Here is a 72,089-nt window from a genome sequence, read left to right on the forward strand (position 1 = left end):
CCTTTCACATGAATCATAAACTTGGATAGGGGCCGTCCATAAATGACGTCACGCACCTAGGGGGGGGGGGTCAGACATTTGTGACGATGTGTGACGAGGGGGGGGGGGGGTGAGAAATATGACGTCACATCAAAATGCGCAACTTTAAATAAATATAGACAACACGTTTTACTTAATTAAATAGACTTTTTAATTAATGTTTTCTCCTACAACATCAGAGTGCAGCGCCATATTAAATACGCACTACAATAACAATAGTTTAAACCGATTTGAAGCATGTTTTTTTTGGGGGGAGGGGCAGAGCTTTGTGACGTCATATTTGAGCGGGGAGGGTCTGACTTTTTGTGACGCCGTGTGACGAGGGGGGGGGGGTCAAAAATCGTCCAAAATCGCGTGACGTCATTTATGGACGGTCCCATACTGCGAAATGAAATGAATAAATATGATGAAAAGTGTGCAAAGAAGCATGGATAGCTGTGCGCTTGGCATTGCACGAACTGATCCATTTTTTATTCCAATGAGGTCCCTGGCATATTGTCAAAGCTCATTTCCTGTGGTGATCTGGCTTTTGCCAGTACAGCTCACACAGACTATGGAACGCTTTGCCTTTGCTAATGAGACAGAGTCGATAGTTATATTTAAGTCTGTCTTGAAATATTACCTCTTTAAATTCGCATTTACCCCCTCGTTCTCGGTCGTTTACCCTGATTGTATTTACTTCCTGCTTTCCATACACGCCGCATTGTGGATCTACGGATGAAATGCACCTTACCAATGTGATTTATTATTAATACACCGACTGAAAGGGGCGCGTGGCTTACGGCGCATGTGTAAGTTCCAGGCATAATTTTTAATGTTAAGAAGAGGGGACTTGGCCATTACACGTCGCTAGAAGGCCCAGTGGGTGGATATGATAGAATCAGAATGTTTCTTTATACTGGGGGAATCCAATGAGCTTATGAAACTCTTTTTCACAGAGGGGCAAGAGGCAACTGGGTGGTAGCCAAAGGAGGGAACGCGTGTGCAGGAGATATATTATTTTCTTAGGTTTTTTCTGTAAAGTCACGTAGAAAGTAAAATAAAATAAAAACAAAAATCACGACGTTTCGGAGGCAACACAAGTCTCCGTCATCAGGTGGGAGACTTGTGTTGCCTCCGAAACGTCGTTATTTTTGTTTTTATTTTATTTTACTTTCTACGTGACTTTACCGAAAAAACCTAAGAAGATGATTCCTTGCAGTCACGAAAGCTTCAAATCTAGAATTAGATATATTATTGCTCCATCGCCATAGCATGACGGATGGTGCGTGTGGAAGGTCCTCATCTACAACAGTGGACTGATCATGGCTGTCGATGATTATAGTACAGCATTTACAGATGTTACTATTCGATTAATGGAGGCTCACTTCACATACATCAAGCGGGACATTGTTGATTTGTGTTTGGAATTGCACTACAGTAATACTGTAATTATGCTATCATGTCCAGTGACAAGCCTTCAAAATCTGTGCCAAGAGCAGCTTGTCTTAATACGATGTCTGCATTAGTGTTCTTTGCCTGCTAGAGGGCGCTACTCTCCGTTATATTAAATGGCTAACAACACAAGGAAGCAATGTCATCGAAACTTGCAGCTAGCCGCGTGTTGACGTATTGCTGCTGATATTCGTCACTGCAAGTGTCTGCCCTGTTATTATGAGTAGTTAAAAATATATTTTGTTTCCACTAAGAGCAAACCAATTAAAAAAGGGTGTAGCAGTTAGTCCTTGCAATGCAACATATTTCTGCAATTCAAAGTTATCATTTGATTCAAGAATAAAACCTTGTGGTAAGTGTAATGGCTTTTAGTGGTTTGTGGCAGAGGTGGGACAAAGTCATTGTTATGCAAGTCCAAGTCGAGTCGCAAGTCATCAAATTCATGACTCGAGTCTGACTCGAGTCCAAGTCACATGACTCGAGTCCACATCTCATAGGTGGGACAAAGTCATTGTTATGCAAGTCCAAGTCGAGTCGCAAGTCATCAAATTCATGACTCGAGTCTGACTCGAGTCCAAGTCACATGACTCGAGTCCACACCTCTGGTTTGTGGCGTCATGTGAACCCTTTACACAGCAAATTCAAGAGTTGGGAAACGTTTTACACTCGATTCGATGCATGTATCATTAACTTAATAATGGATACACGCTTATTTATACCCCAATCTTTAATATTAGCAGTCAAGGCGACTGCTGCAAGATCTTGCATATCCAGTACAACACAGTGATATATTCGCTATTGGTATTGTTGGATGTACATTGTTGGAAATGAAACGTAAATATGGAATCCTGATGGTGGTTGAAGCAGTACTTTCAAAATAACTCATCTCGTTCGTCAAGGCCCTTGCAGAGAGACGAAAATTAATGTTGAAGAGGAATGCTGTGCACGTGGACTATTTGCCTTCAGGACGTACCCCTCTTAGCAATGCTCAGTTTTTCTAAGATACCGTCTGGTATGTCGATGTCACGGGGATCAACGTATTGTAGATGAATACTCTTCATGGAAGCCAGACAATATCAGACATTGTCTTGGTTCTTTCGGTAAAGTCACGTGACTTTACCGAAAGAACCAAGAAGATGAATCCCTGCAGTCACGAAAGCTTTAAATCGAAAAATATCAGACATTATGATGGATGTTAAATTGTGTTTCTTTGGAAATGAAGGTGGGGAGGCATTTTGTGACCATTATTCGACGTTCAAATGTCCAACATTTCACCAACTACAGGAAATGGTGAAAACGTCACTGCAAAATATATACATGATCAAGTTTGAGAAATTTAACGTAGTGTGACTGTAATTCATACTCAATGTGTCAGTTATTTGAAATGAGTATACCATTGTATTTAAAACAGTGCACATTATGTAATTGTTTGATTTGCATAGGAAGTGATTTAATTTATGCTGCAATAGTCGTATTTAATTGAATGTGCATTGTGGAATACAATATACTGTAATGTAAATGTGCATTCTCAAGAGGGTAGGCAGTGAACTCTATTGTACTGTTCTATGCTCCAACGGCTATGCTTGTCCTACTTAATCGACTCGCACTAACCAGCGTGGTGAAGTATGGTCAAAATAGCCCTCGCGACCCGCACGACGTGAGGATACCTTAATCCAGCTTTGAATTGACAAAAGGGGCTTTACTGTACACGTATAAAGGCGGATCCCGGCACAGAGCATTGGCATTTAGTCCACAGGACAATGCCGTGGTTCGTGTTCCTTTGTGCCATGTCGCCCATTCGCCTCTACTGCTGCCTTAGTCTGGAGCTCTCTTGCCCCCCACCACCCGTCTAATGTAACACATTGTCCTGCGGAGGGAGCTGGTAGGAACGTTGGGTTGCTCGGTCAATGGCCAGGGTCAACGGCGGCGTGGTGTATTCCGCAAATATGCCTGACTGTGAGGGCAGGCACAAGCCGGCGTGAGTAGGTTAAACGTTGAGTTTTATAAGGGCACCACGGGGTGACCAGCCCCTCCCCACCCAGCAACACCACTCGCACCCCCCACCCTCCCCACCATCCCCTCCCCACCCTCCCTTCCCCACCCAGCCCCTCCCCACCCTCCCCACCCAGCCCCTCCCCACCCAGCCCCTCCCTCCCCACCCAGCCCCTCCCTGCACAACGGACGGACACAATAATCCCCTGTGGACTGGTGGAACCAGTGGGTTCCTACCAGTATAACTATTCCTGACACCAGGCACATGTTCAGAGGTGCGTCTAACTTTCCGGAGCGTCTTTTGCACTCGGGAGAACACGATGCTGTAATTAGTGTCCGGATCAAGTGCAACTTCATTGAAACCCAATGATGTGGGGGACGTGCGTTGCGCCCCCTTCAGGTGCGCTTCTGCGGCCCGTCTGGAACGCTCTTCCTTCCCACATTAGGAAGCCACTGGAATTTTGCACTTTTAAATCATCATGTTTGAAAACTAATTTATTTAGAGCTGCTTTTTGTGTTCAGTTTGTTGTCCTTCCCCCGCAACCTCCGATTAGCGCGGGGTGGCTACGTACGGCGCGAAAGAAATCCAACATACACACGTGCTCATCGTCCCCACTTGCGTGACCCGAGCACACACGTCCTGGGACAAGCAATTGCAATTGTGCACGGCTCCGATACCCGTGCTATTGTATCTGCGTAGCACTGGGTTCATTGTGATTTCAGTGCAATTATTCGTTTAGCCCCTGCTGAACCATGCGTGTGGTGTGAGCAGCGGTAGTGTAGCGGAAAGCGCACTGCGCTACGAACTCGGCGACCGAGTTCGATTCCCAATTATCGTGACCCGGTCATGGGTCTCCCCTAGGTCCACTCGGCCTCAAATGAGTTACCCGGCGCGGTGTGTAGTAAACATCGCCACTGGGGAAACAAAGGCGTCCGGGCGTGGTTGCTGGCCACCCAACCCCCTCGTGTACCGTGCCGGCCTTCAAAGGTGCTCGCTAACAGCACTTGCCGCAGCACCTGTCAAGGCTATACCGGGGATCTTTGTCTTGTTGTTATTGTATTGATTAGCGCACTGCGCTACGAACCCGTGGCCGATGCCCGCTCATAGCTAAACACCAAAGGCAGCGAATATCTGAACCGGTGCTGGACCTCCCCTAGATCGACTCGGCCTTTAACGAGTACCTGGTGCTGAAGTGTAAATTCTACGGCAGTGAGCGAATACTGCGCGACGCGTTACAATTTGGAATTGTTATTGTGAAAGCGACGACTCAATATTTTACAAAGATGAGAGGCGTTTTCAGATTGGTGTGTGGCATGTAGAGGCTTTGAATTTAAATGTTTTCTCCGTATTTGTTCCCTTGATATTTTAGTGGGGTATCTATAACTCGATAATGTAATGCAGTTCATACTCCAATAGCGATTTATTCCAATACGGTTGAGGGATCACGTTACCTCTGTAATAGGTTCAAACACTTTTAAATAAGGTTCACTTTCACGACCACGGTTAGTGTAAATATATCGTCGTAAATGTCAACTCATGAGCTGCGTAATTACAAGTACTGCCCTCATCAATTTCACGTTGGGTGAGAGAGCAAAGACGTCCGTCTTAAAAATTCAGAGGAAGAATAACTTATTATTGTTGCATTTCATGAATTTCGTTCACACTATTATTGTTGCACGTTATTTGAAAGGCAGTTCAGATCTTCAGCCTATGACCAAATCACCCAGAATGCCCCCAATGTTGTCAGGACCTCATAAGCTAAAGAAGGTTATGCATTGACAGTGCTTGGATGGGTGACCACCATGCAAGGCAGGTTGTTATCGGTACCTGCTGGGACGATGTGGTCATCAGCAATGAGCAGAGGTGTGGACTCGAGTCATGTGACTTGGACTCGAGTCAGACTCGAGTCATGAATTTGATGACTTGCGACTCGACTTGGACTTGCATAACAATGACTTTGTCCCACCTATGAGATGTGGACTCGAGTCATGTGACTTGGACTCGAGTCAGACTCGAGTCATGAATTTGATGACTTGGGACTCGACTTGGACTTGCATAACAATGACTTTGTCCCACCTCTGGAAATGAGTGCAGCAAAATCCATAGTTGTCCTGTAATTCTATGTTCCTTCCTGCCTTCGCCAACTTATACTGAGAGGCGTGAAGTATGGTCAAATATCCCCCTTACACGATCTGCACGGTGAGAGGCCTTCATCATCCAGCAGTGCTTTGACAAGAGGGATGTTCAGTACATGTACTTTAAACACTGCGATATCGTGATGAACTGGACATGTTTGTGTTTAGTGTGCTGTCATCCGATAGTGTAGCGGTTAGCGCGCTGCGCTTTGAACCCGGCGACATGGGTTCGATTCTCGCTCACTGCAAACATCAGTGACAATTATCTGAACCGGTCCCGGGCATCCCTTAGGTCGACTCAGCCTCAAATGAGTATCTGGTGCGGTGTGTAAACATTGCCACTAGGGAGACAAAGGCGGTCGGGCGTGGTGCTGGCCCACCCACCCCCTCGTGTACCGTTCCGGCCTTCATAGGTGCTCGCTAACAGCACTTTCCCCTACAGTCTGTTAAGGCTATATAGGGGATCTTTGTCTTTGTCTTGTCATCCCCCCCACACCTCCAATTAGCACGGTTGCCCACGTACGTTGCGAAATGAGTTCGACATACACACATCATGGAGCAATCGGCACACACTTTTGGGAAGATCGTTTTATTACAGCAGTGTTTTACGTACAGTAAATGGTTTATAATGTGTTGAGCCAGGGGGTTTGTTCCGTCACTCATTACATTCGGCAACTACGGCATATCAACGCGACGTCCCTCTGAAACGACGGCCTCGTTTAGGGTGAGCTATGTGGATGTAGACGCAGACAGAGGAGCCATAACGACTGGCTGCCGTGAAAAGTATTTTACAACAGAGATTCTTTAACACGACACATCCTGCAGGTCGACATCACGTGCAGCTGCTTTGCAGCTTGGACAGCACTTGCCGAGTGAAAACCACTGCACCGTTAGTGACACTTTTGCTTTAAGCTAGACAAGACAGCGGTGGCGTTACGTGTTGTTGGCAACGGCCCAGGAGCAGAGGTCGCAAACGGGTTTTGATTCCTTACCCGTACCCGGCCGCACCAGGGTCGCAAACGGGTACCCGTACCCGGCCGTACCCGTACCCTACCCGGCCGGGTACGGGTAGGGTATGGGTATCGGGTACCTGATTGACCTCTGGGATGAAGCCATGTTGCAGGCGCGGGTGGGTTGATTCTAGGAACTTGAATTGTGAGAAGAGACAAGACGTTGGGAAATGAGTGACAAACGGTGACTCACCAGTGACTCACGGCCTACCCGTACCCGGCCGCACCAGGGACGCAAACGGCTACCCGTACCCGGCCAGGTACGGGTAGCCGGGTATCGGGTAGGGTACGGGTATCGGGTACCCGGTTGCGACCTCTGCTCTGGAGTTATTAAATAGGGGGCCTCATGTCAAATTCCTCTCCCTCTTCGAAACCCAGTGCCTGGGCCACCCTCCTGCCCTTGTGCAGCTTTAACTGCCCGCACTCCACCTCGTAGCTCCTCCACTGCGAGGCAGGTAGTTGCTTGTCGGTCACGTTTCCACTCGACAGCGCACAATACGCTGATGTGACTGTGATTAACAAAAAAACATTTAAATTGGTAATTTCAAAAGGTACGCGAGGTGACCTACTGCTGTACTGCACACGTTTCTCTTGAGGTGTACGTAGTTTTATTGAAGCCTAGTCGGTTGATATGAATGGGTTCTAGCAGGACCCAGATGCAAACACGGACACAAAGTGAAAATTGCGACGACACTAGGTGAAATGCAGTCAATCTCAGCCAAGACTTTTTCTCTGTTTGCACGTTAAATCCAAAACGTCCACGGCTGCAAGGTGTGAACTGTGGTTCAAGCCTCAGTGGAACACGTTATTAGATGTGTAAAACAGTGTATCTCACGGTGGGGGGGGGGGAGATGCCCAGAAAATGAACGCTATATTTTCCAGTTGGGCTATTGCACTGGGATTTCGCACTAGAATACTGTATACGCTACGGGTACAATCGATGTTTTAATTTGAATTTCAATTGTCTTCACCGTTCCCCGGGAATGGGTGTCTAGAAGCCACAGCTGTGGAATGTTTTTTCAACACAGCACTGTAATGTATTTGGATTAAAAACTGTTTTGCCATTGAAGAATGCGTGGATTGTAAGGATGGACAGAGATGCAATACTTTCTGCACGTTTGTCGATAGGCATGTAACAACGCATCAATTCATCGGTTAAAATTGAGTCTTAACATTTACAATTACCGTATTTATGATGTGTGCAACTTAAATCATAATGGGGCAGTTCGGCTCATGGAGTGCACATCATTAAAGTACATAGACAGGAAAAAATGGTGAAACCATACAAATGAGGCAGTAAAAGCAAGACAAATACTATTCAGTTATTCTTGTGACAAGTCACGGAATTAAGGTGGGGCTGGACAGGGAGCAAATCATTACATGCCTATGTGCAGTCATGCACATCTCCATTGATGGTTTGAGCCAGTGGTGGAAGTTCCACATTTCTATGCCACTGCACAGTCCATTCAATGACAAATGTATACTCAGACCAAATTCGTATACATCACAGTATTGTGTACATATGCATACACATGACTGTGCATGACGGTAATTTTAATATCCCTTTGGAAATATAAATGATGATACTGTGTTTTGGTGATATGCTAATTCTTATGTCCTCATGCAGTTTAGCTGTCTTCTGATGCTACCTTTAAGTACAATTCTCACGAAATTGTACAGCACTGGTCCATGTGGCAAGCCATTGACAACGGCGGTGATTGGATTCTTTCCCTATGGAGCGATGAAGGGGCGTATATACAAACAATATTTTTTTGAAGCAGTTCAGATTTCAGCATATTTAGCTGAACGTTGCATGTGACGCTGGAAGTGGCAAACCTAACGTGAATTTCGGCCCAAGGTTCAGAGGTCGCTGTAACATGGATTTGGATGACGAGTTCGAGAGCCATAGACCACACACCATAGCAGTACCAGACACACGGCGACACCAGAGTACAGTACTTACACAGAAGGAAACACATTGTCAATGGATGATGACCCACATTTGGCAATGCGTAGCGAATTTCATATCTATCACTTCTAACATACTGCTTTAAAAAAAGACACAATAAACCATCATTGCAAACTGATTGTCCTAATGCTAATTTCATACAGTACAAAACCCAAGTCTAACTGGGGACATGTCAGGCAGTTTATGCATTTTACATAATGCAAACGGATCATCTTGTGCTGTAACAATACATTAATTAATTTTACCATTAACGTGTCATTTATGAATGGCGCGGCCAAATTTAGCATTGGGTGCATGTTCTGGTGTATAATTTCAGAACCAAACATGATCTCTTCATACGTGTCCACTTATAAAACAATGCAGTCCGTTTTAAAATAAACAAAACCCGATAATTTTGACGCAATTCCTATACTTGCACGTTGGCTACGAATACTGTGGAGCCTTTAGGTGGAAACTTGTCCACATTGTAAGTTCCAGGTTAAGGCGAGTGTGTTCACAATACAGCCTTCTTGCGCTTTGCCTTCTAGACGGTGATAGTTAACAACGATGAATCACAACACCACCTTCAAAAATTTGGAGCCTTGCTAACTGTGCTTTTATAAACAATTGGCACTTTAAATATATTGTTCGGAATTATTTTTGACGAAGTACATTTCACATATACCATTGCGTCAGTGTTAGCCGTTGTGTTGTGTGGCTCTCCGATGTGTTGTCGGGTTGTAACGTGTGCGAGTTCGGCATGATGTCCGACGTTTCGCACCACGTCCTGGAAACTTAATCAATTCAGTTCATGAAGAACTCTCAGCACTTGGAGGAAAACGTCGGACAGGCGGTAAGACCCAAACACAGAGAGCAGATTTCACACACGTTACCAATGGTGTGTGTGTATATTAGGCCTCACCATTTCAACAAGACGTTCCAACTTGAAAAGGTATCTACTGCAAATTAATTAAAATTTCTGTCTCCTGACCTCGCATAAGTGACATTTACAAGTCTGGTGGGAGTTTAAAACGTTAAATTCTGGTTGGATGATTCTTCAGTATAAAACAACTGACTCGACCGGCATGTGGTGCGGTTCATGTTTATTAACCCACCGCAAAGTGAGACAAATACAAATTATAACACAAAACTAATCAACAGTGGAGCAGCGAAGTTCGCAGCACCGTTCATATAAAGTCACAGATTTTAAAAAAACACACACAACTTAGAACTTGGGCTTCGCTCCTTCACATTGCTTTAGGTGCTCGTCTAATCAAAGAACCCTCATTACGAGGTTTGATGATAACCCCTATGCAAAGCAGGACACTCAATAGCCATCGCCGCACACCCGCAAAGATACGTATGGCTGGTGCAGAAGCACAGACGTGTGATATTAACTTTGGAGTGTTCAATTTTATTCAGGATAGGTGAGGACACTCACATGTCCCTTCTCCCGTCCTTTTCCCACCTCCCAGCACCACTCTCACCCCCCCCCTCCCCACCCAATACCAACCCGCAGGCCCCTTCATTCACCCACCATGGTAGGGCCAAGCCAGAGAAGAGGGAAGTTGAACACTGAGGAATGGCCTGAAGGTCGGACGTGTCACAGGTCAGGGTCGGTCAGGTCAACGCTCTCTCCAAACAAGGCCACCAGCTGCCCCTTGTAGTGCTCAATGTTCCGTTTCATGATGTCCATGCAGGGGCCCAACAGACGCTCAAAGGCCTGCACGTCCATCACTGCGCAAGAGAAGAGAAGGCACACACCCCGTCTCTGTCAAAGCGAACCTATATATGGTGCTCATGCGAATCTCCAGGCCACGTCGGAGGAGGAGGTGGTGGGGGGGAATGTTTACGGTTGTCGGCATCAACGTCATCGTTGTCGTAATTATCATTAATTCTCTATCTGCTGCCAGATGAAAGACTCCTGTTTAGGTGCCATTGCCTCTGATCTAATGCAGCTGCGGCGTGCCTCTCACTTACGGGTACGCTGATATATTCTGATTCGCAATCAGCTTGAGATTTGAAAAGATTAAACAAACTGCCTGGGCACGTAAATGAAAAGAACAAACTAAAATGATGTAAACAGCGGCTACGTCACCTGTACAAGTAGAGGTGCATGTTTTGGCATGTTTTTCAAATCGAGGCTTTTTGGCCATTTAACGATGAAGTGGAACATATCCAGGCTCTTCAGTGGACGCTCTAAAGAGCCCCTTGCCAAAACTATACTATGAACATTTTTTTATTTTACCAGGTAAGGCCCACTGAGCTATATCGCTCTTGTTCAGAAGCGACCTGGCCACAATTGATAACGCAACAAAGTGGCTTATCACGTGGAAATTCATAGCCACCAAATAGTCTGAACGCGTATTTCTAAATGTGGAGGGGAAAAACTGGAGAACCCGGAGAAAAATCGCGACCACGGCGAGAGAGAGACATGCAAACTCCAAATATACAGGCGTCATGGTCGGGATCGAACCCAAGACCTCCTGTATACCCAGCAACATAGTTGGAAGACAACACGATACAGTACAATTTAGATGTATATACTGCAGTGTCTAAATGAGACTGCATTGCAAGAATAAAAGATGCCTTTACCCTTTCTGGCATAAATACAGGGTGTTCAGATGTTCAAACACCAAATAGTCACCTACTACAAGGAATCACGTCTGAGTTAACCAAACAAACTTGTGGTAAAAAAAATGCGAACAAGATATGCTTTGATAATTAGACATGCACTGTCCTTGAAACTGATTTGTCTGCACGAAAGACAGCCTCTTCGATGGCTTTGCCTCACCAGTGGGAGACCAAAGGCTGCCAAAAGGCAAACAGTACGAGGGCAATGCAAACACCAAAGTATGAATAGCTTGGGTGAAGCATTTATCACTATTATTATGGAACGGTCAAACACACTGATATCATCTTGGCTAGTTTTCTCCCTCCTTTGTTTGGAACTAAAATGTAGTAGGTGACTATATGATTTGAATGAGAATATTTGTTAAATGTTTAAATTCAAACATGTGCCATGTGACTCCGATATACATTATAGATCAGAATTTTGGGAAATTGTAGTTCATACAATCGTCTAAATATGCCTGTGACCACCGCATCCTGGAATACACTGATCTTCTCAGATATTGGAGGCTAGGCAGGACTGAGTCCCTTACTCTTTGGTTCTTTCGGTAAAGTCACGTATAAAGATAAAATAATAAATTAAATAATAGCATACAACGTTTCGATTGCAACACAAGTAATCATCATCAGGTATAAATGAAATAGCAACAAAAAATCTAACCAGAAAACTATAGACAGACATATAAGCAGACAGATATCACCAAGATACATAGAGAGAGAGTAACACAGGCACAGAGAGGGAGATCGTCTCTGTGGCGTGGCCTTAAATAGACAGAGGGGGGGGGGGGGGCGGAGAGAGGGAGGGGTTAGAGAAAAAATTAACATGTCAATGAGTGCGGCGACGCGTGGTCAATTACGCAAGCTTGAACATTATCTTTATACGTGACTTTACCGAAAGAATCAAAGAGTAATTCCTGCAGTCACGAAAGCTTCAAATTTAAGATAGGACTGAGCCCACCAAGGCTTTGCCAGGTGCTGGAGGTGTGTGGCTGCGAGATGGTGGTGCTGAGTGTTGTCCCCTGATGCGTGGTGGGTTTTTTTTTCTTGCCAGGTCCTCTGGTTTTCCTCCAAACATGCCAAATTGGTCGCTAATGACATTGGCAAGGACCATCCTAATAAAATAATCTTTAGATTCAACGTGCTTCCTGCGATACATAATTCGCATCACTATTATTGTTTATGTTAGTGTCCGAACATTAAAAATAATCGGCATTAAGGTAAATAACCCTTTCTGACAAAGCCTATTCTTTGTTTTCATAATTTTGATACTGGCAAAAAAGGTCCGATAGGTACATATTATTATAATAACGAGCTTGTGTGCTCGTCCAAGGACGGATGTATATTGCAGTAAATCTGAAATATTCAACAGAAAATTGTTCAGCTCATGATTATTAATGAGGGGGGGGGGGGGGGGGTTGCCCCATGTGGAGTGACGTCACCTGCTAACGGTTATTGGGGAGGGGTGCGGCATGTGGAGTGACGTCACCCGCTCGTGATTACTAATGAGGGGGAGGGGTGCGGCATGTGGAGTGCGCGACCTTCTTGTGCGTTCGTGTAAATTTCCACGCGGTCATGAATATTAATGAAGGGGGGGGGGGGGCTCTTTTGCAGTGACGTCACGCACGTTACTTTCTGTAAATAAACGTCATATTTGAAGCGACTTTGCGTAATACATTATTTAATTTAGCTCGACCTTCCTCTGCGTTAGTGTAAAATTCCACCCACTCATGAATATTAATGAGGGGGGTGGGCCTCATGTGGACTGACGTCACGCGCGGGACAGACAGACATTTCTGGGTGATTATAGTAGGTAATTACATACCATTATGGATTACATACCATGTTCATATTTCAAGAGTCACCTCTTTGGATTGTATGCAACAATTTGTGCAAACATTGTAATGCAAACAGATGAGGCTTTGGAAGAATACGGTGACGCACATCTGGGTTATATATAGACTGTGAAGAATATTGCGGAGCACCTCTGTGGGGAATAACTATGAGGCCCACTGTATTGTACATTACTTATATATTTCTCGGAAGAATTTGGGAAGGTTTCGCAGTGTGTCCGGCTGAATATGTAATTTTCACAAAATAGGTCGTCACGTCAATTTGCACGGTGTACAGATGTGATTATCCGGTGTTTTTTGTAGTGGTTAGGAAAGCCATTGTATTTATAGAATCATAATGGCAGGGGTTCAAGTCCTTGTGTCATGTGGTGTAATGGCACGATATTTGAAAGTGCAAGTTGATACTGTATATCTAAACATCTTAAGTGGTCAAATGTGGTTATGATTAAAAACCTCCAGGTTACAATATTCATGTAAGCCCTATTTGCAATTTCATTTGCACAAATGTGAACAAATTAGCTTAAATTCTTGCCCCAAAAAGCTGTACCTTTCCAGATCACAGATGGTAGTAAATCCCATGGCATAATTGTCAGGTCTGTCACTGTGCACTCTCTGTCAATGCCAAATTTTCACAACACATACCCAGCATTTTTTCAAATGCATCTATTCATTATTAATGTGCTATAAACACTGTGGTGGAGTAGTGGTCCAGCGGTTAGGACACTGCCACAGATAATTTATCAGGATCGAGCGATATCTTAACCAGTCCTGGGCATTTCTCTCACAAAACAACATTGACTAGAATGGTGAAATATTTCAAAATAACCCTCCCCTCATGGCCCTTCCGGATGTGCGGAGGCCTTCATCCAGCAGTGGATCGATAGAGGTCTGTAAACTATAATGTTTACAGAACTCTATAATAATGTTTTAATGATTTTTAAAAATATATATATAAATACTCTTCCTTTAACCTTGAACAAAAAAGCAACGAATGCGTAAACTTGCCTATTTCTAAACGAAAACACACGCACATAAATCATGTTTTTTTTTTGTGTGTGTTTAGTTTGTTGGCCTTCGCCCGCATCTCCGATGAGAGCACGGTTGGCTATGTATGGTGCGAAAGAAGTTCAACATACATACACGTTATGATAATCAACAGCAGAAACGGCACAACATAAATCCCAATTCTTGCCCATAGTGTGGTCGATGCTTCCGCTCAAAGGCTGGGCTTCTCATCCCACCGGAGCGCAATGAAATGATGCTGATAGCTGTTCTCCGCAGTCATCATCGTTCGCGATGGACAGTCGGAGAAGAAGAATAATGGATATTAGAAAACTAAAGTAAAACTATTTTTTTTTCAACCAGGTAAGGCCGACTGAGCTATATTGCTCTTTTTCAGAAGTCACCTGGCCACAAATGATAGCTCAACAATGTGACCTATCACGTAGAAATTTATAGCAGCAGCCAAATACTTTAAACACATGATGTCGATTCTAAATGTGGAGGGAAAAACCGGAGGACCCGGAGAAAAATCCACACGACCATGGGGATAAAGCTTTCGTGACTGCAGGGATTCAAATTATTGGTTTTTTCGGTAAAGGCACGTAGAAGGGAAACAATAAAATAATACAAATATAAAACAATAAAATTCTCACGAAGTTTCGACTGCAACACACCTGATGACGATTGCGTGTGTTGCAGTCGAAACGTCGTGAGACTTTTATGGTTTTATATTTTTACTATTTTATTGTTTCCCTTCTACGTGACTTTACCGAAAGAACCAAGAATACGACGAGGTAGTTAATGTCTCGCCCACCGCGCGGCGCCCTCAACAGCCAGCGACTGGACTCACCGGCGCACTTGACTTCCCCGACGGCGTAAGCCGATGCGGCGCGCGGCTTGTTGGTGACGAGCGCCAGCTCGCCGAAGTAGTGTCCGCGCGTGCACCGCGTGATCTCCACCTCCCGCGGGTCCATCTCCGCCACCGACTGCCGCGGGCGTTTCAGACGGAGGCACGCGGAGCAAATTGAAATCACGCATTCTTGTCATTATAACGCACGGCCTGGAGTTAAGTCGGCGATGTTTCTACTTTGATGCCGAGGTTGGCGAGTGAGCCAGTGGATGAGCGCAGGAGTGGCCTCGTGTTGAATGTCTGAATTGAAGCCGGTGAACGATCGAAGGGGGTATTGGCATCACTATATGCGGTCAGCGGTTTGAGATATCGTCTCACGTGGAGATTTATAGACTTACAAAGAGATCTATAGACTTACGCGAAGGCCGTTGACTTCTCAGGTGCTTCTTTTGTATGGCAGAGAGTTGATTAAGGATTATTTATGTTATTGTCAAGGTTGGCGAGTGAGCCAGTGGACGGCTTGTGGTGAATGATTGAAGCCGGCAGTAGCTTTACTCTTGTGGTCCATGATTTTAAATTGGAGACCACAGTCACCAATCCATTGGTGAAGGAATCATCTGCATTTGCTGTGAAATGTTCTGATGTGCAAAATTCGTTTTTACGCAATATTGTGTCTTGCAGTGACAGGCTTCTATTGTTTAGAAAGGCCTTTTCCAATAACATCAGGTAAACCAGCAGTATTTGTTTAATACGCTCTGCTCATGGGTTTCCAAGAAAATCGAACTTGTGCTAAAACAAATTCTGCTGATTAACATAGGGCTAGAAGGACAAGAGGCTGGTATAATGAAAACATTTCATAATTAGAGATATGGAAATGAAGCCAATATTTTATAAGTTAACATATTAAACGTTCCTTCAATGCCTACAGGAGAGTAATTGGCAACGAGTTTTTGACAATCAATGAGGAAATACACATTCACCCAGGCAGGCGAGTGGATGCCAGAAACCAGATGCGACTTTTGTCTAAAAGCAGAGGAATGCTACACAGATTGAGATTCCCCAGTGAATGTGTCGTGCTACCCGGCCAAAACAAACATCAGCTGTGCTCAACATGTTTTGCATTATAATGACAATATTAGTAATTATTGTACTCTATAATTAAAGTATCGGTGTGAGAATGAGTTTAAAAAAAACTGTCCCGTCTGGAACTGCAAACATACATAAAAAAAATCACGTCATATTCAGGAACAACTTTATAAGAGACACCACAGAGCTACTCTTCGTGCTGCGAGGCATAGGTTTGTGGTTAGGTCCATGCCAAATTGATGATCTCAGACACAAGCTGTCCTCCTGTGCCCATCAACATATCCTAAATATGACCATATTGAAGTAGAATACAAGTCCAGTGAATTGTATTTCCGTCACATCCTAGCGGTGTGCTGCAACGTGCTAAATCAGGCACGCGTTTGACGCGCGAGTGTTGTTCTTACCTTCCTCCGCATCGCAATTCTCACTTCCCCGGACTCAACGAGGTAAAAACAGTCAGCTTTTTCTCCCTGGCGGCAAAGATGAAAGCTAAAATTGGTTTTGCGAAACAATTAAAAAGAAGTACAGAAACCTAACACTTTGGCAGCGGGGTTAAAAGGTTAAAGGAACGGACATGCAAAGCAACCGATAAATAAAGGTCATAAAAGTTCAGTGTTTTGCCAGCTCGTGGAAATGTTTACAGGACAATTTAAAAGTGCGGCGGCTCCTTTTTTAGTCGTGAATTGCGCGCAAGCCGACATTTTCAATGCGGCCTGCATATATTTTTTCACGAAATACGGTTTCACGAGATTTCTGCGACGGGTCACCTGAGCAATGATCCGCTCGGAATCTTGAAAGCTTTTCGACGCGATCACGTCGACGACCTTTAACCTCTCAGAAAACTGTTGGCGAGAAAGACGCAACGAGGTGTTGTTGTGTGTGCGTCTTGGCTCGTATTGTATAGTTGTTACTTTGCTAATGTATGTACGTGTGTATTGAATGTGCAGTCGTAAAAGGTGAGTGCTGGTGATTTCATTTTACTAATGTACTCACATCAAGAGACTTTAGTAGAGGTACTGTTTCAATGAAGCATTCGTACATTTTTCGTTTCTTTGCTGCATTTTTTACGATGATCCGTCTGAAGGTAAGGCGATCCTGGCCACAGAACGAACAGCAAATAATACAGACGTTACTTTAACTTGAATTTGTTTTTATAATTATTTGTAAATTTCCACAATTGTTTATCCGATTGTTCCATTTGGTTCTTTCACAGAGCAGTGCAACCCTCAGTGTGAGAGAACGGCACACGGAATTGGATGTCAGAGAACTACTTTTGAGATGCCTTCTAGTGACCTCTTCTCCACACTTGGAGGAACTGCACCTGTCTGTCCACCCTGCTACAGATTAATGTTCGTCTCAAATCAAAATAAACATGAGTAATTCTAAGACTTGAGATTTAGCCAAATTAAGTGGAAAAAAAACGAAGCTTAATATGATGGGGCTCTTTCTGCGCAGTCAGTTAGTGACCAGGCTAAGACCCCTGAACTCACTAAACTTCTGGCTGTCGCCTGATGAGGCTGGTTGTAATTACCGGTTAAACGTCATTCGAATTGTAACTGTTGTGGGTTTACTCTCAAACACACCGGTGTGCTGGACTAGTAACTAATTGGCATGTTTTGTTAACGTGACACATGTTACTAATTTGCTGTGTCTGGCGGTGGTGGTGTTTAACGACACATTTATATTTACGCGATCTAATAAAAAAAACACTCTTCTGGATAAACTTGAAGACCGTGATTAATCAAAGGCAGCTGTGTGGCTTTGAACCCAGGGGTCTCAGTGGTGCCAGCTCAGCCCTTCGACCTCTGAGCCACCCAGCCACCTCTGGATTTATTAACTTTCAATGACCTTGTTTAGGCATGATTTTCTTCTCTCCTGAATTCTGTCATTAAAACACCCACAACGTGGCTGGGCGAACTGACACAGTGTGCGCAGTTGCATTGTTATGAAGTCATAAAGCTTACGTTAACATTTCTTGTTTACAATTAACCTAACAAATCGTTCCACTCGTTATGGAAAATAATCAAACCTTTCAGTAAAAACAACAAGTCAATATTTGTTTAGTTTACTTTGCATGGTGATTTGGACCTAGGTACTAATTTGTGTGCATTTCAGAACCTTTTTGTCAATGCTGTTTACCGTTTACAATGTTTAATTCTCAATGTTATATCGAAGCACACAAAACCCTCTTTTATGATGTTTGCTGTTCACATGGTTAGCTATGCATGTGTAACTGTCGCACGAGAGCCGCTTCGCCATTAAAATATATTCGTTGTTTACCCAGGCAGGCATTGGCATTTTTTTTTTACTTTTTCTTTCAATAGGGTTCTTACCAAATAAAAAAAATATCATATTGGTGACCGAGCTAAGACCAGCAACTCGATGCAGAAGAGAACCTGGTTTAATCACAGGTGGCTGACCTAATCTCAGAGTGAGTGACTCTGACATGGGCAATTGCCCTCTACCCCCTCCTCCCAAATAAATGATCCAGCCACCTCATCTATTATGCACGTCTCTATATAATTAATTTACAGCGCTAACCGCCGCACCACCACTCCACCCCCACCGCACGCCTCGTGTATATCTTTAATTATTTATCGTCTTGCTCAAACCTATCAATAATAAAGAGGCCCGCCGTCCGTGGCCTGCGTGCCCCCTCCCCCGACGGTCCGTTTTTTTTTAACATACACACCAGTCCCCAGAGGGCCCCCTCGGACGTGGCAATGATGGTGGCGGCTCTGGACGTGTTGTACATGAGGGCGAGCTCGCCGAAGCTCCCCCGGTTGTTGTAGGCGCCCACGCAGCGCGAGACGTCGTTCATCGTCACGTAGATGTCGTACATCCCCCTGCCGAACGGAAGGAAAATCACGCTTCGGGGGGGAGAGTGGGGAGTCGTGTCGTGCGTGCACGGTGTTGGGGGGGGGGTGAAGGTTCGGCGTTGACGGATCCTAAGATCCACGGTTTGCATAAACGACTCCAGTCATGCCTCGCGGACACTCGCAAATGGACGCAGACGGCAGGATACATTTTAGATTTGAAGCTTTCGTGACTGCAAGGATTCATATTCTTAGGTTTTTTCGGTAAAGTCACGTAGGTAAAAATTTTAAATTAATAAAAGTAAAATAAAAATAAAATAAAAATTACGACGTTTCGGAGGCAACACAAGCTTCCGTCTTCAGGTGGAACCGTCACAGCACGATCGCCGTATCAAGTGAGAGAAATTCTAAGAAAACAGTATTTGTATATATACTGGTTGAGGGTGGGAGGAGCCAAGGTAGGCCCTGAATATTATTTTTGTGAGGTTTGGTGTGGCTGAAGCACGCTGTTAGGAATGAGCCTGAATCGGATACATTTTGCCGCTGCTTTCAAGTGACTCCTCTTGTATGTAGGTATGTATGTTGAACTTCTTTCGCACCGTACGTAGCCAACCGCGCGAATCGGAGGTACATGGCTGAAGGACAACAAAATAACTAAAAGAGCAGTTTTAAGGAAATTAGTTTTCAATCTAGAGTTGAAAGTGTTTCCTAATATCGGCAGAGGATTGAATACAGCAATAGGAAGGATTTGCTGCGATGTCTGTGTCACTCTACTCTTACGTTCGCAAAGGCTCGGATAATGTAGAGGTGAAACAACTATTTCAAGTTCTTGGTTCTTTCGGTAAAGTCACGTAGAATGGAAATAATAAAATAATAATAATAAAACATAAAATAATTCTCACGACGTTTCGGCCACAGCGCAACCAGCCGTCCTCAGGTGAAGAACAGGTCTGTCGAGAAGACAGCGTCTTCTTCTTTATTTTTATTATTTTCTTATTTCCATTCTACGTGACTTTACCAAAAGAACCAAGAAGATGAATCCCTGCAGTCACGGAAGCTTTAAATCGAAACTATTTAAAGTATTGGTTAATATTGATTCCTACGCTCAAGACACATGCATTCAATTGCATGTGTTAGAATCACTGTTTTTTCTATTTATATATGTTGTATGTCACAGGTTCATGTGGCCTCTGCAGCCAGTTGTGGCTACTATAATCTCTACACTTAAAAAATTAAAACAAATTTCGTGATTCTGAATTGTGACAGTTCATCAAATTGCAGGGCAGTTGACTCAAAATAGAAATATATTTTTGCAAATAAAGGAAGGTCCTTATGCAAGATGGCAACATTTGTTTAAATTTTCTTAACAGTGCGGTTACATTCTGCTTTTTGCAAGTTTTGGACAGCTCTTTCATCAATTTGTCCAGTTATTCACTTGCAGGGCAAGTCTCTTGTAGCAACACACATTTATTGGACTCTCTCTTTGTATGTATGTTGAACTTTTGCGGCAGCTATTGCGACCCCCCCCGCCCCCCCCCCCCCCCGTTCACGCACAGACACAGCTAATGTATCAACTCTTTCAACCTCAGTTGGAAAGTGCTCAAATGTTCATCGCTACCATCCTGCTGCACCTCTCAATGACGTAGAAGTTGTCTCCATCAGCTCCCTGGTCAATGACGTGCTCCCCAGTCTCCACCGTCTTTTCAAACATCGCGTCCAGAACCTGTGACATCTGCTCCTGAAGTAGATGGGGGGGGGGGGAGGGACATATTAGTATTTTTGGCGCTACGGTGGGGAGATGTTAACTCCCTCGACAGGTATGCAGGAGTTCGTGGGTTTGATCCTGACGCCTGGATATTTGAAGTGTGCATGTTCTCCCTGTGGTCGCGTGGATTTTTCTCCAGGTCCTCCGGTTTTTCCCTCCACGTTAGAAACATGCGTTTAGAGTGTTTGGCTGCGATACATTTCCACGTGATAAGCCACTTCGTTGAGCTATCATTTGTGGCCAGGTCGCTTCTGAAAAAGAAATATATATCTCAGTGGGCCTTACCTGGTAAAACAAAGTTTCGTTAATTTTTTTTTTATCTCGGCCCGTAGCACTTAAAACGCCGTTTCAGATTTGTGGGAGATACGGTTTAAAATGAATGCGCTCCCTGTTCGTAGACATTACCACTTGTGTTGACAGTGTTTTGACACAGTTTCCGTAAACAACTCGGCACTATGTGATGAACCTCGCCCGTGTTCTCTCTCTCTCCTTTTGTAAATTAAACACAACGTGCACCGACGCAGCTGCTAGCCACCGGTCAACATCTTAACGACATGTGCATTTTTTTGTACGTGTTTGCACTTGCACACGTAACGGTCCTTTGTCATTCCACTACTGGATGATGGCCGCCCCGCTCCGTGGAGATCGTTTGGTGGAGGGGGGGGAGAGGTTATTTGAACTCCACGACGCTGGTCAGTGCGGGTTGTCGAAGAGCACAACAGAAGTACAGTACAACAATGCATTTCTCTGCACTACCCCACGATGTAGCGCTGCTGCAGCCTGTAACATCTGTTACATTAGGTGGCTGGCCATCCAAAAACTGTCCAGGCTCATATCTGCTTCACCTCCGAGATATGACGAGATCGAACGCATTCTGGGCGATTTGGCCACAAGCCACACATGTTTATTTCTACGTAAATATAAACGTGTACGGTAATTGTGATGATGTTTTACAGTAATCGGTGCGGGGTTATCAGATTGTTTGTTGACGTAATTGTTGACATCGGTGCTGTGTGCAGTTATGCAATGTCTTACCTGGTCGAGGTTTTTAAAGATTAGGATGTGCTTGCAGGCCTCCTGCAGCCTGTTGCGCTGCTCGTCTGTCTTGGGATGAATGACCTGCAGAGATAAACATTCTCCTTATCTCCAGTCAACACACGCTGCAGTACACACTGCTCATGAAGCTGCAAACTTACACACTGAGAACTATCTGCGATGCATTAAGCCATAAAAGTGGCTGTTTCATTCATTCGGTCACATGTGTGAGCACGATTGCACGAGTAGTCACAAGTCAGGTTTGAAGTTTAAAGAAATGTTTCCTCTTTTGAGCATTGTGGTGAATGGTAACTCCTCAAGTGGCTGCAGAAGAGGCGTGGGGCGGGGGATGTGAATCCGCTACATGCAACATATAGTCATAATAATCACCATCATCACCATTCATGAATGATCAACCACTGCTGTATGAAGACCCTGCCCCCAAAGCTGGCAACAACCTCTCATAGTGCCGCGATGTGACAATCCATCTCGCTCAGGGGTAGCCAAGCAAAAGATCAAGAAGAGCTATTCTATTTGAATTCGGTAAAAAAAAAAAAACCTAAATCTTTCGAGAGCCACAATTCACGCGGTGAATAAGAGACGCTGGTCCTCAATGAATAAGAGTCACGAAGCGGTCCTTAAAGAGCCACGTGCATCCCCGGAGCGGCAGGTTGTCGACCCCTGATCCAGCTCCCGCACAGGCGCTGATTTCATCGCTCCATCTTCTCTGTGAGCAAGAGCAAGACTGGAGTGATAAAAATGTTTTTCAACTGAATGAAAGGCATATTGTGTACACTGTATTGTTGTTGAACATGGTATTTGGTCTACAAGCACTTGTTAAGCAATTATATATCGAACAACATCTTCTTGGTTCTTTCGGTAAAGTCACGTAGAATGGAAATAATAAAATAATACAAATGAAACATATTCCATTCTACGTGACTTTACCGAAAGAACCAAGAAGATGAATCCCTGCAGTCACGAAAGCTTTAAATCGAAATATCGAACAACACTTTTTGCTCTGGCACCTTGCATGTTTGTACGTTGAAGGTCTTTCGTAGCTAACCATGCTAATCGGAGGTGCGGGGGGAAGGACAACAAACTAAACCCACAACGTTTCTATGCAACATCTCAGTCCCTGAGATGTGCTGCATGGGAGGTAAAAATATGAAATGAGCACCCAACCAGCGTTCGGTTTGTTAGCAGCGGTTGAACACGTGGTAGGCTTTCGCAACCAATATCATCCATAATAGAGGTTTTTTGGGTTAGATCGCGTAAATATATAACAACATTTACAAACTGAGTACGACGTTTCGCCAGTAATTACAACGAGCTTCATAAATGTTGTGGCTTGGCTCACCAACACACCCGTGTGCTGTACTAGTATACTACACTATACCATACACTACTACACTACACTATACACTGCACTATACACTACACTATACACTAGTGCTGTACTAGTATACTACACTATACACTACACTACTACACTACACTATACACTAGTGCTGTACTAGTATACTACACTATACACTACACTATACACTACACTATACACTACACTATACACTAGTGCTGTACTAGTATACTACACTATACACTACACTACAACACTACACTATACACTGCACTATACACTACACTATACACTAGTGCTGTACTAGTATACTACACTATACACTACACTACTACACTACACTATACACTAGTGCTGTACTAGTATACTACACTATACACTACACTATACACTACACTATACACTACACTATACACTAGTGCTGTACTAGTATACTACACTATACACTACACTACTACACTACACTATACACTAGTGCTGTACTAGTATACTACACTATACACTACACTATACACTACACTATACACTACACTATACACTAGTGCTGTACTAGTATACTACAGAGGTGGGACAAAGTCATTGTTATGCAAGTCCAAGTCGAGTCGCAAGTCATCAAATTCATGACTCGAGTCTGACTCGAGTCCAAGTCACATGACTCGAGTCCACATCTCATAGGTGGGACAAAGTCATTGTTATGCAAGTCCAAGTCGAGTCGCAAGTCATCAAATTCATGACTCGAGTCTGACTCGAGTCCAAGTCACATGACTCGAGTCCACATCTCATAGGTGGGACAAAGTCATTGTTATGCAAGTCCAAGTCGAGTCGCAAGTCATCAAATTCATGACTCGAGTCTGACTCGAGTCCAAGTCACATGACTCGAGTCCACATCTCATAGGTGGGACAAAGTCATTGTTATGCAAGTCCAAGTCGAGTCGCAAGTCATCAAATTCATGACTCGAGTCTGACTCGAGTCCAAGTCACATGACTCGAGTCCACACCTCTGGTATACTACACTATACCATACACTACTACACTACACTATACACTGCACTATACACTACACTATACACTAGTGCTGTACTAGTGACGAATTGGCCACGTTCTGTTTACGTGACAAACCTTACTAGTTGGCTGTGTCGGGTGGTGGCGGGTTTTAACGACACATTTATATATTTACACGATCTAACCCAAAAACCTCTATTGTTAGCAGCAGTTTGGCATATGCCCATATAGCATGAATCTTCCCATATGCTTGTCCTTTTATACATGTGGCACTTTGTCATTCTTCATTGCGGTATTGTCATCATTGCCCTGAGAATGACTGTGTCAGGGCTCTTTATATATTTGAATAATTATAAATTGTCAAATAGAAAATACCCCAACAAAAATGATACCGATTGAAGAACTCTTAAGTGTATATACAACATACGAATTGAAAATCCACAATTACTATGCACGCACGTTGATGCGTGTATCATCATCATTCGCATCTGCTGTGACCAATCCACTGCCGTCTCCCGTGGGGTCTGCGATGTGACGCGATGCCTCTGGTCATGAGATGGCAATCGATGGCCTCCATGCGTCACCGTTTCACACGCGGCATCGACACATTTGCATGGACGTCACGCGATTGTGGTTGGTGTGAACACGGGGGTTGTCCACGTGCGTTTCAATTTGACCGATATGTACAACCATCCGTGTGCGGGTATAGTGCATTCATCATCGCTGCAGTTAGTGGTTTTTAAAACAGTGATGAATTGAAGTCAATTTTTGTCGGGGTCATTTTTATTTATTTTATATAAGAGCACGGAGGAAGGCGGATAATGGGGTGTTTAAGGCTTTGACAAAAGAACAACTAAGCGACCGAGGCTTCTGAAATAAAAGCTGTTAATAGTGAAGGCCGGCAGTGTAATGTTGATTTGAAGCGGTGTAATGATTTGGTAATATTCTTACACTGTCGCGTGAATGCACCATGCCTGCAACAATCGGTAGGTGATGGTCGGTGCAAAAGGCTCATGTGTCATACAGCAAACAGTTCCATGTCGCACACTGCCGCATATCCGCCCTGACCACATAACTGCCCCACACCCCCCAGTGCACTGCTGTTGCACGAGTGTCAGTTTCCACAGATGTTCACAAATATGACCTCTTCACATAGGTCATATTTTCATGCTTATTCTCACGTGCATTTGCTTGCTCCTAAAGCAGAGTAAAGCATTTTCCCCATGCTTAAAGAAAATATTGTGCCATAGTTGGTATCCGGGAGCCTATTTTGTGCGTGGCGCAACTGTCATTTGATAATGACGCTCACATATCCGACCGTACCTCTCAGTTCCCAGTGCGTCGGAAATGCGACGTTGTGAACGCAAACCACATCATGGAAAGCACTGTGTAAATATACAGCTATTACTACACTGTATTCGGAATCAGAAATGTAGTGAGGAAAGTCTACATGGATCTTTCGGTAAAGTCACGTAGAAGGGAATTAATAAAATAATAAAAATAAAACATAAAAAAAATTCTCACGACGTATCGTTCTTAATGGTAGTGAGGAAAGTCTACAATCTACATTAAATTGGTATTCATCACATACCTGTCCTACCTTATTACAGACAAATTCAGACCGTATTGGTCATCCCGTGCCCTTATAAATCTCAACAACGTTCATCCTACAAAGTCCCATCACAAGGAAGAAACATAAACAAATAGACAAAACAAATAATGTTTTTTTTTGCCCGTATTGAAAACGGGTAAACCATATGGGTTGACGGTTATGTTCTTAGCCAAATGTGGGATCTTTGTAGGAGATCCAAATTCATGTTTTTCGTTTGTTATCACCGTTATTATTCGAGTGAGCCGTTGTGACTGGTTACTCACTCTGGCTTCTGTGTCTTCCTCCTCTTCGTCGGGATTGTAGGCCTCCGCACACACTGAGGGGAGGAGAGACGCCGTGATGAGGAGGAGGAGGGCCAGGTACATCCCACGGGCTCGATCCACCCTCACAACACGCCGTGTACGGTACTGTGTATGCAAGCACACGTCTTCGGCAGCGACGCATAATAGCAAGCAACGCCTTCTTGGTTCTTTTGGTAAAGTCACGTAGAAGGGAAGTAATATTATATGATTTTATTATGTTTTATTTGTATTATTTTATTACTGCCCTTCTACGTGACTTTACCGAAAGAACCAAGAGGATGAATCCCTGCAGTCACGAAAGCTTTAAATCGAAATTTAGCAAGCAACGCTTCGCTTGTCAGGGCGACGTCACTCGAGTCCAGGAGTTGATTACCTGACGAAGCTCGAAACAGTTTGTGCGAAACGTCGTCGTGGGTCAATGTTGAATTTCGTGAAAAGTGTAACGCCACGGGTGAGGGAGAGTTTTTTTTTAATATATTGGTCAAAATTGTGATCAGTAGAGGGCGCTTCAAAAAAATGTTAACACTTATATGGGACTATCGTTTTTAATGGAAAAAGAACGAATAATAATACACTGTCACGTGATAACAAATGTATGTTAATAGCTGCAAAGAGTCAAAGAGTCTCCACGTGTTCGCCATCATTCTCAACACGTGCCTGGATTCTTCTCCAGGTGGTCTCCAGAGCCCGGAGGCACATTTATTGCGGTGCTGTTGCAAATTCTCCGAAGTGTTCACATTTTTTTGAAGCACCCTGTACATTGGCACGTACGGATAGTAACTTTTCTAGACGCGACAATCTTATCGGGTGGCGGAGGGTTATTGACGATGTTGGCATAAAACCACCGCGTGGCCTCACACGAATTACAACCTCGGGTCTTTGTTTTGGCTAGCAGAATCTAGGTTTTAAACTTGAGATGACATCATCGCCGTTCTTGCACACATCCTGCGACACACGGCCTTGTGTTATCTTTGTGTGTGTTTTGGCAGCAGAAAAGTAAGCCAAGGCAGCTGCTGCACTGGTTTCATCCTCGTTGAGACTCGTCAGGGTAGGTCTTCTGTATGGTATTTCATCTTGTACACTATAACTGCCATTGATGGAAGATGCAACAATTTAGATTGGGAGTTGTAAGAACCCTATACTTACAATGTGTGTGCGTGCATTGGTCATAAATACTGTAGTTACTTTCACATTAACGGTAATGATGGCTTCTTAAAATCAATTCATGCGTCCAAATGTTATATAAAATGTAACAATATATTTTATTGTAAAAAATAAATTGCATTGTATTTACTTACTTGCTGCTGGCCTTTGACCAATGTGCCCGATCTCACCAGATCTTAGCAGCTAGGCAAATCGCGAGCCTGGACACTGCTTTAGATGGGTGACCATCATGCACAGCAGGCTGTAGAGCCACGAGCAAGAGGACCCATTGTTGTGCTGTGCTCTCTATGTTCCCGTGTCTGTGCTCCACGCATTCCCCAAATCCACACTGACCGGTACGGTGGCCAGCCCTCAACGTGTGGTGGTGGCGGGGGGGGAGGCCCTCATTCAGCAGTGGATGGACAAACACCGGATGTACATGAACTAGAACCTCCTTCTAAAAAAGCCGTGAATATGCGTGCTCAGAAGATAAAAAAAAGCTCAGGTTTATATTTGCCTATAATTATCGTGAACGAGGCAGGAAATAAAAAAAAAGTTTGTAAATGCTAAATGCCAGTGGGGGCAATAGCACAGCTTAATTAGCGAGGGATTAGCACTCAAGTAGAAACACCTTCACAGCAGCAGGTGGACGAACATCCTCTCTCCATCCGTTCTGACTCAGTCTACCCCACGGCCCCCTTCTTCACTGCATCCGCACTCCCCCACCTACCCCCTCTACCCAGCCCAGCCCCATCTCGCGCCCCCCCCCCCCACTTTCTTCTTGTCAACATTCCATTAGCGTGCTGTGCACAACATTGTGCAACACCTAGCAACGAAGGCGTCACAGCCCTGGGGTTTGCGGGGAGGGGCGCGGGGGGGCTTTGGTGAATCCTGCAGGATCGCTGGTTGTCCAGAGAGAGAGAGGGTGAGTGAGCCAGAGAGAGAGGGGCGAGTGAGCCAGAGAGAGAGGGTGAGTGAGCCAGAGAGAGCGAGAGAGAGAGTGGATGAGTGAGCCAGAGAGAGAGAGCGTGGGATCGTGAGCCAGAGAAAGCGGACGAGTGAGCCAGAGAGAGAGGGGCGAGTGAGCCAGAGAGGGCGAGTGAGCCAAAGTGATAAAGAGAGCAGGTATGTGAGTGAGCCAGAGAGAGAGAGAGGGCGAGTGAGCCAGAGTGAGAAAGAGAGCAGGCGGGTGAGTGAGCCAGAGAGAGAGGGCGAGTGAGCCAGAGTGAGAAAGAGAGCAGGCGGGTGAGTGAGCCAGAGAGAGAGAGAGGGGGCGAGTGAGCCAGATCGAGAGGGCGAGTGAGAAAGAGAGCAGGCGGGTGAGTGAGCCAGATAGAGAGAGGGGGCGAGTGAGCCAGAGAGAGAGAGAGGGCGAGTGAGCCAGAGTGAGAAAGAGAGCAGGCGGGTGAGTGAGCCAGAGAGAGAGAGAGGGGGCGAGTGAGCCAGATCGAGAGGGCGAGTGAGAAAGAGAGCAGGTGGGTGAGTGAGCCAGAGAGAGAGAGAGGGGGCGAGTGAGCCAGATCGAGAGGGCGAGTGAGAAAGAGAGCAGGCGGGTGAGTGAGCCAGAGAGAGAAAGGGGGCGAGTGAGCCAGAGAGAGCGAGCCACTGCCGTATTTTGGCACCAAAGTTGTTGAACAGCTTACACAGAAAATATAATTATCAGTGCACCGGATAATTAATAATCTTGGGAATAAATTAAAGACATTCTTTTCAGATAGCTGATTAATAACTCAAATGACGTGGGGAAATGTTTGCTTTAAATTCTCTTCTGTCTGTAGTGTATATAAAATGCCAATACCGTATTGTTGTTGAACATTGCATTTGGTCTGCAATCACGTCCTTGCTCAGTATTTATATCGAACACCGATTTGCTCTGGCGCCTATCAATATGAAATTATGATTGATTTGAACGAAGCAAGCACTGCCCATGCACACCTTTCTGAGCACCCAACCAGCTGTCGGTTGGTAACAGCAGCAGCGTGACGTGTGCCCAATGATTACGAAATCTCCCGATTTGAAGCTTTCGTGACTGCAAGGATTCATACTCTTAGTTCTTTTGGTAAAGTCACGTAGGTAAAAAATGAAATTAAAATGAATAAAAAATAAAATAAAAAGCTCCCCCCCCTCTCCTCCCCCTTAACTTGTATTTAAGAGCTTGCATCTTGAATCCCTGCCTCACTTTATGCAGCAAATCTGGCTGTGACGGTCCCACCTGATGACGGAGACTTGTGTTGCCTCCGAAACGTCGTGATTTTTATTTTTTATTATTTTTTTTTCATTTTTTACCTACGTGACTTTACCGAAAGAACTAAGAGTACGAAATCTCCCGTACGTTTTTTTTCGTTTATCCATTTGTTACTTTGTCATTCTTCATTTGATTATTGTCATCAGTGTCAAACGGGTTTGAGTGGTATTATATAATGGGGGAGGGGGGGCACACACAATTGTAATGCCATTCCTGGCTCCAAATAAAATATTCCCAACGTATTTGTCTTGGTGTGGCTGATGTGTTCAATGCCATGCCACTGCGTGCCGAATATTACCCTCAAGTGTTGAATTACCAGCTCATTGTACATGCACCGTAATTATAATTCACGTTCACCCGTTTTCATCGAAAGATGATAACAATGGCAACGTCGCGGGAATGATTACAGTCAGGTAATTAAATTATTCGTTTAATTACGCGTTAATGGTTTTGCATGACGAAACTGCATGCTGCAAGGGAACGATCACAAAGTGACTTGGTCATGTTGGCATCGCCATTATCAGAGATAAGCGATTGCGAAAAACCCGCAATCGTTGCACACCATCGCTCTTGTCCAAAGGCTGTAATTTGGGCAACAATAGTTGTCTAGACCAATTGAGGATAGACTCCTCATCCCTTTCTTGTTGCAGCTTGAGAAATACACCCCCACCCACCCACCCCCAACAACTGGAATAGCACACACTGAAATAACGCGTGCACGCTATTCCACTGCAAATGCGACTTTCTGCAGAATATTCATGCCACCGTGAAACAATGAGGGCTAAAGAATGCAACTGGGATTGTAATCTGTGATCACCACAGAATAAATGAGCAGAGAATGTCTGCTCGCATATCCGTCTCCACGTAAAAAATAATATTTCTCACGTAACCCGTCAGCCGCACCTTGTTTCAAGACAAGTAAACAACTCTGGAACGATAATTGGTTCTTTACCCTTCTATCTGGCAACAAAACTGACACCTTTTTTACAAGGAGTCATGTTTGCATAGACCACAATACCTGCAGCCATAATGCAAAAAAAAACCTAACTCTGATAATATATGCACTGTCCTTGAAGTTGATTGGTCCACATCCGAGACAGCTTTCCTTAGAGCCTAGTCTCACATGGTGTTGGACCAGATGACGCCAAAAGGCGCACAACTCAAAGACAATGCACCATCAGAGTATGAGAGCTCGGGGTAAGCATTTACACCATTGGAACCTCAACTCTGGAACGGTTTCGACACGCAACGTCTCATCAGCAGAGGCAGGCTTGCTTTGAATCAATGCTGGTGAATTGCCGATCTCTTTACGCGATAGCGTTACGGGTTATCTCCATTGCTCGTTAAAGTGTACCCTCCTGTTCTGGAAGATCGCATTTGCTGCTGTTGTCAAAATCTTTTCTCTCTTTTCGGACAGTGCCCCCCCCACCCCTCCCATCTTAAACAAATTACCGCTGTGTTTCTTTGTACTGATTTTCTAATAAAGCCTTCATCAGACGTAGCCTCAATTATCTTACGTGCACGAGTGTCACGTGCGCATTTGAAATGGGATTTATTTATTTATTAAGATCGACTCATATTCATCGTCAAACTACGTGACGCAGTGCCCCTATTTGGATATACGTGCCATCTCTGTTTTACCTGCCTCACAATTATCCATTTTAGGCAAAGAGCAAGGCAGTGGGGATTCCGTGCAGCATTGTCACTCGCGGAGAACGCTGGCAATGGTCGCCTGAATACTGTACGGAAAACGATTGATTTGAGGGCCTGCACAGTGGTCGTTTTGGAATCCTTGGAGAGAAAAAAAAATGAAATGTGCACCGTATAGCCTTGATGATGAATAGCAATATCCCAATGCGTCTGAAGGGAAAAAATATTGTAAAAGGTGTACGGTATATTACTTCTTCTTCTTGGTTCTTTCGGTAAAGTCACGTAGAAGGGAAGTAATAAAATAATAAAAAATAAAACATAATATTACTTGCTATAACGTGGCCCAGGAACATGAATATTGACAAAGGACATGGAACAAACGCTGAAAAGTGTAGCGCAGAGATATGGAGAGATGCATTCTGGGAATTAGACTGAGAGGCAGATTGAGGAACACGTGGATAAGAGCAACAACCGCAAATCGTTGTGGATTGTTCAAGAACGTTAGTGGGCCTGGTCAGAACATATCTCTCGACTGAATGATGGCCAATGGATGAGACTGGTGACAGAATGGCAGTCGTATCAGGGAACACACCAAAGAGGACAAGCAGCAGGGAGAAGAGGAGATAAGTGGATGTGCAGGAGCAAGATGGATTGTGGTATCATGGGACCGTGTGAGATGGCAAAGGCATCCAGCAGTGTGTGTAGAGCATGTCTGATGATTATGATAGTCTTTAAAACAGTTCCTGCAGATTAACATCCACACGAGGGGAGGAGGAGGAGGGGAGATTGGGGGCATATGTAGCCAATAAGATTACATTTTTATTAAGGCAAAATAAATATGGTGATTTATTTACAAAAGAAATAAAACGTCACACAGTGATGCTGAGAGGATATATCTGCAATGTTAGAATTCTCGTCGGATAGGCTGGAATGACAGGCGGAAGGATGGTTCATTTATGTACTCTGTCACGCATTCCCTCTTCATGAAGAGTTTCTGTCATGTGCTTTCAAAGAGTGTTTTACCATTGAATCAAAACTGGTCTTGCCAGGTTGTGAGATCTGCCCGATAAATAGAGTATGCAGTGCAATGTGCACGTGGAGTTTGTACGTCAAATATAACTTTAGGATTTCGGGTGCCCTGGATAAATCAGAATGTGGTCGCTCAAAAAACATTTATCACATTTATTGACGTAAGCACGCCACAAAATATCATAATCCGTGAACTTTGCATGCTTAATCCCTCTGAAGCCTTCACCCGCGGAGTCTAATTAGTAGGTTATGATAAGGAAGCTTTATCGTCTTGCCATCTGTGGAAATGTTTTTGTATTGATCCGCTGAAATGCCACTGCTCCACACGACGGCTCATTAGCCTACTGCTTCCTCCCAGGATGAATTATTTATCTGCGTCAGTCCTGGCAGAGCCTTAATGCACAGGGGGGGGGGGGGGGCTCCCCATGAGAGCCCCACCACCGCTGTGCAGGGAGCAGCCACGCCAAAGTCAGATCAACGGTGGCTGGCGTGGGACGCACTCCGTTTCAATCGTGTTTGTTGTTGTGACTTTCTCTGACCCCCGTCCACAACTTGACATGTGTGCAAAAGAGCTTCGTAACTCATCGGATTTGTTCAGGGTAAATACAGATTCTGACTTTGATCCTCTCTTGACTCTATTTTTATTTTTTTGAAAGGGAACAAACCGGGTCACATTTTCTGGCCCTGTTTGCTTTTCTCATCGGGGATTGTAAATTGCCAGTTCATCGTCGAGTCTTGGGGACATTAGAGGTGAATGTATAAATGACCTCTCGCAAGAGTAGCTAAAAAAATATCCTCCATATAGAGGGGCTCTCTAGATCTGCCTCGAGTGGGGGGTGGGGGGGGGGCTCCGCCAGCTGTGGTAGTGAGCAAGACATTGCAGGGTCCGTAAATTTTATATAAACAAAAATACTGAAATAGCATTTCATATGGATGCTAGCCATATGCATGCGGTGTTAATAACCGGTGCAGCAGGGTCCTGCCTGTGTAAGTGGCAGGAAAGCCATGGGCCCAGCTGGGTGGGCGTTATCGGCCTCCCAAAGCTGTCATCGCAAGCAGGAAATGGCGAGCGGTCAATACCAATATATGCCGGCATAATTCTCGTCGTGCCTCTGCGCGGGAACACCCGCGCGCGGTTCGTGTTCTCTCTCCCAGCTGCGTGTTGGTGTTGGTGGTGGTGGGAATAGAAATGGGCTCTTACCGGATGCTCTCCTTGTGAATCTGCTGATCACCGGAGCTGAAAAGGGAAACGATTTGAAACATCGTTAATCGCGATAAGGCGCTGACAAATGGAAAATATTCATATATCCGCACGCCACGTGCAGCCTTGGGATATTCATTGGAATTCATTATGAAAACAAATGTGAATTCTAAATCCCCGTTAAATTATGCCCGCTTCCATTCGGATCGCCTTCCGCGGCTTTATCCGCGTAACCGCTCGCAGAAAGGGAAGTCGTTGCGTTAAATACGCGGCCCCGACGCGCCGTGACACCTTTTACACACATTAAATCTTCCCCCCCGCGTAACCGGCGGTGGAATGCGCGCATTCTTATTTTTTTTTTCCGCGAGCTCTCCCCAAGGCGGACGAACGTGCAGGGTTATCGCGAGTTCACACGGGCCGTGCGGTGGCATGAGCTTGCACGGGAGTGATGGTTTTGAAGAGAGAGTGGGTGGGGAGGCGCCCCCCCCTACTCCCAACGCACGCACCAGCAGGCAGAGATAAGGACCCCAATCAGCGCAGAAAAGGGCTCAGCTGTCACATCGCAGTTGTGTGGCGCATCTGGTTTTGCCTCTGCAAAGGGCCGATGTGGCACTCTGCGTTGAGCAGAGGGCGGCAGCGCTGGTCGCTAACCGCTGTGCGTTGAGGTCAGAGGTCGCAACCGGGTACCCGATACCCGTACCCTACCCGATACCCGGCTACCCGTACCCGGCCAGGTACGGGTACGGGTACCCGTTTGCGACTCTGGCGCGGCCGGGTACGGGTACGGGTAGGCCGTGAGTCACTGGTGAGTAACCGTTTGTCACTCATTTTGGGTAGGGTACGGGTACGGGTAGGGAATCAAAACCCGTTTGCGACCTCTGGTTGAGGTGCCGCTGTTGCGCGCAGCGTGTGAGGAGGCGTCATTGCTCGGGCTCTGTGAGTCGTTCCAGCTTGTACGCTGCCGTGAAGGGGGGGGGGTTACGGGCAACAGTGCGAAGGAGGCTCCGTGTTCTTGGCTGTGTTTACCCTTCAGGTGCCACGCCCCTCCCCAAATTTAAACGGGGAACTTACAGCATTGCAGCTTTGTGATGTGACGCTCTGCTGGCACGACTGCATTGTGTGTTGCCATTGTTTTCATATTTTTCAGACCGACTCTATCCTGAATAGGCTATCGGTGTGACGTCATGAGACGGATAATCCGGTTGGATCGCTCGTAGAGCAATGCAATAATTTGTGTTAGAGGAGCGGTGCACAGAATAGGATGTCACAGAGCTACCTCTGAGAACCATTCACGTGACCTCTGCTCCACACAGTAGGGAGCGGTACATTCCCATTCGCTCTGCCACAGGGAGTAGCATTCGTCACGTGACAGTCGAACCGATATTTTTTTTATTGTGGGAGCTGAAATTTAACCACATTAATCTGTGAACCAAGTTTAATATGACCGTTTTCAATGTGGTTTCGTCGGTGACAGACCATCAACCCCCAAATGTGTTGAAAATGTTTGATATGCAGTAACAGTACATCACAGAGAGCGCGATGCATGGAAGGGTTAAAAGCTGATTTGTATTCCCGTTGCTGAGTGGTGGATGTGTAGGCGAGGCTCAGGTCAGGTTTGTCTGGAATATGACACTTACTTGTAGTCAGCGATGCTGCAATGTACATCAACCATTTGAACTTGGGTCAAGGTGTCAGATTTGTCATTGCAGCACATTTGTGCTTTTAACAGTTCTTCACTATATTATCCACAACAGTGCGTCGTTGCGTCCCGAGCAATGGCGTAACAATTACACAACATAATTCACTGCTGGATGAACGTCTCCCGACACTGTGTCGATCATGGGGATTGTGTAACCAAACTTCACCATTCTGGTCAGTACAGGTTTGTGAAGGGAGTAGGCCAGGACTCGTTCAGCTATCACTCGCCACTGATGTTGCCCGTCTGGGAGTGGAACTTGGATCATCAGCTTCAAAGCACAGTGCGTGGACATTCGCAACACTGCTCCAACCCGCGTTTCAATGTATCATCGATAAATATCGCACCTCCGATTAGCACGGTTCACTGCGTAAGGTGTGAAAGAAGTTCACGATACAGTACATACATTGTAAATGGAACTGCTAAACTGGCTGGTGATTTCATTTTGTAATGGGACTTTGACTTCAAATAAAAGGAGTGATGAAGTTACGTGTCATTTACAAACAAACTGGGAGCATCATTGTCCATCTCCCTTCCCTCCCCCATCCTATGACCACTGAAACATGAATAAAAATGTGTAACATATCAAGGCCACTCGGACCCATCTACGCAGTGCCCCGTTTTGTCTGCAAGTTTCTAGTTCCTCACAGAGTCACATTCAACGTGGCTATGAATATTAAGCACTTTTTTTTTTATAACTGGTTAGTTTCAATTTTCACGAATGCCCAATATATCTTATGTAAGCAGTAAACGATATACACGTCGCTCAGTGTGCAGCACGTTTAAGTCAAGAGCTCAACAGTGGGAATCTTTATTCGGAGGGAAGGGGGAAAACATTTACAGTGTGAACATATTTATTTACAAGCTAACCACTGACGAACATGAAGCAATCGTCAATGGCACTGCTTTTTCTTTTTTTGGGTTAAACGAAAACCTTGTTGCGAACGCACGATTTATTCAACACCAAGTCACAAACAAATTGAAAACAGAGGCGTGCTGTAATCAGCGCCGTAAAGAGCGGCCCCGTTACTCAACTTAAACTTTGGCAGATCTGTCCACGCGACAATTTTTGCCGATTTGTAATATTCGCGTAAACGCTTGCGTGTTTTAAAAATATATATATAGTTGTTCCAATGCTACACGTTCTACCGTAAGCGGTTTTTTAAAACGATACGCATTTTCTGCAGTGACTCAATTGAAATACCGCGTCGCACGTCTATCATACTAATATAACAATGATGTTTAGGTTTTTTTTTTATTCACAGTGTCGTTCGCTCAAGGAAATGTCATCTCACAATCGTTGACGAGCCACAAAGCTGCAATGCAGCAGCCAGGCTGTAAGCCGGCACCAACATTTTCCTAACCTCTGCAGTCCTTCATATATAAAGATGTTGTCAGCAAAAAAAAATGTGTGTGTTTATACAAGACGGCGGGGGTAATAGGAGCACCTCGAGAAAACCCATAGCTGCGAGCGGGCAACACTGTATCCCATACAGACGTGCACAGATCATAGTGCGCACTTTTGCTGTTCGGCCTTCTGGCAAACCAGGGCATGGCGGATCGACACCCCACAGGAAGGGAGTTTCGCAACATTTTGCGTGACCAACCAACCAACCAACCCTCGCCTCCACATTGCTGGGTTACACGCCATGTGCGTAGCCACGCAGGTCGGCCGGCTCCGGTGCTGTTTAATGCACAGGACTTCGTTGCTAAGGAACAGAAACACTATGAATCATTTCCCCCTTCAGATTTGTTTTTTTTTATTATTATCGGTTTATACTTTGTGTGCGTGGAAATAAAGGTCATCCCCACTGGATTTCTGAGTGGGCGAGATTTACTGATTATAATCTTGCAGGACAGGTACAAATGACAACAATATTAAAAAAAAGCATTTAATTCACATCGTGGATTGTTAAAACGTACGTACATTGTCGATGATTGAACAGTAACAATGTGCACAGCTCTTTGATGATCTACTGCTGAATGTAGGCCTTCCCGACGGCTTTTGGACATTGAGGTTATTTAATTATAATTCTAGATTTGAAGTTTTCGTGACTGCAAGGGTCCATACTCTTTGGTTTTTTCGGTAAAGTCACGTAGGTAAAAAAAGAAAATTAATTAAACCACGACGTTTCGGAGGCAACACAAGCCTCCGTCTTCAGGTGGAACCGTCACAGCAAAATTGAAGACGGAAGCTTGTGTTGCCTCCGAAACGTCGTGATTTAATTTATTTTCTCTTTTTTACCTACGCGACTTTACCGAAAAAAACTAAGAATATTATTTAACTATACTTCACCGTGCTGGTATTACTCGCCACCGTTGCAAGCCGCGGACAGGGAATGAAAGCCACTTGAGCTGTGCACTTTGACATCTAAAGTGAAAACTCACATCTTCAGAACTGCGTTTTCTATTCAGTTTAATGTCCTTCCCTCATTAGCACGGTTGTCTATGTACGGTGCGACAAAGTCCATACGTACAATCTCACACCACTATGTCTTCACTGCACCCCAGGTCACATGATGGATGACGTGAAGATTTACAAAACGTAACCGTCAAAATGTATCTCGCGCTCACGCGGGTCCTGGGTCGGTGCTCACCTATGTTTATAAACCCGGAGCTAACGGTGGAAATTCCACATTTCCATGGCAGTGGCTCGCCTAACCAGAGGATGACTTACTGTTAATAGTATAACGGCATTGTAAAGGTAGTGCGACGTTAGTTCTACATCGCACAGAGCTTCTGGAGAGCATAAGGGCCTTGTAAATGCACTACTCAGTGTGGCAAAATCCATTGCTGTCCTGTGCGATATTTCAACTTCTTTGCACCCCGCCTTCATCAACCCCCGCACAGAGCCGCGTGGCGAAGGATGACCACGCAACCTCCATGCACGTCATGGACACCCAGCAAGCGACGAACGTTGGGCCACCTTTTGTCCGACGGTTCCCACCACATGCCAACGTTGGCTCAATGTTGGCTCCACGTTGCACGTTTATGGAGGGAGGCCCACATTCCAGCAGTGAGTTTACACCCAGGGCCACGCGTGTACTGTACATGCACGGATGACCCAACATTTTTTGTTCACGAACGCAGACGACGCCTTTTAAAACCGAGTTACGGTAAAAAAAGCGTTTTCGCCACGGCTCTGGCCCGCGTTGGTGAGACGCCGCATGTCACCGCAGGCGGTGTTTTGGTTTGACGGCCCCGGTGACGGTGAGTGACATCGGGTGCGAGCAGCGATCGCTTCTCGAATTAAAAATGTTTCCATGATATCATGTTTTGCTTTAGCCTGGAGCAAAGGCTGAGAGGCGGCCGAGGGAACTGATATTTTCGAGACGATGAAACGTCCGCTTGTCCTTTTAAATATTTGTTTGCCATCAATATTTAAAGCGGCAACTCAGCCCGATACAGAATCAACACTGCTCGCCCGTCTTTATACAAAAATTATATGCTGCCGGCGGCCTCGCTGTACTTTCTAAAAGTGTGCAATTTCACCGTCGCATGCAGAAGCGTTATTAACAGGTGGAGTGGCCGCGCAGCGGGTCAATGCGCTTCACCAAAAATCCGGCGACCCAAATATCATTCCCGGACGCGGCCTTCAGCAATGATGAGTGATATCCAAACCAGTCCTGGGTTTCCCCCCAAATGTCACCAACCTGCACCGACCAGCGTGGTGAAGTATGTCTCGTGAAACAACCCCCATGAGCGACGTGGTATGGTGAGGCCTACATCCCAGCAGGGAATTAGCAAAGGGCATTAAAAGTAAGTGTTATAAAAAAAAATTAGGTTGGCTACGTACGGTGCGAGACAAGTTCAATATGCATGCATACAAGGGGAGTAGAGTCAAAGAGAGATGCTGGAATGGAAGTCCCCAAGATGGACAAAGAGGGCATGGCTCAAGATGAGCAGCAGGAAGAAAGGTGGAGTGCAGGAAGAGGAGGGGAGCAGGAATGACTGGGCCAAGGTGTGGGTGATCAGGAGATGAGAGGGGAGGGAAGAGAGGAGCAAGTCAAAGTGAGCGGCAGGGAGATTGGAGGGATTCATAGTGGGGGTGGCCACACGCAGCTTACGCAATTTACGGGAGGCTTGAACTGATTTAGATAGATGAGAATTTAATTATTAAGTGCCGTACTTAGTGTCCATCTAAGTAAGCGCATACAAGGAGACACGGTGGTCGGAAGAGTTTTGATCAGGAAAGAAAAGAATACAGTAATTCATCTTCTTGGTTCCTTCGGTAAAGTCACGTAGAAGGGAAATAATTCAATAATGAAAATTTTACGTAATAAAATACAATTCTCACGACGTTTCGGCCACAACGCAAGCAGCCGTCCTCAAGTGTAGAACAGGTCTGTCGGAAAGACAGGGTCATTCAGACGCTGTCTTTCTGTCATTCAGACGCTGTTACATTTTTACGATGTTACATTTTCATTATTTTATTATTTCCCTTCTACGTGACTTTACCGAAAGAACCAAGAAGATGAATCCCTGCAGTCACGAAAGCTTTAAATCTAAATACAGTAATTCAATTCAGCTGAACGCTCTGCTTACTTTGAACCCCAGAAGTTAATTACGAATCATGTAGTACGTTAAAATAACATATGGCTGGATAATATATACTACTATTTCCACAGTTTTTTATTGTGTATATTGATTTACGTTTGTAATTATTGCAAACTTTTATCCCGATTGTGCTACCAGTGTCATGTCACGTGATGAAGAATCTGAAAGGATGTCGTCGCTGAGCAGTGCAACGCTTCCGTGTTAGAGAACGCCCCACGGAAGTGGATATTACAGAGCTACCTCTGAGATCCTTTCAAGTAACAGTTGGTCCACAGAGTATAAGGCATGAGTCGGTGCATATTTTTTCATGTCCACTTCTCAACAAAATATTTGCAAGGGTAGGTTTTAGCTTACAGGATGTGGTTGAGAATGCACAGTTTCCCATGCTAAAGGATATCCCCACAATTGCGTTGCTATACCGAATGCGTATGCGTGGGTGCGTGTATATTTGTGAGTAAAACTGTATATACAAATCTCCTTTCCGAGATACCCACGAGGGAGTCGAGCGAGTGAAGGATGTGGGAGAAACACATTTATAAATACTCGAACAGCTGGCTTACATCCACATAAAAGATGGACTGCTGAATTGCCAGACTGCATTTGCCGATGGCCAAGGCTAAGGTTTTGAATGTCCTGAATGTGAATACATGAGGTCATTTTTATTTTATTTTATAATAACAATGGCCACTATTTACCCATGAAAGCCTCACTGGATCGCAATGCTCATTTTAAGAAGGTCCTGCATTGGTACATTGGCAATAATAATAAAACATTTAATATAGCACCTTTTATGTCGGGGCATTTGAGATCGCTGTACAACAACAACAACAATAGCCGCCATTTGCCACTAAGTGGTGGTGATTGTAAGGCCAGTGCTGACGCCAAGCTCGGTACACGTTCAGACTCCCTGAGAGGAGGTCACGGGACAGGCCCAGGTGGCATGGGTTAACTGAGATGACTGAAAGATGCTCTCTACATTACATCCCATCTCCAACATTTTAAAGGCCACCCCCAGTGGCAGCTGTCCATTTGTGCACAATGTGACAATACCTGGCCTTCATAATCAACGTTTTTGGGTTTAGATCGCGTTATTTATAAATGTGTCGTAACCCTCCACCACCCGACACGGCCAATCAGTAAAAAAGTGTCACGATGACAAAAGACAAATAGTTCACTGCTTTAGCCCACCGGTGTGTTGAAGCGTGAAACCACAACATAAAAAAAAATTACTGATTGGCCGTGTCGGGTGGTGGAGGGTTACGACACATTTATAAATAACGCGATCTAAACCCAAAAACGTTGATTATGAATAATATTGGTCGTGAAAAGCCTACGTGTTAAATATCTAGCCTGCAAACAAGTCAATTAGTGTGCGAGTAGAGAGGCAATGATTGCTATCTATAATGGAGTTATTCCAATGGAGTTATTTAGCCAACACCACTTTAACTATTGTTTGACACGTAGACTTTCGCGACCAATATCTATATTAATACAGGTTTTATTGGGTTGAATCGTGTAACCCGCCATCACCTAACACACCAGTGTGCTCAAGTATTAACTAAGTGGCACGTTTGGTTTCCGTGACAGACCTCACTAATTGGATGCGTCGCGTGGTGGTGGTTTAACGGCACGTTTATAGTCACGCTGCCTAACCCAAAAAAAACCCTTTATTATGAACCATTAAAGTATGTACGTTGAGCTTCTTTCGCACCGTACTTAGCCAACCGTGCTGTTCGGAGGCATGGGGGGGGGATCAGTGCCTAGAGAAAACCAAGAATGCATACGAGGGGGTGCCACTCATCGCTGCCATTTCCTGACGACCTTGCAACCCTATGCCTGCAATGTTTATATAGATCGTAAGGACACTTTTGTTCATCTACACTGCTGAACGACGGCCTACCCTCGCCGTGTCTGTCGCTGGGATTATGTAACCATACTTCAGTGCGTGGTGGTGAAGGCGGTAGGGGGGGGTAGCACAGGATTTTCGCAAAATCCTTTGCTGTACAGCTCATAACGTGAGCATGGTCATCACCCATCCAAGTACGAGCAAAGCTCTAACTTTGCTTCGCTTACAACATCTGATGGGATCGATCACATTCCAGGTGATTTGGTCAGAGGCGAGCATATTCATATAGTATGTATAAATGAAGTACATATTTTCAATTTCATTATCCGCACGTGGAATAAACCATTTTTTTTCGTAGGGAGGTAAGCTATGCAGATATTCAGTTCAGACTTGCCGCATTCTGCACATCTCATTCAAATGACAGCCAATCACACAAATGCCGTAATTATATCGGCTCTAAAAATATCGCTTGTTGAACAACCCTTGGCACAGTGCGAATTCTGCTAGCGCAGTGATCGTCGTTGTGCGAGTGCGCGGATCGACACCGACGCAGCGCCGCCACCGTGAATGGACCCCCCCACCCCCACCCCGAGCACCCAACGCATCGCTTGGCACGGGAGGCGCCGCGCGCGCTTCGAGCCGTCTAATGCGGATCCGGTTGCGTTCGCGCGCGCGCCTCCAGTTCAAGCCGTTCGACCGCGTATATTCGAGGGTGTGCACGCGGGCCGTGTGCGCGCGCAACGCACGCGTGTGCTGTGTGAGAAAACGCGAACGTGTTTCCGTAAATCACAGCTGACCAACTCCCGCGTGACACTCGCAACTGAATGCGTGTGGTTTAATCGGGCAATGGAACACCAATGTGAGGGGTTGAGCCTGGATCGTGCTGAGATGGGCGACCGCATAACAGGTGGTATAGGCTGCTTGCAAGGGCTACGTTGTTGCACGCAGGTGGTGGTGCAACAAAATCAGTTGTTGTGCCGTATTTCAATGCTGGCACGTCTGTGCTTCGCGCCTATCACCAACAACCCACATTGACCAGCATGGCGAGGTATGGTCAAATAGCCTCCGTGATAAAGCACGCCATATGTACATTAGTATAAGAATACAGGTATTCTCCGAAAGGAAAACATTTTAATGAATGTCAGAAAGAAAAATTGAATTACCCTTTCAATTAAATCAAACGACCAATACAATGCATTACACGCGCTTTCAAGTTGCGGATTATAAAATCGGAGCGAAACTAATTAATACGATACGATATACTCTTTGGTTTTTTCGGTAAAGTCACGTAGGTAAAACAATCAATAAAATAAAATAAATGAAAAAAGTAAATTTTATTTTATTGATTGTTTAACCTACGTGACTTTACCCAAAAAACCGAGGAGTATGAATCCTTGCAGTCACGAAAGCTTCAAATCTAGAACGATACGATATATGATGGATGCAGGAGTGTGCTAATCGTATAGAAGCATCCGCCAGTGTTGAATTTATACGTTTTCTATTTTATTTGTCATCATCACTGGGTTACCAGTCCCTGTGGTAGGGAGCCAGACGCTGCATGGTTAAAGGCCTTTGCCCAAAGAAGTGGGTCACAAGTGGCGTGCAACAGAAAGGAAGCATTGTATTTGATGAGGAAATGTCAGACCCAGGCACAGAGGTGCATTGAAATGACATCTGGCATCCACTGGTTGAATACAATATGGGAGCTCATATTAAAAAAAACATTGTTACCGATGTTGCTCAAATAGGTTGTGAGTTCAGCTTCCATTCTGTATAAGAGTGAACATGCTTTGCTGCTGCCCCTGCCATGTGATGGCAACACTCTTCTCCGTGTGTGACAATATGTGCCGGACTGCACGATGGTGAAATGTATATTTTTTATGACTTGGAGGAAAGAAATCCTGATGCATACTGAACTTTCATGACACGTCAAAAACAATCGAATAGTTAACGAGAAGCGTGAGGGCAGTGCTCACCTCCTGTTTACATCCCAGGGCTCGTGGTGGAAATTCCACATTTTCAGAGCATGGGCGAGCCTGTCCATAGAATAACCACAAAGTGGTACTTATTTTACCAACCCTGGAGGGATGATGGGCTGAATTAACCACCCCCCCAACCAGAATTCGAACTCACAACCTTACGACCTCACAACCTTGCAAACTCACAACCTTGCAAACTCACAACCTTGCAACCTCACAACCTCACGACCTCACAACCTTACGAACTCACAACCTTGAAAACTCACAACCTTACGAACCCACAACCTTACAAACTCACAACCTTACAAACTCACAACCTTGCAAACTCACAATCTCACAAACTCACAACCTTGCAAACTCACAACCTTGCGATTGCGAGCCGCTCTCTCTGCCGCTGAGGCGTCTGGCCAGTTTTTCTGGCTGCAAGTAAAAAAAATAATTCCCACGATTCCAATGCAGACTCTCAATTTGCACATTTGGCCATCCCGTGATGCTCAAGCGACCCTCCGTGTGTTCTCGCTTTGTGCCGCGCATTGATTGGTGTGACGCCTGACGTTTTGCTCCATGAGCCGGGACCTTCTTTGGGAAATGATTGCTGACTCGTGCCTAGCGACGTGCGGGAACAACCCAGAAACGCCTCCGATCAGCGCGGTTGGCTACGTATGGTGTGAAAGAAGTTTAACATACACAGAGCACGATGGTAAACAAAAAAAACATGTGCAGTGTAATTTTCTCAAGGCTGCATTTGAAATTTTAATGACATTTGTGATAATGATGACCGCACGAAAAATAACATGAACCACGGTTATGATGATGATGATGATGGCAATAAGATTTAAAATAGATTTCGTCAATTGACCAAGCCAGTATACGTTGCAGATGAGTCGCGATTGATCCTGGAATGAGGTTTCCTCTTTGCAGGCACTCACACTGGGTATCAGATGTCAGTGCCAGTCGAGATAGCGGAGTGAGTGTCTGGTGTTTTTGTAAGCGCTTAAATATAGTTGAAGCCTTATAAGTGATAATATTACCGTGCAAAAACCGTCTTCCTCATTCGACACTGTGGTGATTCTTTTTGTAAGTTTGAAAAGAGGATTTATTCCAAAGCACAATGTTAAAGACTATTTGAACAAAAAAAATACTTTTTTTTATAAGCATGCTGTGTACTCGATCTGTAATAATTTGCTCCCCTCGCGATACTAGGAATTGTCATGGGTCGCAATTGTCATGATACAGGGTCGCAATTCAATGCAATAATCGTTTTTTGTGGTCGATATAGCTCCTCTAGTGGCTGCAGGAGTCACGTTCAACCCGTTACTGACGACGTAAACAAATGAAAAATAACACGTGATTCTTACACACATGATTCAACGCTCTCATGGTGAGCGCGATGACTCAATGCACAATTACAGCCCGACTGGATAGAAGAACGATGCACGGGCACTTTTCTGTACTCATTACAAAAAAAGTTGGATCCCTAAAGAGAGTCCAGTAGGAGCGTGCAAATCTGTCTGTCGCCTGATGAAGCTAGGTGTAATTACTGGCGAAACGTCGTACTCATATTGTAAATGTTGTGGCTTGGCTTTCCAACACACCCGTGTGCTGTACTAGTGACGAATTGGCCACGTTCTGTTTACGTGACAAACCTTACTAATTGGCTGTGTCGGGTGGTGGCGGGTTTAACGACACATTTATATATTTACGTGATCTAACCCACCCCCCCTGTATTATGGAGGAGCGTGCACCTCCTAAACACTGACATCACAATGGAAACCAGAGTGCTTGAAACCTTTCAGTGAGCATTGATCCAGAGCTCTCGTTCCCTCCCCACACACAGTGTAACTCAACTCTGCAGGGCTTCACACCTCCATCTGCGTAACATCTCCCTCATCCGCCATTTCCTCGTCACAGCCACCACTGAGGCCCTTATTGATGCATTCGTCCCATCCCGACTTCATTGTTGCCTCCCCAAATCTCTCCTCTCCAAACCTGAGACCAGCGGTGGCCAACTGGCGTCTCCCGAGCCGCGCGAGTCTCTCTAATCCACCACATGCGGCTCTATCGAAGGGGCATAGCGCAGCACGACTGATAATTACCACAGTAGCAAAGAATATTGAATGTCTCCCGTGCTGTGCCGAAAACTGTCAATATGTATACACGCACATATATTTGGCTCTTTGCAGAACTCACGGGTACTTTTAGACTCTTGGTCTGTTACAGGTTGGCCAACCACTGCTTTAGACAATACAAAATCGCACTGCCAGATTGTTCACGTGCACGCATAAATGAGGCTCTATCAGGCCGATACTTCAATCCGTTCACTCGGCTGTTCAATAGAAATCTGGATAAAGGTCAAGATCACACTTACTAACTTTAATATCGTCCATGGTCTCGCCCCCTGCATCCATCTCTCATCTCACCTCACTATTCTCTCTTCTATACAACCAAGGCATTATATTGAAGCTCCCAGTCAACCTTTGCTCAATGGGCTGTCGCTTCTTCTTCTGTGCTGCACTCTTTTCTGAACGACTCCATGCCCTTGTTGAAGTTTAGGTTTAAAATCCCGATATATTTTCCCCTCTAGTGGAGATGGGAACCACATCAAACCCAAGTATGATTATCAATTCGATAAGCCATTACCCACTGTGGAAATCTCTGATATAATTTTGGACCTACCACCTCCAGGTAGCTCAAAGCCTCCCCCCTTTACCCGACCCGTCTTCACATGGATGCCCAGAATCTACGCTTATTGTGTGGGTCTGCCAGATGCGGTCGAACAGGAAACAGTGTGCAGATCAAATCTAAGGCGCAGAGAGCTCGAGAGAGGTGGAGCGGGGGTTTTCCCTCATTTGGGATGAGGACGTGACATGATTGGAAACTGTACTCAAAGGACAACTCCCACCTCTTGGAAAACGAAATCAGAATGAACAGATGGCATTCAGCACACACGGCAGAATGGCCATCGTTTGCCTGTCGTGCGGCTGTACTGGAGGCACGCCACTCACGTGCCGAATTCAACGGAAGAGCACGTTAAACGGATTTGTACAGCCAGCGACGACGCGAAAAACGAAATTACAGAAGAAGAAAAAATCTACCGTGAATTTCGTTTTTGCACCGGTGACATGCCGTTGCGTAAACACTCGACACTTTCTGCCGGCGCACGTACAAACATCACTGCGCATCGTGCATGGATCAACCGTGTGCAGTGTTTTATGGGTCACGTCCTGCCTCCAGGACACAAGGAATACCTGTTTGGATTCTGGCCTAGATTCATTAACTGCCACCTCACTCCGTGGCACAATGCTACTTTATACGTGTGTGTGTGTAGGCTTTGTGTGTGCTTTCCACACATTCCGCGCAAGAAGAAATAACACGCAGGTATTAAACAGAGCTCCCTTCTGTGTCTGCATGATGTTAAAGTCCATCAGCCCACTGCCTTTCCAGACCAATATTATCCGGCAGCGTTTGTTTAAACAAGCAATTACACTTTGGACCGGATTCGACCTTCTGGATATCATCAGCAGAGTCAAGTATGCAATAAGTAGGTAGCTTCAGAAATCTTACAGCCCCCCACCCCCCTCCAGCTCTGAATATGTAGACTTTGTGTAAAACCATACTTCACCACGCTGGTCAATGCGGGTTGATCAAGGAGGCGCTCGTCACTGGTTTAGGAATCATTGCCACCGATGCTGGCAGTGACCGGGAATACAATTCAGGTCGGCAGCTTCATAGTTCAGTGCACAAACCACTGTGCAACCACTCCACCCTATCGTCATATGTGTAATTCATGCGTATGGTGGCAGCAACATGTTCAGGGGCTAAATGCCAACGTTGATGTCTGCTAGCCACGAGAGGGCTTCGGGAGAGTGTTTGTGTCGTTTTGCTATTACACCTCCGTTGAAGGGGCACAGATTTCAGTGGTTCTATGCTTGAGTTGAATGGCCACAGTCGCACTCCCGTGGCTTCGTCTGTAATGTTCCATGGACGAAGGAGATGCGCGCCTCGGCCGTTTGATATTCTGATGCGGTTGATTGTTACACACCACCAGTGTCTTCGAGGAATACCAAAGCTGGGAGGTGTGATATTTGGGTCTCGAATTGTTTATTCTGGACGTGTAATAAATAATTATCATTCCGTGCATCTCTCCACGTAAAAAAAGGCAATACTCTACTGGGTTTTTTGTCTTAAGTTACTCAGTCAATAGAATTGTCAGGCCAATATTATTGAGCAGCGTGTGGTTGGTTACACAAGCAGGCTCTTTACCAGTTTTTTTTACCCTCAGGATCTGATCAGCAGTCATGCTTGTTCAAAAAATGCTGCAGGGTTCACATATGTTTCCCGTCCACCACACAGGGCCCCAGTGAAAGCTAAAATCAATCAAGCGTAAAAGCACATGCGATGTTGTGCAGTATTGTGACTAATGAACTCAACAAGTGTATCCACTTGTCTCATTTCACGTGGACAGCCGAACAGAGATGCGGCCACGGCGTAACGGGGAATCGCACGGGGCTTGCGATCAAGTGCGGCCGCCGGTTCGTTCTCCAGGTGCGGCAGTTTAAACTACAGTGCACGTTCCTTAGAGGACCCGCCTCTGTCCACCCCGGCCGTACAAGTTGGTGACAACCCTGTTAGTCGATCGGCAGGTTGGATGTGGTGGAGTAACGTATGGGGCCTACTCCCATGTCCAAAACAACTGGCCAACGTGGAAGAGAAGACCAAACACCCCCTCCCATCCCCACCGAAGAGGAGCTCTCCAGAGCTTCCGTCTAGTGGAGTATCTTTCACCAACAGTGACGCGAACAAGCAAATTGTGTTTCGTTATATATTTACCCACAATGCTCCACGACGCATGATGATTTTAAAGCAGCAATGATGTCCCTTAACGTTGCAGATTTGTGCTGTACGTACATTCGTACGACTGGACATCTGACAAAGGAAGCTTTCTAGCTTATCAGCTTCCTCCAGTATAAATATTCTGATTCTGGTAATTGACCGACACTCAGCTATGAGTGCACTAGGGCTATTGTGTCCTCTTCAGCTTTGTGTAGCTACAGCAGAACAATTGCAGTGCCTTTTATGTATGCATCCTGCTGAAATGATCGAATGCAAGCGGTCTCATTGGTTATCCTGACTCCCAACGGAATCAAGACGAAACAATACATATATAAAGTGTGTGTGTATATGTACGCCACACACGTACTGAACCAAATAAAAATATTAATAATACAGCTGTGATGAAATGAATTATGGTCTTAAGGAAAAGGCTGGAAAGTAAATGTCATACCCGCAGATATATTAGTGTTCGGTATGTGCCTCCCTTCCCCTCCACATTCACTGAACACGTGGAATGGCTGCATCGGAAGAATTCCGCTTCGAGACATTTCACAATATTCCAATTTTTTTTATTGTGTGCGTGTGTGTTGGACTATACTGACAATAAAACGAATGTCACATCGTATGCGATGTGTCTTGAATCAAACGTGTGTGGGATGGGAGTGGGGAGCCAACACCAGTGGCAATTATCTGAACCGGTCTTGGGCCTCCACTTGCGCCGACTCATCCTCAAACGAGTACCTGGTGCGGTGTGTAGTCAACGTCGCCACTGGGGAGACAAAGGCGGCCGGGTGTGGTTGCTGGCCACCCATCCCCTCGTGTGCCGTGCCGACCTTTACAGGTGCTCGCAAACAGCACTTGCCCCAACAGTCCGCTAGAGCTATACTGTGTATACTGTTCTTTGTTTGGAGCGGTGGCGCAGCAGTTGAAGCGCTGCGCTACGAAGCCGGCGACCGGAGTTCGATCGACGCTCACAGCCAACACCGCTTACGATTATCTGAACCAGTCCTGGGCTTCCCCTAGATATACTCAGCCTCAAATGATTAACTGGAGGCAGTGCGTAAACATCCGCTGTTTGGGAGACAAAGGCGGCCGGGCGAGTGCCCTCGAGTGCCGTGCCGGCCTTCGTAGGTGCTCCACGCGCACAGCACTTGTCCCACAAGTAAAGGCTATACGGGGCATCTTTGTCTTTGTATGTGCGCAACAAACGGAACATTACGTAATTTGAAGAATACGTTTACCGAATTAATGAGCACAAATTCAAATATAGTGCGTGCAACGTTAATGAAGCATGTGTGCTGTTTACACCTGGGCAAACCGTACGCTGGAGAATATTAGTCTTCCACCAGCAAAAATGCATCAACACCCCCAGCAAACGATGTACGTCACTGGCATAATAACATTCATGCCCCTTGTGCGAATGCTGCTGCTGATGATCGTGGTTGTGATGCTTTTTGTCGTTGTAAATTACCGTAATGGTGATGGTGATGATGATGAAGATGACCACAATGATGATGGTAAAGACCACTAGGACAACAGTGATGATTATGATGATGATGGCGGTGATTCTGATGGTAATGAACAAAATCTATGACAATGGCCACAGTGATGGTGATGATGATAACGATGATGACGACAGTTGCTGATATTGAACATCATCGTTCTTGTTATCATGATGATCTTGCACGAATCGACAAAGACACGTTCTGAAACGAGTGCTGTGTGCATATCGGATGAATCAAATAAATTAATGAATGAATGGGCGAATAAATGAATGGATTTATGGACCTCCCGGTTAGTGATAAAAAAAACCCACAAATCATTCAACCGGCATCTCGCGACCAATCAATCACTCACTCAATCAATCACCGCACCTTCGAAATCGGATTCGTCGTCGTCGTCGTCATCGTCCCGATCGTCGTCGCCGTTGTTGTCGCTGTTGGACGAGTGTCCGGCCGCGTTCTCCTCGGAAAAGTTGACCCCTCGGCCGTGTGCATCCTCGAATCCGTCGGCCAGCTGCTGCGAGGGAGCCCCGCATCTCTCCCTGGCCCGTTGGCGCATCTCGGCGAAGTACGCCGCCGCGAAGTCGAGCAGATCCGCGGGCCGGCTGCGCAGCACCTCCACGGTGAAGGCTTGGAGGAGCTCCGTGAGCCCCGCGGGGACTTCGACACTCATCGCCGCGGCCTCCTCCGCCCTCTGCACCATCCAAGCGTCCGCGAGGCTGCGGCGGCTGCGGCTGCTGCTGCGTTCGGGGCGCGTGCGCGCGCGTTGTGGGTGAGAGTGAGTGGCTGTGCGTGTGTGAGTGGGTGGGTGGAGGGTGAGTGTGGGTGAGTGTGGGTGGGTGAGAGGGTGAGTGTGGGTGGGTGAGTGTGTGTGTGGGTGAGAGGGTGAGTGGGTGAGTGTGTGAGAGGGTGAGTGTGTGTCTGAGTGAGTGGGTGGGTGACAGGGTGAGTGTGTGAGTGGGTGAGTGTGGGTGGGTGAGAGGGTGAGTGTGGGTGGGTGAGAGGGTGAGTGTGAGTGGGTGAGTGTGGGTGGGTGAGTGAGTGTGTGAGTGGGTGGATGGGTGAGAGGGTGAGTGTGTGAGTGGGTGAGTGTGGGTGGGTGAGAGGGTGAGTGTGTGAGTGGGTGGGTGTGTGAGAGGGTGAGTGGGTGGGTGGGTGAGAGGGTGATTGTGTGAGAGTGTCAGTGGGTGTGTGTGAGAGAGAGGGTGAGTGAGAGGGTATGAGTGTATGCGTGAGATCGAGATGGTGAGTGTGTGTGAGAGAGGGTGTGTGTGTGTGGGAGTGTAAGTGAGTGCAAGGGTGAGTGTGTGTGTGTGTCAGTGGGTGAGAGTGAGCGAGTGAGAGGGTCAGTGTGTGTGGGTCAGTGTGTGTGTGGGAGTGTGTGTGAGTGGGTGTGAGTGTGGGTGTGTGAGAGGGTGTGATAGGGTGTGAGAGAATGGGTGTTGCGTGTGATCGTGAGAGTGTGTTTATCTATGTATGCGCGTGTGAATGTGTGTGTGAGTGAGAAGGCAGTGTGTGTGAGTCTCGCTAACAGCACTTGCCCCAACAGCCTGTATGTCTGCGTGTGTGTGTAAGATCGTCTCCGTGTGTGTGTAAGATCGTCTCCGTGTGTGTTCGCGCGTGCCTCCGTGCATTTGCCTGCGCTGTCTCTGCGTCTCGCTCCCCGTAACCCCGCGCGGACGTCGACTGCTGCAAACCCCGCTGCCTTGCGCAACAATGAAGGAAGGCAACACCGCCGATATGAATGGAGATGCGCGCGCGGCTCCCAATATCGACACCGAGTCTCAAGGAAGCCGCTCCAGCTGGAAAGGGCCGACCGACGTCGATATTCGATGGATGGAGGCCGCCTCCCGGCACGAGCGGGCTTGTCTTGAGTCCCGGCTCAATGAATGGGAGCCCTGCGGTTTTTTTCTTCTCTCGAACCGATGAGGAGTCGCCGCCGCTGCTGCTGCTGCCGCTGCTGCTGCTGCCGTCTGTCTGTCTGGCTGGATGACTGGCTGGATACGCGCGGAGATTATCTGCAATAGCAGCAGCAGCAGTAACAACAAAGACGACGACGATACGCGTCTGTCTGCAGCCTCAGCCTGCCATTGCGAGAGAGCCCGCCAGCAATGGACATCTCATCCACGTCATGTGCAAAGCGTGGGAGATGGCAGAGAGAGAGGGGGGAGAGAGGAAGAGATGGGGGGGGGGTGAGAGGGGGGTGTCAGAAGACGCGAGGGCTCCGTGCTGACGTCAGTACTGGGACGAGGCCGTTTCAAAGCGGAGAGAGGAACGTGCAGCCCTGCTGCCATGGGGACAGAGGCGTGCAATGAGAGAGACGTCTCCCAGATGACGACCCATACACACCTCCTCACCCACCACCACCACCTCCTCCTCCACATTCTCTCCACCCCCATCTCCCAGTCCTTACGCATCACCCACCACCACCACCTCATCTCTCTCCACCTCCCTCTCCAGCCCTTACACCTCATCCACCTCCTCATCTCTCTCTGTAACAGCTCCCTCTAAAACCCTTACCACTTCACCTATCGCTAAGCAGCACCCTCTCCAACCGCTACACCTTACCCATCACCTCGCTCACTCTCTCTCTCTCCACCTCGCATCTCCAGCCCTTACACCTCACGCAACCACCTCACTCTCTCCACTCCCCCTACACTCCCCAGCTATCGTCAGCTCCGCCCTGTGTAGGCTATGGCTGTGTGTAAATATAGGACACACGAATTAGGACACGCAGATATTACCCACGGGTAGCCTACGTAAGCTGGTTGGGCCAATGCTGTCAGCGAGTACTTATGAAGGCCAGCACGGCGCATCAGGGAGTCTTGAGACTAGCTAGCACCACGCCCGCAGTGGTTGATGTGTTGACCTGACCAAGGTACTCGTGCGCTTAATGATCAATCGATTTAGGGGAGGCCCATGGTAGTTTCCGACGGTTTCAGATATTTACGACAGATGTTGACTGTGAGCCAGAGGTCGCAAACGCGTTTTGATTCCTTACCCGTACCCGGCCGCACCAGGGTCGCAAACGGCTACCCAGCCGGGTACGGGTAGCCGGGTATCGGGTAGGGTACGGGTATCGGGTACCCGGTTGCGACCTCTGCCGTGAGCGGGAGTCTAACTCGGGTGGCTGGGCTCGTCGTGTGGCACGTTGACCACTAGACTACCGCTCCCCCATCACAGGGGCACGCATCAGCAACACGCATCCACACGTGCAGCATCCCAGACACCCGCTGCTCCCACAAATCCACGTGTACGGTGCGTCTACTAATGTACGTATAGCTCTTTCGTCATGCCACTGCTGGATGAAGGCCCCCCCCTTCCACCCCCCCCCCCCCCCACGAATTATAGATCATGAGGGTTACTTCATTATACTTCACCACGCTGGTTAGAGCGCGTTGGGAATGGGGCCGCGGTAGGACCGGTTCAGATATCACTCGCCACTGATAGAAGCCGTGGCCTGGAATCAAATTTAGGTCGCTGCGTTCAGAGCGCAGTGCTCTAACCACTGCGCCACCGCTCCACCTCGCTGCGAGGTTAAATGGAAATGAACTATCCTGGAAATAGTCGCTGAATTTCAAGGTTTTTATTGATTTCAGGAGGGTCCTGCGTTTTTATGTTTGGCGAGTTCAAGGGTAGGCAACCAAAATAAGGGAGAAGAGCCATTTTATTTTTTCGAATTCGGAAGAAAAAAAAGCCTTCAATATTTCAAGAGTCGTGCAAAGCACGTGTTGAATACGAGACGATGAGTCCCTTAATAAATAACGTCACGAATCAGTCCTTAAAGAGCCCCATGCGGCTCAGGATACCGCAGATTGCCGACCCCCTGGGATTTGTTTTATGAACGAGTTGTTTGGCTTCACCACGTGGAAGAAACGCGGAGAGAGTGCCCGGAGTGAACCCAACACGCGTGCGAGGTGACACCCAGCACTGCCATCTCCTGGCCACACCTCACGACCCCGCGCCTGCAAAGGTCTCTGAAGCCCTTGGTGGTGGTAGTGGTGGTAGTGGTGGTCACCCATCTAAATATCAGCGAGGCTTAGCCCTGCTTGGCTTCCGGGACCTGACGAGACAAGGCGCGGATGACACAGAGCGTGAACGGCCTCGTCTCCTACTGTAATCCCACATGTAACAATGATAAAGCTGCCCCGTATAGCCTTGACAGACGTTTAGGGCAAGTGTTGCTCGCGAGTAGCACCTATGAAGGTCGACACGGCACGAGAAAAGGGGGTGGGATGGCCAGCAACGGTGGCGATGTTTACGCATCTCGCCATGTACTCAATTGAGGCTTGCATGTTCCCCTCTTGGTCCCGTGGAATTTTCTCCGGGTCCTCCGGTTTTTTTTCCTCCACATTTAGAATCATGCGTCGAGAATATTTGGCTGCTGCTATACATTTCCACGTGATAAGCCACTTCGTTGAGCTATGATTTGTGGGAAGATCACTTCTGAAAATGAGCTTTAACTGGTAAAATAAAAAAGAATAGTCTAGTTTTTTAGTTTTGGTGTGTCCATGGGGCAGGGTCAGCTTAAACTTCTCCATTGTTCTAAGTCTCGCGCTACGCGCTTTGAACAACAAGATACGCTCATCGTCATCAGCGAATCAATTTCTGGTGGAGTCAGACACCGTGACCGATGTGAATTTTTCCAAAAACCTGCTGCCAGTCACTAGTAGTGGTGCTTGCCAGGTCATTGATGTATTTTAATTATAACCGGGTCAGATATGCACAGTTGCAAGTGAGCATCACGATCCAGCTCACAGTGCTGTTGCCAATCCGTTGTCGGATTGAAGAAGGCCTCTCTTCCAAGCCGCGGCAGTCACGGGGGTTATTTGACCATACTTCACCACGCTGGTCAGTACCGTTTGGTGAAGGGGGGCTTGAGACCAGGACTGGTTCAAATCATCACTCGCCATTGCCGTTCGCTGTGGCCGGGAGTTGAACTCAGGTGGTTGGGTTCATAGCGCAGTGCGCTAAGGGGCCGACCATAAATGACGTCACGCACCTTGGGGGGGGGGGGGGGTCAGACATGTGTGACGATGTGTGACGAGGGGGAGGGGGTTTGAGAAATGTGACGTTACATCAAAATGCGCAACTTTAAATACATATAGAATTGTGATAACAACACTCCTACAACATCAGAGTGCAGCGCCACATTAAATATCGATTTGAAGCATGTTTTATTTTGGGGGGGGGGGAGGGGGCTGAGCTTTTGGACGTCATATTTGAGGGGGGGCCTGATTTTTTGTGACGTCGTGTGACGAAGGGGGGGGGGGGGTCAAAAATCTTCCAAAATTGCGTGACGTCATTTATGGACGGCCCCAAAGTGACATATTCCTAGACGACTAAGCGCGTTGCGCGCCAGATTATCATCAGCGGATGACGCCGTGACTGGTTGGGGGATGTATCTCTGGGCGTGACGGGCGATGATGCGCGCGCGCTGTCTGTTGTCTGACCTATTGCACATTTTGCCTCGGGGTTTTAAATAAGTGTTTGCGTAATGATCGAATGTGTGTGTGTCTTCGTACATAAAGATCCTCCGTTATGACTTAACAAACTGTTGGGGCATAGTGCTGTTAGCGAGCACCTATTAAGGCTGTTCGCGACAGGGCGGGGTGGCCAGCACCACGCCCGGCCGCCTTTGTCTCCCGAGTGGCGATGTTTACACATCGCACCGGGTATTATTTGAGGCTGAGTCGACCTAGGAGAGGCACAGGACCGGTTCAGATAATCGTCACTGGTGTTGGCTGTGAGCGGGAATCGAACCCTGGTCACCGGGTTCGTAATGCGGCTCGCTAACCACTCCACACAGTATACACATAGCACAGTTGGTAAGGTGCGGTGCGAAAGAAGTTCAACATGCATACGACGTGAATTTTTTTCTCAGATAAGCATTGAATCAGTGCTCATCCGCTGGATACAGCCCTGATCCGGTAGTAGGAATTCATCGTTCCTATGGCGAGTGGCAAGTATATCCATAGGACAGCTCATGTTGAGTTCCCAACCAAGTGGTACTAATTGTATCGACCCCGGAGGGATGATGGGCTGACTCGATCCCCAGCCTGGATTTGAACTCGCATACTTTCAATTGCGAGCCGCTCGCTCAACCACTGAACCACTATTCACAAGTCGCACTTACGACACAGTATAATAACACAGCGGGGAGCGGTGGTGTAGTGGTTAGTGCACTGCACTACAAATTCGGCTGCCCGAGTTTTTTTTCCCAGCCATTTTTATCATCAGTGGTGATTAACTGAACTGACCGTAGACCTTCCCCTAGGTCGACACGACCTTAAGTAAGCACCCTGATGCAGTTGTATAGACATCAAGGAGGCAAAGGAAGGCATTGAGCCGGAACTTGAACAGGGGCACGGGGGGTCGATAAAACGGATGGGCGCGGGAAGGACGTTTTAGACCTTTGACGCAGCACGGGAGAAGGAGCGACCTCCCGCCGAGCGAAGGTTGACCGCGAACCTTCGATGTGAAAAGCCTTGCTTGCGTGGCAGGGAGTAGAGTGAGATGAGAGGGGAGACGAGTCCACGGAACGACTTTGAAGTCGGCGAGTGTGATCTTGAAATGTATCCGCTATTGGATTGGGGGCCGTCCATAAATGACGTCACGCACCTAGGAGGGGTTGGGGGGGTCAGACATTTGTGACGATGTGTGACGAGGGGAGGGGGGGTTGAGAAATGTGACGTCACATCAAATTGCGCAACTTAAAATAAATATAGACAACACGTTCTACTTAATTAAATATACTTTTTGATAAATGTTTTCTCCTACAACATCAGAGTGCAGCGCCACATTAAATACACACTACAATGACAATAGTTTAAAGCGATTTGAGGCATGTTTTATTTTCAAAATGGAAATATGGTTTTGGCGGGGTGGGGGGCAGAGCTTTGTGACGTCATATTTGAGGGGGGTCTGAGTCTGGCAGCGGCAGTGCCGGATTATCCCAATAGCACAAGTAGCTACTTCACGTGTAGTATCTACTACACGTGAAGTATCTACTACACGTGAAGTAGTTACTACACGTGTAGTATCTACTACACGTGAAGTATCTACTACACGTGAAGTAGCTACTACACGTGAAGTAGCTACTACACGTGTAGTAGCTACATATGTAGTAGCTACGGCCGCCGCACTTTCAAGGGCCCCGCGCTAAATGCTTCCAAGCTATCAATTCCGGTTCAGTGATTCTGCACTTGCTCTATTACTATAGTACTATACCGCCTTCAACTTTTAGGAACGAATGGGCGTTTAAGGTTAGCGATTTGTCGTATTATCTGGCTGTATAGCAAATGAAAAAATACAATTACTTTACTATGCAAGTAAAAAAATTGCGTGTTTTAATATTTACGTGTTGTTTATTTTATTTTATTTAGGTGCCCCTTTCTAACATATGCTACAGGCCGTGCACTAGCTTAATCCGTCACTGGGCAGCGGTACACGGTACTGTTGTGAGAATTCCTTTATTTGGAACTCCGTTTTACTGTTCGGTTTATTGCCCCTCCCCTCGCACCTCCGATGAGCACGGCTGGCTACGTGCGTTCCGAAACAAGTTCAACATACATGTACCTACGTCTGGAGTTTGCAGATGAGCGGTTTGGAGCAAGTGCCGCATGAGCGTGTGTGACGTACTGGAATTTTTATTCTTATGTTTTTTCGGTAAAGTCAGGTAGGTAAAACATTAAAATTAATTAAAGTAAAATAAAATAAAAATCACGACGTTTCGGAGGCAACACAAGCTTCCGTCTTCAGGTGGAACCGTCACAGCACGATAGCTGTATCAAGTGAGAGAAATTCCAAGAAACAGTATTTGTATATATACATACTGGTTGAGGGTGGGAGGAGGCAATTTTTTACCTACGTGACTTTACCGAAAAAAACTAAGAATATGAATCCTTGCAGTCACGAAAGCTTCAAATCTAGAAGTACTGAAATTTTCTTACTCACTCCACTGCTGGCGGAAGGGCCTCCACTCGTAAGGAGCTCTAGAGGGCCGATCGAGCTAGTTGATATTGGGCCCTCTCTTCCATGCAGGCCAGACGCCTTGGAAGAGGCTTGGTGACGTGATGCAATTCGTTAAGTCGATATAATAATGTTGAAAGCTGTCTGGGGCGTCAATGGGAGATTCTCAGAGTGCATATACCATAGCAGCATGGATTTATCAAAGTATTTGTTATGCAAAGGGACACGGGTGTAATTTAAGATCATTTACGGTGGAAGTTACGCGTCACGTATCTTTGCAAGTTGAATATTAAACGGTGAAAAGTAGAGTAGCTTAAAAATAATACGTTTTTTTTTTAATACAACACGACGTTTCGATTTAAAGCTTTCGTGACTGCAGGGATTCATCGTCTTGGTTCTTTCGATAAAGTCACGTAGAAGGGAAATAATAAAATAATAAAAATAAAACATAATAAAATAATTCTCACGACGTTTCGGCCACAACGCAAGCAGCCGTCCTCAGGTGAAGAACAGGTCTGTCGGGGAGACAGCGTCTGAATGAAACGTCGTGAGAATGATTTTATTATGTTTTATTTTCATTATTTTATTATTTCCCTTCTACGTGACTTTACCGAAAGAACCAAGAAGATCAACACGGCGTTGTTTTTTTTGTGGTGGCAGACCTCCTCAGTAAACATGAAACGTTGTGGGACCAACGTGGGACCAACGTTGGGCCCACAATCCAAAACAAAACGTTTCTGGGTCCAACCAAACTAGCGCCTTACACAGCAGTAGTACATTTTCTCGTAATTTAAGATGGGAGGCTGAAAGGTCACCTTTGTTAACCTCGTAAAATGCACTGCGGTACTTCGTATGATATCTTATGCAAACAATGTTGTCACTCCCCCATGGGTTCTTCTGCGTGTTAGTTCACCGTTCACTGCGGTGTATGCAGTGTTATCGGTTGTCTTGGGGACGTGTAGCGATTGTAAGGGCATGTCTGCTGCTGTCTATGGCCATTGCTCTGCTCAATTCTGTTCATTTATCCCTTCACATGCAGTACAACGTGTTTTTGTTCTTGTAGAATTACAAACATTTCCATAGCAAGTGACCACAACGGGCGCATGAAATAGACACATTTGGCCACAAGACGGCGCTGCTTCCAATACGGTGACGTGGATGGCTCCAGATTGGACTTTAAAACATTATGTTGGTAGTTCGAGGTAGGTCACGCTGTGCAATTACAGCGACTGATAGTGGAATCCATAAGTTCGGAGCTAAGAGTGTTTACTCCCCTCCTGGGAGTGGATCTTCTTCAGAGGGTTCAGGTTCCTTCCACAAGCCACTGGATTAATAGGGGTCAATATGCCAAACATCCAAACTCAGCACACTCATAAAATATATTTAAAGCCGTAGCGTTCTTGGACAAAATGCCATTCTTTATAATGATGCATATGATCCAATTCTTTGGTTCTTTCGGTAAAGTCACGTAGGTAGACAAAAAAAAAATGTGTTGCGATCGAAACGTCGTGATATATTATTTTTTGTTTATTTTATTTTTCTACTTACGTGAATTTACCGAAAGATCCAAAGAGTATGGATTCCTGCAGTCACGAAAGCTTCAAATCAAGAATGATCCAGCTCGGTTGCTCCTTGCGTTCACTCCTCTTTTGGGTCTGAAATGCAGACCACTGAAGTGGCAGAAACATGTGACTGTATTCTCCGGAGTATAGACGCATTTCACCCCGCGTATTTTAAAGCAAAAGATGTGGATGCGACCAGATTGGAATAACTTTATTGACACCAGACAAGTTCTATGTTTTATAAATCATAATATGTTTTATTTTTATTATTGTATTATTTCCCTTCTACGTGACTTTACCGAAGGAACCAAGAAGATGAATCCCTGCAGTCACGAAAGCTTTAAATCGAAATTTAACCGGACAAGTTCTGAGTGACTCTTACTTTCCGGACAGTACGGGACAAGCCAAAGATGTACTTCACTGGACAAATGATTTGAATGTACGTTGAACGTATTACCGCCACGTGCGTGGCCAACCGTACTCATCGAAGGTGCGGGGGAAGGAGAACAAACTGATGCCACGTTCACACTGAGACCTCCTTTACCAGTGGCAAAATATAGCAATAGGTTTTGACCCTTTCAACTGGTACAAAAACTGACACCTTTATGCAAGGCATCATGTTTGCAATAACCACAACACAAGCAGTCAAAAGGCAAACCAAAATAAACAACTATGATAATGATAATGCGCTGTTTTTGAGTTGTACGCCTTTTGGCGTCATCTGGTCCAACACCACTGGAGACTAGGCTCTAAGAAAAGCTGTCTCGGGTGTGGACCAATCAACTTCAAGGACAGTGCATATCATTATCATTATCAGAGTTGTTTCTTTTTGTTTGCATTTTGACTGCTTGTGTTGTGGTTATTGCAAACATGATACCTTGTATAAAGGTGTCAGTTTTTGTACCAGTTGAAAGGGTAAAAACCTATTACTATATGATGCCACGTTGACAGTGGTGACAACAACAACAACAACAACTCAACACATTATTCAACAACACTGTAGTCTTTTGAACAATATATAATGGGCGACGTTTCGGGAATGGCCCTTCTTCATGTGTCTCTTGCTTTACCAAGAGATGTAAAGTTTCATTGGAATTGCCAATCACTCACACATTGGAATAGCCAAACGACCCAGTTTTAAGGCTTGGAATGAGGCTTTTCTGGATAAGGGGCATTATCGTGGCAGTATTTTTAGAATATGCTTCTTATTATATGAGCCAATTTGGGGTCTCAGAGATAGTTTTTTTTCTCATTAGTTATACAGTATAGAGAGTGCTGTGTAGCCAATGGCGACGATAATTATATCACAATATTACAAAAAAATATTTTTTTGTCCCTGGGTAGTGAATGTTATTTCCTAATTGCTTATGCCTCAAAAGTACAGAAAATGGCTATTATTTCCCACAAACTTTGCTTTTGTGACCAGGACACGAAAGCAAAGTTAATAAGACTATGTAACACGATTTTTGTTCCTGGGTAGTAAGTGTTATTCTTTAATTGCTTATGCCTCAAAAGTACAGAAAATGGCTATTATTCGCCATAAACTTTGCTTTTCTAACCAGGGATTCATCTTCTTGGTTCTTTCGGTAAAGTCACGTAGAAGAGAAATAATAAAATAATAAAAATGTATTTAATTGTTGTATTTTTATTATTTTATTATTTCTCTTCTACGTGACTTTACCGAAAGAACCAAGAAGACAGGACAGTGATATTTTGAAATTTACCTATTTTCAATGAACAAACGTGTGCATTTGTGTCATTCCTTCACATAAAGTCCCGGTCACAAAGACAGCGTTCGTGGGGAACAATAGACATGTTCTATACTTTTGAGGCATAAGCAATGAGAAAATAACACTTACTACCCAGGAAGAAAAATCGTGTTACATAGTGAATTACCAGTGGTGGTGAGTGATATCTGAATCGGTCCTGGCCTCCCTCTCAAGAACCGGCTCTGGCCAGCGTGACGTATTGTCAAATAAACACCCTCGACCCCCACGGAGTAGAAGATACCTGAATCCTGTGGATTGACAAAGGGCTCTCCATTTTCTATGATCATGGCTTCATTTCTCACAGATTATTTTGCTGGTGGCTGCGAGACTTGGACATGCACGTCAACAAGAGAAGCCGCTGTCATCACGAGACGTATTCTGGCCGTCGTCTGTTCGGTACGGGACGTAAAGCCCCGTGTAGTTTCACGGCGGTCGCCAAAGTATATTTGTTTAGTATATGCTCACACATTGCTCAGAGAGAGTCATCAGACGCCATCACACAACCTCACTCAGTGCTCGCAAATGCCAGGGTATTTGAACACGATCCTTTGTGTGCCCTCTCGTGGAGAATTTGAGTACTATTATTGGCATACCACCGTTGAGTAATAGACTTGTTAAGGCTACGCTTATTAAGTACAAATTTCCACGCTTGATAATCAAATATTGTACCCTCTTTGGTCATAAAATTCTGCCAATAAGGACATGTTTTTTTTTTAATGTATTTACTAGCATTGTGTCAATACCGGTACTTTGTAGCATATTTCTCTAATTGTATTTTGTGTGCGTGGATTAGGTGTTGAATTGTCTCCATTTGTAATCGAGACATTTACATAACACACTACTGCGCACACCTCCTTACAAGATGGCCAGAGTTCTGGTAAAATAGAAAAAAATCTGCAAGAGATGATCTCGGGGTCAAACGGCCATGTGAGCAGTAGCCACGGTCGATCTGACAACGACACCCCAATGACGAGACGCATTCCAAACAAAAATCCACACGAGCCAAATGCTTTCGAACGCTCATAAATACGCAAGCGCTTCAAACAGCTTGTTGGTAGTGTCCACTCCAATATAGTTTGACAACGGTGTGGGTGACTTAGTGTGCTGTTTGTACGTGTTGAGTAAGACAGAATTTAGAACATGGGGGTGGGGGGGCAGGCAAACATGGGGGCTTATGGGAAGTGACCGAGTAGGGTCATTGAGGCTATTGAGGGGGCCACTTAAAGGGCCCAAGCCCCCTTTAATTTCCATACCCGTGGCTATACGCACGGCGGTGTTTCTCTTTTCTTGTAGCAGGTCCGTGTATAGCCCATTTGGCAATCATCCACTGGACGTGGGCATCTTCCACGCCATGCGGATCCATTGTTGTGTTGTTTTGCACGGTTCATAAACATCACGACAACTCATCACAGAGCCCAGTCTCCGTCACATTCACGCGATTTATTTGAAACGATCGATTCCACAAACTGACGAACGCACACGGAACAGCAGTTTTAGCATCACCCCCCCCACCCACCCCGCAATAATGATAACAAGTGCCGAAAGCGTCGCATCGGAATGCAGAGGAGGAGGAGGAGGCGTCGCGGTTGTTTTTGTTGGTCGCGTTGATTCTTGAGAAATCTCCGTCGCTTTACCCTACGACCGATGCACTTCATCCCCCGAAATCTGTCGTTTAAACCTGACAGACTCCGGTGGAATGAAGGACGTCGGAAATCGTGGGAATCGCATGAAGGAGGAGGAGGAGGATGAGGAGGAGGAGGAGGATGATGATGATGACAAAGAAGGAGAAGCGGTTTCAGCGTCTCCGGTGGGTTTATTAATTTCATTTCATTTCTTTCTTTCCACCGTGGCTTTTTGTGGGCCACTGTAGTGTTCCAGACAGACCTGTTCCGTTTCAGTAGCCGCGAGTGTGAATGAGAAAACCAGTTTGGCTTTAAGAGCGCAGTCAGTCTCGTGAGAGTTAGAGAGAGAGATATCTTAAAAAAAATAAGGCCGCCACACCACAATTGGATTGCTGCCCAAAATTGGCAACATCATCTTATCGTGTTTTACAAAAGCATTAAAACATTCGGCAGGCACAGGTATTGGAAGTCGTTCATATTTCCAGACTCAAATCCTTTTTTTTAACAGTATTGTAGAACGTCTATGTTATCGTCACCCTTAGCAGGAGAGGGGATAAAATGTGACACACATTTGTTGTGCTGCGAGAAGAAGAATGGTCTGGAAAGTTGACGCGGGCGAGGGGATGAGGTTGCATCTGACATGGGGCCAAATGTAAAAAAAAAATTCCCGTCAGTCACCTGCCAAAAAGGGAGACAGATGGAGAGATAGTTACAGTGCGTTATGGGAGCAGATCATACAACAAACAAATAACCGCGTGTAAACATTCACTTTGATCTTAAAGGAGAGCTATGCAAAGGCTGTCAAACATTCGTCTGGCGAAACGTGCAGTAAACAATTCTACGAAACGCACCTATAGGACACGGATAGCTCGGAGGTAAAGGGTGTTGATCTGTCGTGCCTGCGACGCGTAATAATCTACTCCCTTCACCTGCGAACCGCTCCCCGTCCCACCACCTCCATCGCCGCCGAGCAAATGCCCCTCCCTCCCTCGCTCGCTAGCTGTGCGCCCAACCCTCTTCGCGGAATTCGAGACCACACCTTTGCTTCAACTCTGCCGCAGGGCACGGCCGTTACTAACCCGACACACGCCGCCCTACGCCGCTGCTGCCACCGCCACCACCACCACCACGGCAACAGCAAAAAAAACGGGGGGGGGGGAGGGGGGCCCAAACTTTTCCTGCCGGTTATTTATTGCAATCTCTTGAACCACCACGGTCGCCATTTGGAAACGAGTTTGATTTTTTTTGGCAAAGTTACGCCTCTCCACCAAGGTGTTTTTTTTGACTCTCTCTTTTCAAATTTTCGTTCAAATGCCCTCCGACGAGTAACTGGAGGCTTGGAAAAGGGTGCACCGCCATAATTGCACGCATTAACGGCTTTGAGTTTGAAATATTATATTTGTAAGAAATAAATAAATATAACCTAGGGGTTATAAAACTACAGTCATACAAATATTCAGACGTATTTTGTGAACAGTTTCTACCAAAACATTTGGATTTAGTAAAAATAGCCACCTGTTCTTGGCTTTTAATGACACATTCAAGAGTCTGGTGAAAAGTTACGTTGGGTTTTGGGCTTACAAACGACAACTATACCTGTTGAACACGGCCAACATTTTGACAGCCACAGGTGGTACAAGAGGAAAAAAATTCCTTGGTTAATGACAGGAGACCAGGTCAGTTGCGTTCATTTCATCGCAACGCAAAGGACCTCCGTGAAAGTAGAGCCGCGTTACTCTTACGCTACAGAGCGATTCGCCGTATAACAAAAACGAAGAATCAGAGCGAGACTCCGATTGATTCTTGCACTCGCAACTTTCGTGGCGTTCCTGAATTGTTGCTGAGTGTTGCATAAATTGTGAGTGCTTTTGTGTGCCGTGGCAACCCCCCCCCCCCCCAACTGCCGTGGCTGGGTGCAGCACCGTGCCACAGGGCAAGTCGGCGCAGGACGCAAGGACCGCGACTCTCCGTGCAAAAAAAAAACCCAGGACGCTTATTTTGCCAAACGAAGTTTTCTCGCAACCATCCGCCCCAGACACCCACCCTCTAACTTACACACACCCGCACACTCACCCACTACACTCACACTCACACACACCCACTACACTCACTCACACTCACACACCCACTACCCTCACAATCACACACCCTCACACACACACACACTAATACACCCACCCTCTCACTTACGCACACCCGCACACACACCCACCCACTACACTCACTCACACACACACACACCCACCCACTGCACTCACACACCCACTACCCTCACACACACACACTAATACACCGAATCCACTACCCTCACACACACACACTAATACCACTACCCTCACACACTCACACACCCACGATCCTCACACACGCTCGAGGGCTTGCGAACAGCTTCTGTCTGCCGACTCAACTTGTGTTAGGGTTTTCTAGGCCAGATTCTCTTGAGTTTTTGATCGAACCCTTCACAGTCGTTTCTAGATAAGTTGCTGCAATGTCATTTTCAACATAACATTTGCAGAGCGGACATGAAAGCCATGCTATGGCGTTGCTTTGTGTCGAAGTAAAAAAAGAAATGGACATTTGCACGTGCATTGAGCGTTCCATATTTAGTTTTTTTTCACTTGTTTAAGTGTAAAACAATATACTGTATGTCTATGTGCCTATGTAAGCTTAAGCTGGGGCATTTATCACCATGCGTAACGCTTCAGGGCAGAGAGTGGCTGTCGTCTGTAATTACAATTGCATATACAAAGTGCTTTGGGTGCTGTTGGTCTCACAAGTACATACATTTCTCTCTCTATTTGTTCAGCAAATGCAAGTCTGTGTTTAAGACAATGCTATTCTATTACAAAGGCGTGCAATATTGTATCTAAAGTAATTCCTTATTTACGATTTGCATTTTTTTTTTACTGGCACAACAGCATGGAATAATAACAACGGCATTTTCATTCTCCTTTATTCGGAAAAAGCTGGAACAATTTATTTTTTGGACAAATTTCTGCGACCTCAATTTTTTTCGTAGCATTTAAGCGAACGCTACGTATCCCTTCGCGTTATTTTGTGTTGTACTACGTGCGTGATTGGATAACAGACAAATCCCAAAAGTGACCAATAAGACCAGCTAAAATGAATACCGCCACACAATACTTACGGGGCATTTGTCACTTGCGCATGAAACACGTGGTCGCATTGACGCTTACCTTGAACGGCTGTTTAAGAGCGTGAGTGCGAGACCCGCGATGCGGACGAATCCGACTTGGATAATTTCTCAGCTCTCTCCTCCTCCCCCTCTTGTCGCCGAGGTTGTGAGCGTCTCTCTCCTCTCCTCTCTCCTTCTAGACGCTCTTGCCGTGGGCCGCAGTTACATATCGCACGGGGGAGCACCTGATTGGACGGACACACCTAAAAGTAGGCGGACTTTTTAATTAGCGCGTCTTAGATAAGAATCTTCCACCTACCGCCAATGCTTGAGGTGAGGTTAACGTTTCATTGGTTTGGCATGCAGGGCAGGTGTGTACGGTGTGTGTGTGTCCGTGCGGACGTGTGTGTCATGTGATGTATGTGTTGGGAGGAGGGAAAGGTAAGGAGGAGTTGTCACTCGTGCAACAGGCGCTATTTACAATCTGCCCGTTTGCTTGCAGTCCTGGTTCTAGGGCGTAGTGGTTAGCGTACTGCGCTATGCATCCCGGTAACTTTAGTTCCATTGTCACCCATGGCTAAGATAAGGGGCGCCACGGTGGTTAGATGTGAACTCCCTCGCCTGTTATACAGGAGGTCGTGGGTTCGATCCCGAACCCGACCCTGGAGCCTGTAGGTTTGGAGTTTGCATGTTCTCCCCGTGGTCGCGTGGATTTTTCTCCGGGTCCTCCATTTCCACGCGATAAGCCACTTAGTTGAGCTATCATTTGTGGCCAAGTCGCTTCTGAAAAAAAGGCTGTATAGCTCAGTGGGCCTTTCCTGGTGAACGAAAAAAATGGCTCCGTTTTAGTTTAGTAGTTTTAAGATGGCGAGTGAAATATGAAACAGATCCTGTGCGCCCCCATCTTCCATCTTCACAACCCGCACTGACCTTCCTCATGAATTATAGCCAAACAGATCCAATGACTGACGCGGCTTTGGGAGACGTGCAACCAGCTGTGGTTTGACAAAGGGCTGTACATGACATGGCACTCGTAGAGAAAATAAGCAGAATGTAATGTATTGACACTCGACCATAGTTTGTGGTGGAACGGGGTACAGTGGTTAGCGCACGGTGCATTGGACCCCGTAACCACAGTTGGATTTCCCAGTCACGGTTAACATAATTGATGAGCGATATCAGAACCGGTCCGCCCTCCCCGCTATTCACCAACCAGCACTAACTGCCCAGCGTGGTGAAGTATGGTTAAAAAACCCACCACCATAACCGACACGGTATTTGAGGTCTTCGTGGAGCAGCTGATTGATACAGGGCTGTGTATGACAGGAGGCATGATGATGTAGTGGAAATATAATTTATAAATATATGTATAACATAAAATGTAATTCCAGTATTTCGTTGCATGGCCTGCTTGTCAACCGATTGTTCCTTAATCTCACAAGGCTATTGTAAAACAAGACATTCATGTGACAACGTATTATTTGATGAGGCACAGGGGGATCACTGCTGTTCACAGGAGGCGTATTTATCTGTTACCCTCCTGGAACTCCTAAATATTGTACCTCCACTTCCAGAAATTTTCACAACTTGCATCGCTCATAACCACCGTCACTGCCCTTGCGATATGAAACAAACACAACCAAAAAACTTGGGCTGGTCTCCCCCAATTCACGTCTTTCTCATCTCTTTGTTCTCCTTACCCCCCCCGCACCTCCGATTATAATGATTAGCGCGGTTCGCGACGTACGGCGAGAAAGAAGTTAAACGTACACACGTACGTGCGTCTCGCGCCGCAATTTCCAGACAGTGAAAGGTGACGCTTTTGACGCCGCTCACAACGCAAATCTGAGAAAAATTGCGTTGTTTAAAAGGCTCTTTAACGTACATTAATGTGTATTGTGCGCCTTACAAAACCCAAAATATTAATGTTGTCTGAGCATTTAAGTAAAGTTGAATGAAGAAACACATTTTCACAATCTGTTGCAAGGGGAATGATAATACAAATTATAAAATGTTCAGGCATTTGTTTATTTATTTCTAGATGAAGGCCCGCCGCACACCATGTCAGTCATGGGAGTTGTTTGACCATACTTCACCGTCAGTGCCGGATTATCCGAGTAGCACAGGTAGCTACACATGTAGTAGCTATACATGTAGTAGCTACACATGTAGTAGCTACACATGTAGTAGCTACGGGCCCCGCACTTTCAAGGGCCCCGCGCTAAATGCTTTCAAGCTATCAATTCCGGTTCAGTTATTCTGCACTTGCTCGATTACTATAGTACTATACTGCCTTCAACTTTTAGGAACGACGATGAGCGATTTGTCGTATTATATGGCTGTATAGTAAATGGATAAAATACAACTACTTTACGATGCAAGTAAAAAAATTTGTGTTTTAATATTTAAGTGTTTTTTTTATTTAGGGCCCCTTTATAACAGCATATACTACAGGCCCCGCACTAGCTTAATCCGGTACTGTTCACTGTGGGTGGTTGGTGGAAGTGGATGTGAGCCAGGTCTGACTCATATATCACTCGCCAATTGATATTCGCCGTCACCTCGAATCGAATTCAGGTTGCAATTGAAAATTCCTATTGTTTAAATCAATCAGAATTCCAGAAATCCTACGTTTAATCGTGTATCTGTGTATTTTAAGTCTATAAAATGGGTTGCAGGCATATATATAGCTCGACTGACCAAAAAATGTGTTACCCAGCCGTGCCATCAAATCTATGGGATCCATTACTGAGTGGTGGTATTCGTTACGTAACCAGCGGGACGGAGTTTCACCGTAGAGATGGTGCAATAAACCCGAGCTAGACCGGCACAGCTGTATTACGAGACCAGTTTTTGGAAGGCCTTCGTCCACTCGTGGACAGATTACGTCCAATGACGACGATGAAGCCAATAAGTTCGCCGCTTTGAAACCCTTTTTTTTGCGTCGCATTAATCTCAACCCTCCCGGACTGTCACCCTGCGTGTCACTGGCCGAGTGCTTTAATGCCGCCCGAAATGTTTCTGGAAGCCTTTGGCGAGTGACCGGGGCCGTCACCCCCCCCCCCATCGCCCCCACCTCTGCAGGAACCTATCAATCAGGCACGAATGGAGGCGATGTCGGTGTGGCGTTGTCCCCGAGGCTGAATTCCGCTCACCCCGACTCAGGTCTCTGCAGGCTCCTCCCGTCCCCTGTGCAGCAGCAACGGCTTCGTTTGCTACCCCCCCACCCCCCCCCCCGGCTCTCAGTCACACAAATCTATGTATTTATTTATTTCGCGGCCACGCCGCGTGGCCTTCGGTGGCGTTTTCGGCTCGCGCCCGCGCGATGTCCGACGATCCGCTGCGTCTCGCAAGTGACGACATCGCGTTTACCCCCCCCCCCACCCCCCCCTCCACTTCTATTGAAGGCCGACACAGGAGGACGATTTCTGCGCAATTCTGGCTGTTGCCTGATGGAGCTGGTTGTAACTACCGGCGAAGCGTCACGGAACTCGAATTGTGAACGACGTGGGTTGACACCACAACACACCGAGTGTGCTCAAATAGCGACGCATTGGCAGGTTCTGTTTCCGTGACAAACCCTCACTAATTGGCTGTGTCGGGTGGTGGCGGGTATAACGACACATTTAAATGTACGTGACCTAACACAAACCACCCCCCCCCCCCCATCGATTATGGATAATATTGGTCGCGAAAGTCTACTGCAACCACGTGTTTATCTGACGTCGAAAAAGTATCGGTTCTTTTCTTGGGTCCCGAGACCCGGTGCTTCGCACAACCGGTCACTCGCTAGGGTGAAGGTAAAGACGCAGCCCTGCAATGTCTTGCTCACGCCATCCGCTAGTAGAAGCGCCTCCGCGGGAGGGAGCTCTGGAGAGCACCTCTAGGTGGCATGGGGCCTCCTCTTCCTCGGTCACCAGACATCTCGTTGGAAGTGGTGGGGGTACCCACGCTTCAGCTCTCTCCTACACTTGAGTTGGCGTTCCCATTGAATCTACTCAGCGGACGTCCACATGTGGGGCGGATTTAAGAAACTCGCCCCCACTGTTTCTACCGCTGTGCCAACAGCACCTGGCCCCCGTCAGCCTGCGTAAGCTATAGATGTAAATTATTGCCGCTGTGCGTATGTGTGAGTGCATGTGTATGTGCGTTTGCATACGGTGATGTGCATGTGCCCTAATGTTTGCGTGCAAAGGGCGCACGATGTGCCCGGACTCGGGATTCGTAACCTGTAGGCAACGTCTGCGTTTGTAGGCGTCAGCTCTGACAAGTGGGCGCACGTTTGCGCACTTTGAAATTAATTCGGAACACTTCCACGAAACGTGCGCAGATAGAATTGAGCGAGTTAAACCAAAAGACACGCAAAGCAGTCAGGTTTAATGAAGATCATCCAGAGCTCGCCGATTCGCTCCGGCTTCTCGCTCAACTTGTGGCCAGCTGCCTCCTAGTCGCTCTGCTACCGCTGCAATCGCTGTGATCGTTCACACGAGCCTCGCTCATTGCCTCGTCCACCCGTGCTGTTGTCCACCTTCGACAGACTGCGTTCTCCCAACACGGTGTGGGACCAAACACTTCGCGCCGCTCGACAATGGAATTCCCTCCCAATGGTCTCTTTGTCCCAGGTTCCCAACGCCTTATATCCGAGGCGCTCCACGCAGAATTAACAGTGGTACACGTGGATGTCATTTCGTTGGGGATGAGTTGAATGAAATGGACGAGAGGACGCAATGGGGGCAAATGTGCGATGCGAGAATTCGGCGAAAGTAAAATTGATGGCAGTGAATCTTGATGATTATGAATGAGTGAATTGAATGAATGGGCAATGAGTGAAAGCTGTACAATGAGAATATGAAGTGAGAAAAATAGCGGTGGTGGTTATGGGGGGCGGGGAAGATTAAGGAGTCGTGGGGTGAGCTAGGGAAAATACATAATAATACCTGAAAAATAACCTTGCTCGGTACGAGAAACGCGTCATCTTTTATCGATCGTACATCCAACGGTGATAGTTGGTTGCTGGCCGCTTGTTGCTTTGGGCTTTTGGGTTTTGCGCTCAGCAACCGTGATTTACAACAACAACAACAACACATTCTAGATTTGAAGCTTTCGTGACTGCAAGGATTCATACTCTTAGTTCTTTCGGTAAAGTCACGTAGGTAGAAAATTTTAATTAATGACGGAGACTTGTGTTGCCTTCGAAACGTCGTGATTTTTATTGTTTTATTTTGATTAATTTTAATTTCATTTTTTACTTACGTGACTTTACCGAAAGAACTAAGAGTAACAAAAACACAACCACAGGGAGTGCGGCTGCAGGCCGAGTACGGCTCGAATCCCGCAGATGAAACACAAATCAGGGATGTCAGATTGACAATCGAGAAAGGTGAACGGGCATTGAGCAGGGCGCATCGCTGGACTATGGAGGACGGACGTGACTGGCGATGGAGTGGCAGCCAAAGGATGAGGACTCCCACCGTGGAGATGGAATCGACGAGACCAGTTCGTTGTACAGTGAGTGAGCCGAATGGTAGCGGCACTGGGCCTGCGAGAGATGGCGATGGCCTGGGGAGGGCCTTCAACCAGCAGTGGATAGACACTGGCTGCTGATGGTGACGATGATGTTGACGATGATGCCGACGTGCACCCACAGCGCTGGGAGTTAGTGATATGCTGTCACGCTGCAATAGTCACAAGAGCGTCGGCTTCGCCTGCAGTTGTCATTGCTGAGTTTGAATCTGGCAGCTGCCTGTGATCAAACCAAGTTTCCAAGTGTACTGAGTTGATGGTCTCAGCCTGGTCGTCAAACTAGGTACTTCATCTCGGCGAAATCCTAACTCTGAGAATTAAAACGTTGGCTCGACTGTCATTCAGTGAACATTATAGCAGGGTGGGTGGGACAATGCTACCACTTATCGCTGTGGATCAGAGGTCACTTGGAGTAGTTTTGCAATATCCACTTCTGCGGGTCGCTTTCTAACACGGAGATTGCGTTGCTTTTTTTAAATATCATTAATCCACCATTGGTACCTCATTTGCCAGTAAAAAATATGATAATAGTTTTTTTACCCTTTTATCTGGCAACATAACTGACACACTAAAAAAAGGTGTCAGTTATGTTGCCAGATAAAAGGGTAAAAAACCAATTATCATCATTAATCCACTTTCTCAATCCACTGCCTCGTCGTTAATAGCGATTGTTTTTAACCAAACTTCACCCAACTGGTCCGTGCAGATCAGTGCAGGGCCTGGGGCGGCGGGGAGGGGGGGGAAGAGTTGACAGGACCAGATCAGATGTCACTCGCCGATTGATGTTAGCCGTGGCGAACTTATTGGCTTCGCCGCCGTCGTGATCGCACGTCAACTGTCCGCTACTGGACGAAGGCCTTCCAAAAACTGGTCTCGTGACACCTTTGTGCCGGTCTGGCTCGAGTGTATTGCTCCATCTCCACGCCGGTGCTCGGTCCGGTTGGTTAAGTAACGG

At 46.1% G+C, this 72,089-nt stretch overlaps 1 protein-coding gene across 1 annotated transcript; it reads right to left on the reverse strand.

Annotated features, from left to right (window-relative positions):
- Positions 1–6,174: 6,174 nt before the first annotated feature.
- LOC144721312 (cAMP-dependent protein kinase type II-alpha regulatory subunit-like) lies at positions 6,175–51,697 on the reverse strand. Its single transcript, XM_078598840.1, has 11 exons — positions 49,924–51,697; positions 33,139–33,174; positions 25,832–25,884; positions 21,595–21,678; positions 20,426–20,532; positions 18,671–18,824; positions 16,972–17,073; positions 16,746–16,820; positions 16,383–16,448; positions 14,893–15,028; positions 6,175–10,296 (listed from the first exon to the last, which is right to left on the reverse strand). Exons 1-11 carry the CDS (start codon positions 50,252–50,254, stop codon positions 10,163–10,165), a joined length of 1,278 nt encoding a protein of 425 aa, XP_078454966.1. The 5' UTR covers positions 50,255–51,697; the 3' UTR covers positions 6,175–10,162.
- Positions 51,698–72,089: the final 20,392 nt, after the last annotated feature.

Source organism: Lampetra planeri, chromosome 11 (genome assembly GCF_965212315.1).
Source record: "Lampetra planeri chromosome 11, kcLamPlan1.2.h2, whole genome shotgun sequence".
Lineage (NCBI taxonomy): Eukaryota > Metazoa > Chordata > Hyperoartia > Petromyzontiformes > Petromyzontidae > Lampetra > Lampetra planeri.

Bases quoted from the DNA above. Each gene is read 5' to 3' on its own strand.
- LOC144721312 (XM_078598840.1), bottom strand. From the start codon at position 50,254: ATGGTGCAGAGGGCGGAGGAGGCCGCGGCGATGAGTGTCGAAGTCCCC. The intron at 16,821-16,971 runs GTGAGTACATTA...TCTCGCCAACAG, and splicing joins CTCTACTAAAGTCTCTTGAT to TTTTCTGAGAGGTTAAAGGT. The intron at 15,029-16,382 runs GTAAGAACAACA...CGCCCGCGGCAG, and splicing joins GAATTGCGATGCGGAGGAAG to TCGGTGGCGGAGATGGACCC.